The sequence below is a fragment of the Delphinapterus leucas genome, chromosome 11 (genome assembly GCF_059928025.1).
Source record: "Delphinapterus leucas isolate spDelLeu-1000000601 "Yukka" chromosome 11, BTC_Dleu_Yukka2, whole genome shotgun sequence".
NCBI lineage: Eukaryota > Metazoa > Chordata > Mammalia > Artiodactyla > Monodontidae > Delphinapterus > Delphinapterus leucas.
The window spans coordinates 54288790-54360878 of NC_143139.1; the positions used below are offsets into that span (position 1 = coordinate 54288790).

The 72089-nt window shown below is 40.6% G+C and overlaps 1 protein-coding gene and 1 pseudogene across 1 annotated transcript; both read right to left on the reverse strand.

Annotated features, from left to right (window-relative positions):
* Nucleotides 1–28941: 28941 nt before the first annotated feature.
* IL26 (interleukin 26) lies at nucleotides 28942–49678 on the reverse strand. The gene is made up of 5 exons (XM_022571445.2): nucleotides 49483–49678; nucleotides 49341–49397; nucleotides 49033–49167; nucleotides 32292–32357; nucleotides 28942–32204 (listed from the first exon to the last, which is right to left on the reverse strand). Exons 1-5 carry the CDS (start codon nucleotides 49651–49653, stop codon nucleotides 32118–32120), a joined length of 516 nt encoding a protein of 171 aa, XP_022427153.2. The 5' UTR covers nucleotides 49654–49678; the 3' UTR covers nucleotides 28942–32117.
* Nucleotides 49679–54088: 4410 nt separating this feature from the next.
* Nucleotides 54089–56091, reverse strand: LOC115803478 (52 kDa repressor of the inhibitor of the protein kinase pseudogene; annotated as a pseudogene).
* Nucleotides 56092–72089: the final 15998 nt, after the last annotated feature.

Here is a 72089-nt window from a genome sequence, read left to right on the forward strand (position 1 = left end):
TCATTAAATTTCAGAGACTAGTAAACAGAGAAGATTCTCAAAGTTCAAGAGAGAAAAGCAGGTCACATACAAAGGATAAGGAAACAGAATGTTGTCAAACTTCTCAATGGCAATTCTGGAAGCTAGAGACTGATGGAACAGTATGTTCAAATATTTGAATAAATCAGAATAAAATCATGTCCAGACTTGAATTTTATGCTCAGCCAAGCTATCAATCAACTGTTAAGATAAGGACACTTTTCATTCATGCAAGATCTCGTAACTTTATTTCCCATGTACGTTTTCTCATGAAGGATCTTGAGAAAGCTGAGAAAGTATTTAACCAAAATAAAAAACTAAATCAAGGAAGAAGACCTGGGATCCAGGAAACAGAGGCTCCAACACGGGAAAGAAACTATGGGATTTTCAAGCACGTTATGAAGATAGATGTGCAGCAGACCTACAGGGCAACCAGCACTTTTTGGAACTAAAGGACTGAGGAGTTCCTGAGGGATGCTTCCAAGAAAAAAAAAATGTAACTAAATGTGTTTCACTATACTATAAAAAATTTTCATCCCTATCAGAGTTTGGAGTGAGGAGATGGTAAATTAGTGATGGGTATGTGGAAAACTAAGAAAACCAACCAAACAACACCAATGATTAACTCCAAGAAAAACAAATGTTTTGCAAGAACAAAATTTACCTAATCATAATAATATAAACTTTACTCTGAAAAATGTAGTATAGCTATAAATGGAAGATAGGAGAGAGGGGAGGCTGAGTGTATGTATATAGGGTAAAGTAAGTCAATCATAATTTTCTGTGGTAGGAAGTATACAGATGCTATCTAAAGTGGGGGAAATGCACTGTAAGACACTTTTAGTGATACAGAGCTAAGTAGAAATTGAGCTAAGAATGGAAGCTAAATGAATTGAAAGTGATTATCTTGGAAGTGTGCTTCAGAAATAGAAATGCATGGATCAGACAGCTGCTGACTTTTTGTCATAAGCTTTATAGTATTTACAAAGTTTTATAGTTCCCAAGATACCTTGTAGCCCAAGGCCCCTGCCATAAATCACATTGGTAGTAGAGACTATCTGACACAGCCCAAGGCCCCAGTAAACAATGATACTCTTATCAGGAAGGACAGTCCAAAGGCTTTGGTGCTACCTCCCTGCTGCTGAGAGCAAAGACCACATCTCTCTGCAAACAAGGTTAATCCATTACTGCACTGCTGTAACTGTGTTTTCTTTTTATATTATTTCCTCATACCCAAATGACAAATAGGAAAATGATGTTGATAAAATGTGGAATTCATTTTGGTTCATACTGGAGTTTTCCCAGCATGTTAATCAAGTACAATCAAGTACAAGTTTTCTCACCGTTAGGAGGAAAGCCTTAGCAATATTTGAAGACCTTAAGGAAAAAGTCAAAAGTTAGAGAAGTGTTTTACTTTAATGCAAATAGTGCTAAACTTTACACTAGTTGGGAAGAGGCAAGTGCAGGTGAAGAAGCTGAAAAGATTTTCCCTCCTGTTAAAAAACAATGGGTTAATAAAAATGGTTGCACCCCAGATAGCATTTCGAATTGGGATGAAAATGTTCTCTATCAAAGGCAAATGTCCCACGTCTCAAAGGAGGAAGGTCCAGCCCAAGTTGTAAGGTTACAAAGGATTGATTCACTGTGATGATAGATGGAAACTTCCCCAGAGATTTAACAATGCTTGTATTTTAATTAGAATTTTTATTTGTTTTGTTGATACTCTGATTATAAAGTTCAGTAAGTATTGAATGGACTGTCCCACACCTTATTGTCCCCAAAGGCCCTGTTATTTTTCATTTGAGATTTTTTAGAACGTGAGGTTTTTCAAGAAAATATAAAGTGTTAAAGCAGCAATACCTTTACATGTCTTACTTTGATAAAAGTAAAATCATTTTAAAAACTATTCTTTAAATGATAGATGTAGTCATTATTGCTACTTTGTTGTGGTTATTAAGGGTGAGCCTCACGTATATGTTATAATTTCCCAATTTAGCTGAGGTCATTATAAGCAGAACAGTATGTAAATTGAAGGCTTCTAGCCTCAATGTGAAGACTGCAAAGTCCAAGAAAATCTCAACAAATCTGTATTTAGCCTCAGGGAAATGGACCTTAGAGATAAAACTTTGTACAGCCAAATATTTCTGTGAGTAAAATAATGGTACCTAACAGTAAGAGCTACCCACAGTAAGTGCTTTATGTACATCAACTCCTTTAATTATGACAACCATTTAAGAAAGATAAATTTATTTTCATTCTATAGAGGAGAAAAGTGAAGCTTTTCTAGTCCAAAGTCACAGCGTTAATAAGTGACAAAGCCAGTTGTGGCTGAATCCACTGCTGGGGCTCTTAACCATCCTGCTCCAATGAAGCTAGAAATTGATCATGGAATGTCTACTAATCGCTAATTTGGTCCTGAAAGCTTGAGGCATTCAATATTATATCATTTTGGGCTTCCCTGGTGGTGCAGTGGTTGAGAGTCCACCTGCCGATGCAGGGGACACGGGTTCGTGCCCCGGTCCAGGAAGATCCCACATGCCACGGAGCGGCTGGGCCCGTGAGCCATGGCCACTGAGCCTGTGCATCCGGAGCCTGTGCTCTGCAACGGGAGAGGCCACAACAGTGAGAAGCCCGCATACCGCAAAAAAAAAAAAAATTATATCATTTAGGGTTGTTTGTTCATATGTATTAAAAAACAACTCTGACTAATATGTTAAAAGATAACACTTATTGAAGGTATAAGGAGGAGTTCATGGATGGATGACAAAGCTGAAGAACCATGTTCAAAACAGGTAAGCTGTACCTGGCAATCCCAGGTCTCAGCCCCAGAAACTACTCAATACTTTTGCACGGCACCGTGAAGGAATGAATCTGGAAACTCTAATGCTTCTGTTCCCATCTTGGCATTCCTGCTCCAGAATCAAACCCAGAGGGAGTGAGTCAAATTGATTCATCTTGTGTCAGCTGACTGTCCTTTGGTAGTCAATCCTTAGTCATGAGGAAAAAAAAGAAATATGGTAGAAGGATCTTCCAGGTACTCCTTTGCATTTCATGGTGGGAGTGCAAGAAACCCAGATTTACCAGCCTGACTACACATATTAAGGATGATGAGATTCTCCAAAAGAAAGCAAAATCGCCATTAGGAAGAGAGAAGATATTTGATTGTCAAAAGGGGAAAAATGACCTCTACGGGGATTTTCAGAGGACCTCATGGAATGGCAAAACCTTCAGTGGAATTTATGAACTATCTTTCTTTTTGACATTCTAGGACAATCCTTGAAACTTTTAGCACTTGAATAAGCAACAGCAAAGAAGCTCATCATTGCAGTGGCTGCTCAGATACTGAATCAGCTTATGTACATTCCACCTGGGAAGGCTTCTGGAGCTAAGACTGACTTGACAAACACCACACCTGTTTCTTCTTCCTGGTGCAGAGGTCACCTACATTTCCAAGCTTTCCTTTCAGTTGTGTGTGGACATATGACTGAATTCTAGCCCATAGAATATGAGTAAAAGTGATGTTTTCCACCCTCCATGTTCAGTCCTCCATTATCCTTCTCTGTTTACCAGCCCGATACAAATGCACACAGTGATCTCACAGTCCAAATACTGAAGACGGCAGAGTCACAGAATGAAAGGATCCCAGTTCTGCAAGAAGAAAGATACCTGCTGCTCTGATACATATATTTTGGTATTTACATGAGTAAGAAATAAACTTCTCTTAGGTTTTAGCCATTATACATTTGGTAGGCATTCGCATTACATCAACTAACATAGCTTCTGAAGCCCTGTATCTTGACTACAGCTTTTACCTAAATAAAGGAATGTGTATTTCATCCTTTAAAATAAACATTTTAATGTGTTTTAAAGGCTTTAAAGCAAACACTTACTGCCTGTTCAGACTTGTTTGGCTCTTAAAAACCATTCTCTTCATATTTATAGTAATGCTGAAAGATATTTGCTAATATACTTTCCTCTTAGGAATATCTTCTAGGACTTTTTCAATTTGAGAAGCCTATCAGGCCATTCTGTTCATTTGTTCCTCAACACACTTTCTAATTTTGTTTTTTCACATTCTGATATTTTTCTTTTTTTCCTGTTTTTGTTTGATTGCTTGCTTGTTTTAACAGAATTTTCCTAGTTCCACAAAGGATTTGAGGTGACTGACATTTAAAGGTTCTGCCGATTCTTATCATTTTGAAAGGCAATGGGTACCACACTGCCAAGTCAGAAAACTAAAGTTCTCATCTTTTTTCTTCAAGTAGTCTTGCTTCTTTCCAATTATAGCAGATTTATTACTCCAGACAACGCTAAGCATATGTCAATGTCTTTAATTAAGATTCAGCATCCTCAAACTTGATGATGTATGATATGCCCTTTTTGAAAATTAGAAACATCATTTGCTACTTAGAATCATTGATCATGACTTATATTCTGGTCACACTTCTGATTTCATTGGGAAATTTATTAAACCCACACCAAAAAAAGCACGCCCTGCATCCTCTCAGATCATCTTCTTTCAAAGAAGAAAAAAAAGAGTCAATCTCAAGAGGGGAAAGCTAATGACATATTACAAAGCATTCAGTCTATGCTTCCATTAGGAAAATGAAAAGACTCAAGACGGAAATATTTCTTGTCACTCCAGATGTAATTTGAAGAAGTACTTTTCTAGTCTGCTTTCTCAGCAAGACTAGCTCCACTCTCTTCTATTGGCCTGTGGTCGGGGGTTTCCCCCAAGCTGCCTTCCATCTCTTGGCAATAAGCAGTGACTTGGCTAGTTAAGTTTTCTTTTCAGTCACCTGATAGGATTTCCCAGGACAGAGGTGTCAAGCCAATTTAACTTGACTTCCCTTCTCCTTCCTGTGGGTCACGCTGGGAAAGAAGGAAATTGCTCTTATCTCCCCACCTGGCTTGATGTCATACTTCCTTCTCTGGCACAGCATCTTGGTGCCCTCAGATATTTCAGCCTCTGCAAGAGGACAAAGGCTTTTGGTGACAGCGTTGTTCGGCAGTGTTCTCTGTAGCAGAGTCATGAGGCTGACTTCCTCTTATTTGAAGAACTATAAGAAAACCACCTACAGAGCTCCCAGGGCTGCAACAGTTGGTTTTGCATCTTCCCCCTGCTGAGGTAACCACGCCCACTATTACAGCTGCAACAGCTGAAGCCGAGGAGTAGAAACTGGGCAAAAGTGTCTAAATCCATATGAAGTGGAATGCTCTAAATAACCTCACTGGAAGTTTTGCTCATAAAAGAAAAAATCCAAGTTATCCTCACATGCCTGCCTCACCCATTAGATTTTAAGGTCCTAGAGGGAGTACACTGTATCTGAGCCTCCTTTATCTCTCTCAAAGTGCCAACTTTGCATGGGTGTCCAGTAATGTCCTATAACTCTTGACCACCAGCCTGGAGGACGAAGCCGTCAAGGCCACTTGACCAGGGCTGCAAGCTCAAAGAGACCTCAATTTTTTAGCTGTAGTTTAGTGCCAAATCCATACAGGGAATAGGGTGATACCTCATTATACCTGCTGATTTTAGCTTTACTCTATACCTGCCCTCTATTTTCCTAAGAGCTGTGTTACCGCCAATCACAGAAGCTGCTGCTAATGGTCTTTCACTATTACATATTGTTAACAAACCACTCTCATGAACGATGACTGACTAATGTGGGATTTAAAAAAGTGTTCGTGTCATAACGGCTCCTATTTATATGGTGACCCTCTCTTCCTTGAGAATACAGTCATCTCAAATGTCATTAGTTTTCTATGTTATTCATATATACTACATATACAAACAATTTAATTGTATACAGTACTTGCTTGATGGCATAGGATTAATAAAAATTAATTTTTAAAATTATTTCTTCAACATATTATCATGGTTAATAGCACAGACAAAGAAGCCAGACTGAGTTTGATTTCTGTCTCCGGCTGTGTGAACCTAGGAGAGTTTCGTAAACTCTGAATTTAGCTGCTAATCATGGCAACTACTTCACAGGGGTTTTGTGAGAATCAAACAAATGAACCTTGTGGAAACAACGCTTGGCATATTGTGAACCCTAAACATGTTCACTATTTTTATTTCATTTTCATCTTTTTTTATTTGTAAACTGATTTACAAAACTTATATTTATGCATTTCCTCATTTTTAATTTATTTGTTCACGTCAATGAAACTTTTATATAGAGAAACTGCCTTATGTTGGGTTACAACAGAAGCAGAGTCTAAGCCAAGGATCATTTGGGTGATGATGCCCGGAAGCACAGGCAGGAAGCAATGAGGTGACTCAAGGGAGAGAGAAGGTCCATAGAGGGAGGTTAACAGACAGGAACCACCGTATGCAACTGGGACTCAACCCACAAAAGACCTCTGCGCGAGGGTATAGATCATACCTAAAAGACATCCTACACAAGGGGCGAGGAAGCTGGGCTATTTATCCTCTGACTCTCTTCATCATTGTCTGAGGGCTGCTCCCAGGGACACTAACCTCCTAGCACTTCCAGCCTTCCCCACGCGCAGACAGAGAGAAACCCTCAGGCCAAGGAATAGTAAGTTGTTACCCTTTAACGTTTAACGCAGTGGGTAAGGACAGGAAGGGAGGCTGCTGAAAAGATAAGGGCAAGACACCAGCAGCATTTACTGTGGTCAATTCTGTTACCACTCTGTTAATTATTCCCTAATAATTTTTCCCATTTTTATTATACTCTTTTTATTTTTCAGTCATAATAACAGTACACTGACAAGTTGCATTTGTCCGGACTCTCTGGGCAGCAAGTGATGGAAATCCCAGCTACACTATTTTAATCAAAGAGGAGTGTTTATTGGAAGCAATCTGAGAAATCGCGGGTAACAGAGGGAGAACCTCAGGGACATCTGGAACCAGGGACCCCCGCTGACAAGGACTCGTCTCCCTGGCTCTCATCTCTGCTTCTCTTGGTGAGACAATTTCAATCTCACCTACCACAGAGCAGCATCCTCCACTTGGGAGGAAACTTGGCTGTCAAAACATTCCTCCAAAGCTTCATATTTCGCAGATTTTTGCCCCCAGAGATAGACTAACATTTTTTTCAATTTCAGTTTGAAACATTGTACTAATTCATTAAATACTTGTTGATGTGCTAGACATCCTTTTTTTGTTCGTTTTTTGTTTTTTTGTTTTGTTTTTGTTTTTGTTTTGCGGTACGCGGGCCTCTCCCTGCTGTGGCCTCTCCCGTTGCGGAGCACAGGCTCCGGATGCGCAGGCTCAGCGGCCATGGCTCACGGGCTCAGCCGCTCCGCGGCATGTGGGATCTTCCCAGACTGGTACACAAACCCGTGTCCCCTGCATCGGCAGGCAGACTCTCGACCACTGCGCCACCAGGGAAGCCCTAGACATCCTTTTAAGCACTGGGGATACAGCAATAATTTTAAAAAGAGACAAAACCCCTGTCCCCATGGATCTTACATTCTGGCGGAAGAAACTGACAATACAGAAACAAACAGTTATGTAATATAATGTCAGGAAGGGACTCTTGTATGAAAAAGTAAGTAGGAGAAGGGGCTGGTACCTTTTTTTTTATTGTGGCAAAATAAACATAACATAAAACTTAGTATCTTAGCCAGTTTTAAGTGTACAGTTCAGTAGTATGAAGTACATCCATATGGTTGTGCAAACATCACCACCATCCACCTACAGAACACTTTTCATCTTACAAAACTGAAATTCTGTACCCATTAAACAATATCTCTCCATGACCCCCTCCCTCTAGCCCCTGGCAACCTCCATTCTACTTTCCTTTTTTTTTTGAAACTTCCCCTTTCCCCCCACATCCCAGCTTCAGTTAACCAACACTCTACTATTACTGTGAGTTTGACCTTTTTTTTTTTTTAATTTCACACGTTAAGTGAGATCATGAAATATTTGTCTTACATCTGGCTTATTTCACTTGTGACATAATGTCCTCCAAGGTCATCTATGTTATCACAGATGGCAGGATTTCCTTTTTTTAAAAGCTGAATAATATTTCATTATATGTAGATAATTACATATCTATCTACATATATCACATTTTCTTCATCCATTCATCCACTGACGAACATTTAGATTGTTTCCATGTCTTGGCTATTGTGACTAATGCTGCAGTGAACAAGGGACAGTGCCACTTTAAACAGACGGGTCAAAGAAAGCTTTTCTGAGGAAAGAACATCTGAGCAGAGACCTGACTGAAGGGAAGGAGGGGGTCAGGGTCATGGCTGGGAGGAGAGTGCAGGCAGAGAAAATAACAAAATAGAAACATCAAACATGGAAGCATCGTGAGCCAGGGCTGGGTTAGAGCAAGAAAGCTGGTGTGGCTGGACCTGAGGAGCAGGTAGTGAGGTTAGAGAAATAGCCAGGGACCAGCTCATTCAGTCATAGGAAAACAAAAAGTGGATTTTATTCTAGTAAACAAATGGGTAGTCTCCACTGGGTTTTGAGCAAGACAGTGAAATGATCTGACATATGTTTGGGGTTTTTTTATCATCTTTATTGGAGTATAACTGTTTTACAATGGTGTGTTAATTTCTGCTTTATAACAAAGTGAATCAGTTATACATATACATATATCCCCATATCTCCTCCCTCTTGCGTCTCCCTCCCACCCTCCCTATCCCACCCCTCTAGGTGGTCACAAAGCACCGAGCTGATCTCCCTGTGCTATGCGGCTGCTTCCCACTAGCTATATTATATTTGGTAGTGTATATATGTCCATGTCACTCTCACTTCGTCCCAGCTTACCCTTCCCCCTCCCTGTGTCCACAAGTCCATTCTCTACGTCTACGTCTTTATTCCTGTCCTGCCCCTAGGTTTGTCAGAACCATTTTTTTTTTTTTTAGATTCCATATATATGTGTTAGCATATGGTATTTGTCTCTCTCTGACTTACTTCACTCTGTATGACAGACTCTAGGTCCATCCACCGCACTACAAATAACTCAATTTCATTTCTCTTTATGGCTGAGTAATATTCAATTGTATATATGTGCCACATCTTCTTTATCCATTCATCTGTCGATGGACACTTAGGTTATTTCCATGGATCATTTAACTTTTGCCACAACTCACTCTTATCCTTTGATTTGGAAACCATATTCAAACTAATCCTCTTTACTGAGAACTGACCCACTGATGCAGCAGAAAGGTGCCATTAACTATCATTTCCACCAGCAGCTGAGGTTGTGGTTTCGCATTCAGCACTTTTTTCCTTGTGTGGAGTATAGAGTAAAAGATGTTACTAATGTAGTCATGTGAGTAATCAACCAAACCTGTGGTTACCACTACCATGAAAATTTTCTTTCTCAGTAGGAAAGTGTCATTGGTCATCCCCAAGATGTTACACCTGAACAGAAAAAAAAGTGAATAATATTGGCTTCTTACATTTTTGTCTAGGAAATAAAACTTAGTTCTTCACTTGTGGTTAAAGGTAAATAACTGTGGTGACACCATTTTTTCATTAAGAGACGAGTTACGCAGGAAGCAGCAACATGAGATGTATCATCAGTGAATTTGACACTTACGTGATTCACTTTGTTTTACTAATACAAATAGCAAATATAAAAATTATTTCTATATACTTATTAACCTTTCTCCCTTGAATCGCCTCACAACAACACATACCATATTAATGTTTTGCTTTCTTAAATGTTTCTCTTTTTTCTTTGAAAAGAAGTCCAACAGATTTTTTTCTGCTCCATCAATGGTACATCGATTCTTCTAGTTTCCTACTCAGTTGGTGTCTCAAAGAACAATGAGAACTAACATCGTTGTTTCTAGAACCAGGGTTTGTTCTAGGGCTATGATAGGAGAACCTAACAATAATTAAGTTGGGCGGCCTTCAAATAAGGAGCCTCATGATACGTGGTTTTTAGACAGAAATGACGACTCCAGTTTGGAAAACCCGCACACTGGGCACCTCTGGACCTTTCCAAAGCTTCCTTGAATCCACCATTCTCCATCTCTGCTACCTCCTCCCTGGTCTAAGTTGCCACCGTCTGTCACATGTGCCACTGCAAGTGCCCTTTAACTGCTTCCCAAGCTCCCACTCCTACAATGAGGGATGAGAATCCATGAGTAAGTTTGCTTTCCCTGTGGTTGGTCAAAACCCATGTCATACAGTTTGTTAAATATTTTTATTACCATCCCTGCCCACAACTTTTTTGGCCACGTTCTAGCCAGAGTGATCTTTACCATGTAAATCATGGCTTGCCACTCCCCTGATTATGATGATTTTATCTGGCTGACAACATCTGAAACCACTGATCTATCTTAACATCAAGAAAAGAGAAACAATCAGGCATTATGTGCTATCTGAAGTGATGCAATAGGCAATCCATAGCACCACTGTGAAGTATTCTTGCCAAAACATCAAAACTGAATCTGACCATGCCTCTGCATCTAATAACCAATTTACAGGAAATTCCATGGATGAGAGGGGCATGTTAAGTGTCACTGTGGGGATACCAACAGCAAAATGCAAAGTTGGAAAATCTTATAGGACAAGTAATCTGGTTTCTCCAACCAATAAATATTAAGACTGAGAGAGAGAGGGAAAGAGAAGCATGTGGGTACTGTTATAGATCTAAGAAATATATCTACCCATTTGTTTTGTATTCTGATTCAACCAAACCAACTATAAAAAAGATATTTGTGAGATGTTTAATTTTATATTAATAAATTATTGTCAACTCACGTGTCATGACAATATTTCAATGGTGATGGGTTTTTTTAGTCTTTATTTCTTAGACATTCTGAAGTATTTATGGATAAAACTTGGAATTTTCTTTAAAATAATCTGGGCTGGAGGAGTAGGAGGTACAGGTGAATCAAGATTGCCAGATGTTAAGAATTTTTTAAGCTGAATGCTGAGTATATTAGGGTCTGTCTGTTTTTTGTTTTTGTTTTTTTTAAGTAATAGCCTCTCTACTTTTTTGTAAGCTTCAAGATTTTATAGTAAAATGATGAAGATATTAATAGAAAGATGTCCTTTGACTCTCAGAATAAAATTCAAACTCCTTGCCCTATCCTCCTAGTCCTACATCATCTAGTTCCTGCGTGCTGCTCCTACCCTATCTTGTCCCATTCTCACTGCTTATTGTGCTAGGGCTACACTGACTCCTTTTCTGTTTCTTGAATACTCCAAGGTCTTTCCCACTTCAGGGTCTTTGCACTTGCTGTTTCCTCTGCCTCAGATGCTCTTTCTCCAGCAACTCACATAGCTGTCTCAACTTTGATCTTTCAAGTCTCAGCTTAAATATCAATGTCATTTCATCTCAGAAATCTGCCCTGAGCACCCTAGCTAAAATAACCCTCTACATACTCACCCACCCACCCCCAGCTAATTGTTTTTTTATCCTATTACCCCAGTAATTTCTTTCATAGCACTTACCACATTCTGAAATTATCGGCTTTGTTGTCATTGTCGTTGTATGGCTCTTTGCTTTCTGCTTCCCCGTTAGATTGTAAGAACCTTAAAGGCAGGGGTGTAGTCTCTTTTCATGGCTGTTCCCCGGTATGAGAACAGCACCTAGCATGCAATAAGCACTCAATACATATATGTTGAATAAACAAATAGTGTATTAAAAATGAACAAACAACCAGGACAAAGAACTGATATCAGAGAGCTTGAATTAGCTAATCAATTGAGTCCTGTTTGAAACTAAACACCTAGACAGTCAGAAGTGGAGTATGGCTCAGATTTCCTGGATTGAAATGAGGCAGGAACACTGCCTCAGAGTATTCAAAACTGTTCCTCTCATTTGGCTCAGAGATGACTGTTGTCTAATGAAATCCAGAATTTCCAGAGTAGGGGGGTCATCATGAGGCTAGTAGATGGTATCTAAATATATAAATACTTGCCCGGTCGTTTCAGCAGTTCACAAGGTGCTTCAGGAGGCAGAGCGTGACTGAACTTGCATCACTTGTCTCTCCCCAACCTCACCCCTCTTAAATGTGCATGAAATTTCAGGTCTCCAAGAGATCAAGATTCATGGACACCTGAACTCCTCAAAGCAAACTGGTACATCAGGAGAGGACGGAGCAAGAGAAAGCATCATTACATTAACACAGCAATAACTCCTGTTCTTTTTATCCCTACAAATACTACTGGGTGATATTTAGGGTTAAGATGACCCACATCAAAAGCTCCTTATTGATTTATTCCAAAAAAAACTGGTCTCAGTTCTAAATTTGAGAATGTCTTCTTACCTGGGGCCTGGGTTCCTCACTTGAGAATGATGACAGGGTCACAGTCCTGATAAGACAATAGTTTTCTGGCTCCCTGCTCTAAGAATGCCTTTCCCAAGATCACAAGCTGGCTGGACAGCTCTGGCACACTTATGTCAGGCAGGACAACCTTGGCAAGGTTCACAGATGGTGCTAGCACAGTAAATCGGAGTCAAAACTATCACCCAAGTCACCAAAGGTTTACACATCGCAGGTCAGTCCCATCAGATAATATGGAAGTGAGTGGACATAAACTCTAGTTGAGTGGATATAAACTCAGTGAGGCCCTTAAAGTAGATTAGATTATTGCTTCAATTCTTCACTTTATCTTTATATTAGAACTATTCATCCATGCCTCTTTGCCATATCACAACCACTAGATTAGACAGAGTTTATTTTCCCACCCCAGTGACATTGGCATTGGCCATCTAACTGAATTTGGCCAACGGAATCTTAACAGACGTTACGAAAACAGAAGCTTACAATATGCTTGCATGATTTGGCTTGGCCTCTTGCACTTCTGCCATCTGCATGAGAAGGACGTGCCCTAGGTTACAGAATGAAAGATGTGTAGAGTATACCTGAATCTAGACCAACAGCTTGAAGGCTGCACCAGAAGAGCCCCAGCTGACCCAGATACCCAGGAACAAGGCACTGTCTTAACACTGAGATTTGGGGGTTATCTGTTATACGGCATTATCACAGAACATATTCATCCTCACACAGAACTTCAAAAATCAAAGCTCAGTGAAATGATTCCTTCTGTCCTCTTCATTAATGAACTGGTCTTTGTTGTTTTCTCAATTGAGGAAGGTTTCAGTCACATCAGAAGGTTTCAGCACATCAGCATCACACCATGGTCTGATGACCCAGTGAAAATTCCCCAATTATACAAAGTAATGCAGGCTATAAAACTCTGTCAGAAGAGGACTATGTCCTTTTCCTTTAGGAGTTACTACTGTTTTCACATGAGGAAAAGATCTGGAAAATTAACCTATACTACCCCTAATTCACCTGATCAAGAATATTTTTGATGGCCTCACAGCAAATTCTCACTGATATTCCAATAACTTCAAAGCAATGTTGCATTCAAGCTTTTTTTAACCTTCTAGTAAGTTGATGCTTTGTATCCATGTCAAATTTGACTCAAAATGTAAAACCCTCATGCCATCTCTGTTCTGTAGTGGTCTCCTCCAGCCCACTGCTCCTGCAGCCCTTGCAAATGGAGACAAGCCACTGACCCTACTCCAAGTTCACAGTTTACTTCTCAGAAGCAGCTTCCAAGCTATTACTTCCTACTGTTGATTATGTTACTGGCCCTAATTCTTCACCCTACCTTTCATCGACACCCTTTGTCATGGGACTTTACAATTCCTCCCACTAAAGGGGCAGAAATATGTCCTTGCCACTTGTCTCTGAATTTGACTTGCATTGGCCAATCCAATAAGGAGGACATGCCAATTTGGCAGTTCTGAGCTTAGACCTTAAGAGACCTTACATTTTTACACCCACCACCTTAGATCCTCAAAGGAGGAGAGCACAACTGGAAGCAGAGCCAAGCCAAGATAAGCAATGCCATCCAGATAAGTCAAACCTTGGCAAATGGACCCCAATGGCATGCAGAGTTGAGAGCCAAAAGACTGCTTATGTCTGACGCTGAGATTTGGTGGATGTTTGTTACACAGAATTTTGTGATCATAAAAACTGGTAGACATCCCTACTTGCATTTTTCAAAAGGAAAATTCTCATGTCATTTATCTACACCACTTTTTATACCTGCTTATTGATAATATCTATTTAAGCATTAAAGATATTAAACCTTTGTCATAATTTTTAAAAGAATCTTTTTCCAACATGGTTTTTATCTTTTAAATGTGCTAAAAGTTGTTCTTCACGTATGACTTTTTAAAATTTGATATAATAAGACACATTGGTCTATTCTTAATGGTGTTGCCTATTATTTTGGTATTTGCAAAATTGGTCATCAACATAAGATCAATTAAATACCTCTATTTTGACTGGAACATATTTAATTACATATTCAGTTCCTTCATATAAATTTGGAACGTTTTCTACGGTTATGCCTTTGTGCGTTGCTGCTATTACAATTAAGGGGAGAGAAGTTCTTCTTTGGGAATATCTATATTTCTTAGGTTTTGTATTTGAGGACACAGTGGTGGAATTCATGGGTCACATTCTACTCAGCTAAGATATTGATAGAGTACAAGGTTAGGTGCTGGAAATTTTGACTTAGAAGTCCTGAGAACAAATAAAAATACCTAGTTACTTGTGAAATTATGCAGATTTCCCTTTTCATCTTTTATATTTCTGTTTTGGCCTTTCTAGTAACACAACTTCTTGAAGGACCAAGGCCTTATCTGGAAGGTTAACAGTCTGGTCTACTCTTTCTCAGCATCTCGGCAGCATCCTGGCTCCTGCCACCATTTAAGAAAAAAAAATCCCTGAAAAGCTGCTCCAGTAGAGGCCACCAATGTCATGGGAGAAGGAGAAACATGGGTCATCAAGAGCATCTCAGAGGGAAGAAAATACCTTTTTCAAGCATTTGCTCAAATCACCAAATCTAGAAAAATCAAGACCAGCCCCACAATCCCAGTGACTCCGTGTGAGGCAAATTGCATTCTTTCAGCCATTATTTGGACTTTAACATGCTCTGCGTTTCAGGAAGTCAGAAGATGCCTACTCCAGAAGGAGACTAAGGGGTAACAGAGGAGCCCCCATCCCAGGAAATCCTCCCATATTTTGGGTTCATTAATTAAGCACCCAAATGTTGAGAACCTACCATGTCCCAGGCACTGTGCCCAGGCTGATGATACAACCATGAGCAAAGTTCCTGCTGTCAAGGACCTTACAGTCTGGGGAGAGAGAGTTGAGATAGTCATCAAATGTACTACTGAATGTAATTCAGTCGATATTTAACTCGTATTTACAGAATACCTCCTAGTGCTAGGTCTGACTCAGCATGCTGGGGATGTAGTATGAACGAGTCAGGCAAAAGTTCCTGCATTTTGGACATTAATTCTAATGTGGGTAGGGAAATGTTAGATGATTAGTTAGATGGATGATTGATTGAGTGATAATAAAATTCTAGGAAGGAAAGAGAACAGCTGTTTGAGAGCATATAACAAACAAATCCGATTAAACTGGGAGTTGTTGCAAAGGCTGTATGGTGCCTACGAGCATGGACCCTGGAGCTGGAATGCCAAGATGCTAATACGAAACGCTGGTCGGCCGCTGTGTGAACTGGTGTACTTCACCTAAACCACTTATAATAATGGTATTATTATGTGGATTATATAGGTTAATATTTGTAAGGTGTTCAAAATAGTGTCCAGCCCATAATATGCACCATGGAAGGACTTTTTTTTTTTAATGTTCAAAGTGGGGGAAAAAACGTGTTCCACAGGGAGGGAACAGAATGTGCAGGCTCGCAGGGCCGATGCTTGCACACACCAATAGCATCATGCCACCTGTTTTCAAGCCACCATCCATTCTGAGTGGTTGGGCATCCATTCTGATCAGATGAAGCCCATGTTCCATGTTTCAACTCTGACCCTTGCAAATGTTCCCAACAAGAGGAAATGAAAAGACTAGGGGTCTAGATCTCAAAGAGGAAGGACAATCAGGGTAAGGGTGTTGCAAGATGAGGTTGAATGAGGACACATAGTGCCCTGGAAGCCAGGGCCGGACCAAAGGTGAGGAGACTTAGGCGACTAGAGCGTAAAATGGAAGGAGGCTCTCACTATGAGCATCAGGTAGGTTCCACTTGCACAATGCTGACAGTGAGCGCCTGCTTAAAGTGTGCACACCACGTGCCCCACTGGCCTCACCCTAGTGCCAGCCCTGCCGGAGACCAGTTCATGGAGCTTGCTCTCTATGATAGGGACAATGAAAAGCCATGTTGTGAAGGGTGACGGAGGTGGATGTCATGATAGTATTTGTGCTTTGCAAAGTTCTCCCTGGCTATCCAGACAAGGAAGATGCTAGCCAAGAAGATCCAGTGTGGACAGCTGATGGTGCTTATATATGAAGCAAGTGCCCGGTTGGGAATCCTGATCATTCACTGCTCCAGAGGATTCTGGGAAAACTTGCCCAAGTATGCTTCAGTGGCCCACAGCCAGCTCTCACAGCCCATTCAGACTTTAAAAGCTCTCTCCTTGGACTTATGTAGCCCAGGATCCATGGGTACACAGCACCCCAGCACCTAAGCCAAGAGTGGTCCTGGGCAGCTAGAGAACCTCTGAAACCCGGTCCCAGCGCCTGGACATTGATGGGACACCATAACTGTCAGAAAAAGAGGGCAATGATGTGGAAATACGAACAACAAAGGAACCTCTAGGAACAACTCAGAATCCCAACAATTGTACCTAGGCCCAGAGATCCCATGTCTGTGTGGGTGGAAATCTAAACTCTAGAGTTAGGAGGATTTTGGTTGCAAATAACAAAAAATTCTATTCAATTTGGCCTAAAACAATGATTAATTATTCCACCTGACTAAAACATAGAGAAGATTTGGGGCACAGTTTAATTTAAAATACAGCTCCACTTCTTGGTGATTCTCTAAACTTTGGCCTCCTTGTACTGGCTTCATTCTTAGGCTAAATTTCTTACTGGTAATGAGAGGCCCACAATAGTAACTGCTGTTACAATATTTCTCATTCATATCAGGAAGAGATAGTACTCCTTCTTTCAATTATTGATCCAAATTTATAAACCTCAAAATGACTGGGCTCCCTCTGAATAAATCTCCATGGTCAGGTTAATTCCATTGGTCCTGTGTTGACTGAACCATTCATTGTGGCAAAGACATTGACCAACTCTATCCTCATCTTTCCCCACTCCTTATCCTTTTTACCTTGCTTTATTTTTACTCTATGGGTCCGATCATTTAGCTTATTATATACTTGTGTTTGTTTATATGTTGCCTATTTGCCATTAGAATAATGTAAGTCCCATGGGGGTAGACACTTTGTTTTGTTCCCTGTGCCCAGAACTGTGCCTGACATAAATAACTATTTGTTGGATGAATGGATGGATGGATGGATGGATGGGTGATCTGTAGTAGTGTGAGTGGTAAATGGCTATTGAGGAAGCAGAGGCATAGACTGCTCTTGCAGGAATGTTAGCTCTAAATGGAAGAAGAACAATAAGGCTGGGGCTAGAGACTGAAGGTGAACTTGAGGCAAGGTTTCTTTCTGTAAGAAGAGAGTTTTCTACACATTTATATGCTGAGGAAAAAGATCCAGAGAGGGGAGAGTTTGAAGTATGTACTGCAAACTCCTAATGTAATGTAACCGGAGGAACAAATTGGCTTCTATCTCTTATTTCAAGAAGCAAGGCAAGGCAATTTTAATCCTTATCGTATTTTCCTTGAGTGACATCTAGAGTTAGGTCAGAAATACTAAATCTTTTCTAGCTCTGCTTCATCTAAAGATTATCATTTGTGGGCTTCCCTGGTGGCACAGTGGTTGAGAGTCCGCCTGCCGATGCAGGGGACACGGGTTCGTGCCCCGGTCTGGGAAGACCCCACATGTCGCGGAGCGGCTGGGCCCGTGAGCCATGGCTGCTGAGCCTGCGCATCCGGAGCCTGTGCTCCGCAACGGGAGAGGCCACAACAGTGAGAGGCCCGCGTACCGCAAAAAAAAAAAAAAAAAAGATTATCATTTGTGTGGACCAGTGTTTCCAAAACTATTTTCTGTGAAAGAAAGACACAGATGTTGCTAAGTGATAAAGCTAACATGTTCTTGGTCAAACAACTTCTGAAAACAGGTTAAACAAAGTTAAAGATTTATTTTAAAGCAGAACTTCTCCAAGCCTTTAATATTCCAATGTGTAATATAATTCCCGAGGTAGAAAATATAGTTTACATCACTTTCCCAAACTTGTTAAATAAGAAAACACTTTTGAAAGTTAAAAAAAACTACTACTATATTGAGGAAATGCTAATATTCCATGGAACAGAGTGAGAAATTCTGGTTTTAGTCACATATTTGTTTTTTCCTTAGGAGCAAGGTACACCCTAGTTTGTGTTTAATGCTTTCTGTCAGGTCCAAAGGATCTGTATTATTATGGTGGCCACATATTCTTGATTTGATGTCAACTTCAATTACTTGGTCGATTGTCCCTCTAAGTACTTTAGAAATGTTTCTGAATTTGTTGCCCAATTTTTGATTCAGAAAATACATTCACTACATGTATTTAAAAAAATAGTTTGGTCAGTCAAGAGAACATGGTTTTCAACAGTTAAGAAATTGTTTCTGCTGTTTATTAAAAGTCATCATGTAACTGAGATGAGAGAAGGTAAGGCACAAAAGGCAGCTCAGAGAAGTGTAAAACTTCGTAGGTTACGGTTTTCATCTGTTTCCTAATAACTATGTGATATTACTGAAAATATTTAACATCCCCAAGCCCCAGTTTCTATAGCCACAGAAAACACAAAATCAGTAAGACCTTTGCTCACCTAAAACTAATACAGCATTGTAAATCAACTATAATTAAAAAATAAAAATTAAAACAAAATTAATAACAAAAATAATACTACCTTTGCTACTTCTCAGTCATCGTAAGGATCCTTCAGATCTGTGCAAAAATGCTACCTCATCAGTGAGCCTTTTCCTGACCATAACCTTTAAAGAGTGAACCATCCCCTGCCCTGACCCCTGGCCCTAAACCCCCTCCCAGCTTGATTGCTCTTTTTAATGCTTGTCATCATCTGACATTATTTTTTTCTGGTAAGAATATTTAACATGAGATCTACCCTCAACAAATGTTTAGTGTACAATATAGTATTGTTAACCTTAGGCACACTGTCGTACAGATCTCTAGAATTAATTCACCTTGTGTAACTGAAACTTTACACCCATGGAATAGCAACTCCTTATCCCCCCTCCCCACTCAACCCCCGGAAACCACCACTCTACTTTCCACTTCTAAGAGCTGGGCTATTTTTAGACATTTCAGATAAGTGGAATCACGCAGTATTTGTTCTTCTGTGACTGGCTTGTTTCATTCAGCGTGGTGTCCTCCAGATCATCCATGAGGTTGCATATGACAGTATTTCCTTCTTTCTCATGGATGAATAATGTTCCATTGTATATGTATACCACATTTCCTTTATACATTCGTCTATCAATGGACACATATTGTTTCCATATCTTGGCTATGATTAATAATGCTGCAGTGAACATAAGAGTGCCACCCGTTTGAGACCCTGATTTAAGTTCTTTGGAATACATACCCAGAAATGGGATGACTACATCATATGGTAGTTCTATTTTTAATTTTTTGAGGAATTTCCATACTGTTTTCCAAAGTGACTACACCATTTTGCACTCCCACCAAAAGGGTACAAACCTTCCAATTTCTCCACATCCTCACCAGCACTTGTTATCTCTTGTTTCGTTTTGTTGATAATAGCCATCCTAACAGGTATAAGGTGATATCTCACTGTGATTTTGATTTGCGTTTCCTGATGATCGGCAATGTCGAGCACCTTTTCAAGTATCTATTGCCCATTTGTATGTCTTCTTTGGAGAAACATCTATTCAAGTTCTTTGCCCATTTTTTAATCAAATTATTTGGGTTTTTTTGCTATTGAGTTGTGTGAGTTCTTTATATATTTTGGAAATTAACCTCTTATCAGATATATGCCTTGCAAATGTTTTCTCCCATTTGATAGGTTGCCTTTATATTTACTTCTTTATTTGTTTATTGTTCATATCTCCCCAACTAGAATGATATTTTCATCTATTTAACCTTTAAAACAGACCCTGACACATAACAAGTAAAACAAATCAATCTTTGTTGGCTAAATAAAATTTTTAAGTGATCAAATTTATGGAAACACTTGGAAAGTGATATTAGATTCAATCAGCAGAATTGGAAATACAGTTGACCTTTGACCAACACAGGTTTGAATTGCATGAGTCTGCTTACATGTGGTTTTTTTTCAGTAGTAAATACTGAAGTACTACAGGATCCCACACTTGGTTGAATCTGCAGATGTGAAACTGCATATACCAAGGAAATGTGGTTATGGAGATACAGCAAATTTGGAGGGCCAACTACAATATAATAGGGGGATTTTCCATTCTGCAGGAGGGTCAGCACCCTTAACCCCACCCCCACCCCTACCCCTATGTTGCTCAAGGGTCAACTGCAATATCAATGAAATCAGGTACATATGAAAGTTCAGTATATATTTATAGCCAATCATTGATAACACTGGGAAACTAACTGATAGGAAATAGGCATTGTGGGCTACTGTGGCCACAGAAGAATCCGTAGACCCAAGGGGATCATGAAGAAAATATAGAATTGGGTGGGAAATGGAAGAATAAAGAGGGCATTGCAGCTGGACAAAGCAGCATATACAAGATCATGAAAGCAGAATAAGCTTGCCTTACGGGGGGGGCTTTTTTAAAAATGGACTAGTCTTCAAGGGAAGAATACATTTCAAGGACCAGTGAGAGATGGATTTGTAAACTCATTCAGTCACTTAGTCAACAGATGCTTATTGAGTACCTACTACATGCTGGATTTGAGTGAGGACTGGTGATAGCTGAGGGCCTGATGATGAACTCTTTGAACATCAGACTAACAGTTTGGAAGATGTTTGTGCTAGCCCATGGGGTTATTGTTATTTTCAAGGTTAACGAAATAGTGTACTCAGGGTGCTCTGTAAGCCATTACATTCTATGATGATATACGTCTCTATTGTTACCCAGCTGGAGATTGATGTAGTGAAAACCTCATGTTAGACCATACATTTAACCAGGTGGTCAGAGACAGTATATTTCTGAAGATCATATGGTATTTCAGAATTTAGAAAGCATGGCTGTGGGGAAAGTAGAAAAGCCATAAAATAGATTAAGCACCATCAATCAACGGACCTGTTTCACGCTTTAAGAACAGAAACTGCTAGAATTAAGTGATAAACTCAGTCTTTCCCAGAATGGATCCAGACCTTTAAAAAAAACTGTTCTGAAACTAATAAAACATTCTTCTGTTACCTCATTTAAAATTGTTGGGTGGAAAATTACAAGTGACTAAAGGAAACTGATCGCTGTCTATAAGATCCAATGTCTACTAGAAAAATAGAGAAAAAGCAAACCTACGTCGTGTGCCTCAATGCACTCTTCTGCCGCAAATTAACCAGTTTAACAGCGAGAATCGTTTTTCTCAAAACATCTCATTACTTTTATCCTCAAAGAACTGATCATGCCTCTTTCATTCTGACAAACTTGTCAAAACCTTTGCTACATGTAATGGAAAATGCCTCATTAATTCAGCCCTGTGATTTTTGAGCCCCTACTATGTGCTGGGCTCTCATTAAAGGTTGGCAGAACAAAGAACAATGAGGCATAAGCCCTCCTCTTAATGAGTTTTGATTCGGTGAGAGAGATAGACAAGGGAGTCAAAGGTTGCAGTATGCTGTGATAAGTGACATATTGTATTTGGCAGGTATTGTGGCAGCAAGAAGAATCCAGGGGAGGAATCTAACAAGGCTAGGGATGGGAGTAAGAATATGGGATAGATGGGTAAGCTCACAAACTATTTGGAGAAGACCTCTGTTCTCATGAAGATGGTCAGGCATGTCATCTGGAAGGAAGGGACACTTGAGCTAAGACCTGAATGAGAGGAGTCGGCTGTGCAAAGAACCGGAGAAGAACATTCCAGGGAGAGGAAGTAGCAAGTGCAAAGGCCCCAGACAGTGAACTTGGATGTTTCAGAAACAGAAGGATCAGCAAAGAGATGAGGTCAATGAGTTCATGTAGGACTTTCTACACCAGATAATAAGGTTTATTCTCAGTGCAAGGGAAGCCACTAAAAAGTATCAAACAGGAAGGGATATGCTTTGACTTACAGTTTTTAAGTTCTCTCTGGAAGCTATGTTGGGGCTAGATTCGGGGCAGGAAGTGGGTGGAGACATTGAGACCAGTAAGATGTGAGGCTTTTGCAGAGACGCCAGTGTATACCAATAGGGGAAGGAGAAGCAGAAGGATTGGGGATGTATTTGGGAGACAGAACTGAAAGGACATGCTGGTGAATTTGGTTTGGGTATGGGAGAAGAGAATAAATCAAAGATAACCCTAGATTGTTGGCTTTTGCAGTTCGGTATGTGCTAATTTATCATATCATAATAATAATTCATGCTTTATTGTTTTTATTATGCCCCAGTCACAGCTCTAACCACTTTACATATATTACCTCATTTAATTCTTACAAACAACACTAAAAAATAGATACTATTACCATCACCCCTATTATACAGATAAGGGAAGGGAGGAAGAGAGATTAAGCTTTTAAATTTCAGCCTATGTTTGAACCCAGGCTCTACTCATTCCAGAATTTGTGTGCTTAACCATGACATTATTCTATCTTGTATTTCCAAGTTGCTGAAGACTAGAGGTTGGATGGATTTTAGAAGGTGAAACAAAATTTCTGTTTCTGACATATTATGTTTTAGATGCCTTACATGGAAACGTCAGGTACAGAGTTGGATGGGTGAGTACGGAAGCCAGGGGACAGGTCAAGCTGGAGACATTAATGGAGTCATCAGCACACAGATAGTACTTAAAGCCATGGGGTTGAATTGGATATATCTAATAGCAATCTCCAATACAGTTTAGAAGAACCCCCAAACCAAGTCCTGGGGTCCTCTAATTTGTAGTTTTCAGATAGAAACTCACTTGAAAGACTGAGAAGCAGCATTCAAACAAGGTAGAAAGAAACTCAGAGGAACACGGATTCCCAGAAACTGAGAGATTAAAGTATTGGCTTGTTCTCAGCCAAGCTCTGTCCTCATGGTGGCAACATGGATGCAGTGGTTCAGCCTATAGCCTTTCAAGCTTAATACTCAAAGGAAAGAGAAACTCTTCCTAGGAAGCAAGTCCTGGGATTCTGTCTGACTGGACCTTCTTAAATCATGGGCCCATTTCTCAATTCTACACCAATCACTGCAACTAGGGAGCTTGAAGGTAGGGTCCCATTCATGATATACAGATGAAAAGCTGGGATTCCATCATCCACTGTAGCTTGTAATTTGCGTGAAACTATCACCAGAATTTTGAAAATTACCATGGATGTAAAGTATTAGAGGGACCTGATTTCTATGAAGAGAATTCTTTCTCACCTGTTCCAAAGAATCTCAAAAGATTTTTTTACCATACGAAGGCTGCCCACACTCATGGTTGCCCATATCTAACCCTCAAATATGCCTTCTCAGTCTATGCCGCTCTAAGCCTGATCTCAAGTGGGCAGGACTCAACCATAAATGATATGGGTAAATGGAAAATAGAAAATCACCAGAGCCTCATTTCATGTCAACTGCTTTGCAAACAGTTCTATTTAAAGGAAATGTAACCACATGGTTGGGAAGCCATTTCACCCACTCTCTTGCAAGAGTTTCTATCATAGAAGAGTTTCTGTCATAGAAAGTGAGGTTAGGAACCAGTCATGGTTAGGATTTTCAACATCCTTGGCAACAAGGGTTTTCAGTTTTCTTCCCTTTCTCTCTGAATGCACCGTTCACTCTCTCACTTACTTATTCATTCAACAACAGTTTATCGAGCACCTACTTGGATAAGGCACCATTTAAGTACCGGAGACACAACAGTAAATGAATCATGCAAAAATCCCTCCTGTCATGAAACTTAAATTCTAGTAGAGGGAGACAGGTGACACTAAGTAAAAATAATATGTAAGTAAGTTATATAAGAGTGTACTATGGAGAGGGGAAAAACGGATGTGGAGGGCTATGGTAGGAGGTGTGAAATTTAAAGAGGCTGGCCACCTCTCTTAGACACTTTTTTTCTGTACCAACTACCTTTACTTAGGAAGAATTTTTTCCTAATTATTAAAAACATAAAACCAGTGATGCATGAAGACATTTCATGGAGGGGGAGGCATGGGGCCCTGGAGGACCCCAGTTTACCAGCCCTGGTTTTCAAAGGCTTCTGGGAGCGCAGGGATCAGAGTTCATTCTTGGGAAAGTGGAGCCAGCATGACTCATCCCAAATCGGCTGGCACGATGGGCTGTCTTGTTTTGGGGGGTGGGGAGCAGATGGAATTGGGCGAAGCTTTGGACAGCAGCTGAAAAAGCAAGCTGGGGGAGTTCCTTACCCCTGGAGGACTCTGAGTCCCCACCTCTACCCTCCCACAGCAAATGCAGACACCTACATTTAGGCTGGGCTTTTCCCTCTCCCTTGAACACCCAGAGCAGCAGAGGGATGGGGTGATGCACTCCCCAGTCTCAGCTGGGGCACACAGGCAGAAGCCATCCACATTGCAGTCTCTTGCTGACAATGCGGACTTTGTCAGGGTAGAGAGGAAGCACAATGTATTATCCAGGGCATGTGTCTACTAAATTATTTGAAATGCTAAAACCAATCAAAATGTATTATTTCTAGTTAGGTTTGGGTAAGACTTCAAACTTATTATTGAATAAATGGCCTGACATTTTGGGGGTATGTATCTCAGAAAAAGAAAATGTTGGAGTGTATATAGGAAAAGATGATCTATTGAACAAGTTGTCAGAGGCATGCAAACTAAAACCACGTGATGCCATTTTCAACCATCAGCTGGCAAAAATGGAAAAATATTGATGATATCCGGTGCTAGCAAAAATGTGGGAGAAATTAACAATGGAAGAGTTGTGGGGAAAATTTGCCGGTATTTAGCATATATTCTGGGGAAAATTTGCCGGTATTTAGCATATATTCTAACCCCGCAATCTTGCTTTTAGAAAGTATTCCTATAAAAATAAAAGCACAGACCAGGATATACATACAAGGATGCTTGTCACAGCCTGTTTTATATGGACAAAAAAATGAAACAACAAACTGGAATGGTTGAATCAATTATGCTGTACTCATTCCATGGAAGATTTTGTAGCTAATTAAAATGAACTTATATATAATATATACATACTTGGAAAGACATCCCTGATGTGTTAAGTGGAAAGACCTAGTTAAAATGTAGAATAAATGGTGTGATACCATTTTTATTTCTAAAAAAGGGGAAGATGTATATGTGTGTGTGTGTGTGTGTGTGTGTGTGTGTACATAATATGTATTATTGTTGTTGCTGATGAAAATAGAAAAATTGTGGGAAGAGCTCTAGCAAACCATCACCATTGGCTCACTTGGGAAGGTGGTGATACAGAGGTGAACCATATAATTGTTTTTTCTTTATATGCCTTGATAGTATTTCAGTAATGAGCCAAGATCCCAGCCGCCAGCAGCAGCAGTGTTCACAGGGCTGAACGTTCCCCAGTACATCTGCCACCAGTGTCTATGTCCCCACGGTGAACAGCAGCCATTCCTCTGCCTCTCCAGGAGAATCTCCAAGACCAGCAGGCAGGTCTAGCCCAGGCTCCTATCAAATTGCTGCTTTTGCCCTGTGTCCTAGTGTGCATGAGGCTTTGTGTGTGCCCTTTGAGAGCAAAGTTTCTATTTCCCCCAGTCTTATGGGGCTCCTACAATTAAGGCCCACTGGCCTTCAAAGCCAAATGCTCTGGGGGCTTATCTTCCTGGTGCCGGACCCCCAGGCTGGGGAGCCTGACATGGGGCTCAGAACTCTCTTGTGGGGGAACCTCTGCAATATAATTATTCTCCAGTTTGTGGGTTGCCCACCTTGGGGGTGGGTATGGGATTTGATTATATCACGAGTCTGCCCCTCCTACCCATCTCACTGTGGTTCCTTCTTTATGTCTTTAGTTGCAGGAGGTCTTTTCTGGTAGGTTCCAATCTTCTTCATCCATGGTGGTTCTGCAGATAGGGGTGATTTTGGTGTGCTCGTGAAAGGGGATGAGCTCAGGGTCTTTCTACTCTGCCATCATGGCCGCTCTCTACTCTTCACCTTGAATATAATTTTTCCTGCAAATTGATTTTATTGACTGTTTCCAGGAAGTGGGATACTCCCATGTCATAGTTGTGTGGCTTTTTTTTTTTTTTTGCGGTACGCGGGCCTCTCACTGTTGTGGCCTCTCCCGTTGCGTAGCACAGGCTCCGGACGCGCAGGCTCAGCGGCCATGGCTCACGGGCCCAGCCGCTCCGCGGCATGTGGGATCTTCCCGGACCGGGTCACGAATCCACGTCCCCTGCATCGGCAGGCGGACTCTCAACCACTGCGCCACCAGGGAAGCCCGTGTGACTTTTTTTAATGGATGACCCAAGGCTTTCCTCTGCAATAAAAATGAGGCTGTTACCATTGTTTTGAAAAAATGCTCCAGGAATTTCTTCTCTGTGGAATTCCTCTTAACAGGAACTCAGACCAAGGTTTTTGTTTCATGGGATAAAATTTCCGTGATGTACTTAACGCTGCTCTTCCTAAACCCAGGCCTCCTGCAGCAGCAATTTCTTCCAGCCCCTATTTTTATAATTTTTAAAAACCCTAATAAAGTATACAAGAGAGAAGCAAGGGGATGACGCTGAGAAAACATGGCCCCAAGAACTCAACAAGGATTCATTATGAATAATTGCGGATTCAACTGGAAGAGACTAAGTTTTAACTATTGTAAGCACACAAAACCATGCCATTTGAGAACAGGTGGGAAAACGAAGCTGTTTACTGGAGAAGAGATTAGGTGGGAGGAGATGATGAAGCTGAGATGGAAACAAAAGGAAACGATGGATGTCTGCAAATATTTAATGTGTGGCTGCATCACCTGATATCCATTCTCCCACCATTCACAGTATGGAACCCTCAGTTTTTAGCTGGATGCATGGCTACCCCAAATAAAGGCTGCATTTTCCACCTTCTCTGCAGTTGGGTGTGACTCTAAGTTCTGGCCCTGGTCTGTGCACACACAGGGTGTATGTAACTTCCAGCTTGAACCTTTGAGTCTCCCCTCCCCCAGCATACCTCCTAAGTAACCCACCTGTCCTATGGAAGATGGGTCACAATTACTCTAAACCCCAAGTTTTGGAACTAGGAAAAATATATGACAAATTTCAGGAGGGTAGATTTCAGATCAATATAAATAATTGTGTGATAGGCAAGATTATTTGGAGAGAGAGGGGGCTTTTCCAGGAGGTAGTCTTCCTTAATTGTAAGTGGTCAAGCACATGGTAGATGGGAACAGTGTTATAAAGAAGGTTCCAGTATAACACGCAAAGTTGACAATGTGCTCTCACTGGTCCTTTCAAATTGTGAGATTGTATGCTCCTATGAAGTCCAAATTTCAAGGCATTTCTGTTGGCCCAAAGGAGATACTAGAATCTCACTGAAGTTTATTTTTCTGAGTCCTGGTGTACTACAAATCCGTAGAAAATGTAAAACCCTAGAGTCATCCTAGGCTATTTCCTCAGCACCAATCCCTCCTCAACCAGTTGTTCACTGAGTTTTATCAGTTTTACCTCCTCAACATCTCCCAAATCCATTTCCCTTCTCCAGCCTCACAGCCACTGTTTTTTTTCCATCATTCCATTCCAAAAATACTTCCTGAATGCTTGCTATATGACAGCACCATGCTAAGCACTGAGGACATGATGCTGAATAAGACTTAGTCTGTGTCTTCGAGGAAGAGATAAGGAAGCAAACAGAAAGTTACAATACGATGTGGTAAATGTTATGCTATGCAAGAGACATAGAACACAGCCTGGGAGTCGGGGCTGGGAGGAGAGATCAAGGAAGCCTTCCTGGAAGGGGCAACACCTGAGCAGAGTCTTCAAGGCTAAATTACCTCAAACTTAACCTCCTTAGTGCAGTGTGTCCGACCTCCACCCCACTGCACCTTCTACATAGCCCCATTACTGCTTATATTCTACCGTGTGATTGTTTACCTTCCTATCTCCCTTCCTAGATCCTAAATTGCTAAAAGAAACTATGAGTTTTATTGATAATTATGACCTCAGCCATGACCACACGACTAGCAGATAGGAAGCATTCAGTAAATGTTTACAGAATTGATTTGTTTTCATTTTAGTTTTTAGTGAACAACTCTTAGTCCTAGTGAAGGAATCAATCCTCCTGACTTCTTAGGGTATGTGGTAATCCACAGCACAGTTCCGCATCTGCTTTTGAGAGTTTCTGCTGTTCCTTCCCGTCAGCCTGACTGAGCTTTCGCTTTTTGTTCCATCCACCGTGTGTAACCTCTCGAGAAGCCTCCTTAACCATGACTCCCATAGCTTCCCTCCCTGGGAAGCCGCGTGGACCATGGCTACCTGGACAGGGTGGGCTGACAGGACAGGAGCAGGGCTGTACTGCCATCCCAGCATCCCCTGTGGAGAGCCATAGTCATCGGCCCCATGGAATGACTGACTGGGTGAGCGTGCTTTCATACCTCCATCTCTGGAAACAATGACAGGCGCTCTGAAACCTGTTTGAAACCTAAACATCGTGGCTTGACTTCTTCTAAACTGGTCTCTGTGGGTAGGTTTAAATGATCAAGTTCGAATTTCCAACTATTTCTCTAAGTTGGACCAGAGTGAGGCAGTGGAAATTCATTACAATGCGGTGTTTCCCAATGTCTGAAGCACACTCCACCTGGGTTTTGCAAGATGATTCTACGTGGTACACTTGTGAACATGTTTTAGTTGAGAACATATTTGTTTAAGTTGAATGACCTGTTTGAATAGTCATGTATGTATTTACAGTTACCTCTTATTTGGGGCGAGTAAAAAAGTATGCTGATTTAAATTCTTTGTTAATGTAAATAATAACATAGATGTTCTTAGAGGACTTGGGTTGGAAAACATTGTTATATCACAGTCTTCAAGTTTCATGCCAACCAGTGAAGATTATGGCAGCAGAAATGCCAGAGCTGAAAGAAACCTTGGAGGCTATCCAGTCCAATTTACTACTTTATTCACTTAACAAATATTTATTGGGCACTTACCATGTATGAGGAGAAGAACCGCAGTGAATCCGAGAGGGACAGCCTAGAGGGAGAAACAGATATTAAATCTACAGAAGAATTATAATTACGACAGGTTCTGTGAAGAAGTAAAGAGTGTATGAGACCATTAACAACAGGATGATGTTTCAATAAAATCATAAAGGTTCAGGAGAAATGAAGCAGGCAGAGCAGGGCTCGGGGTAGTAGGGGCAGGTGGTGGGAGAGAAGAGAGTGTGTGAGGTCCTTTGAGGGCACGTGTCTGGAGTAAAGAAAGACCTCAGTCCCCCACTCTGCAGATATCTGTACAGATCACCCGTGCTAGCTAATTTCAATCAGGATCCATCCAGAAACGGAGGCCCAGGAAGTGAATTAGCCTGACGTTGGTCACACATCCTAAGAGCAGCAGGGCCAAAGCCTCGGTCCATTCTTTCAAGAGCTCACACATTCACCATGTGCTGATGTAGTGCCCCGCGTTCAGACCCTGATCTGGGTGCTGGGGACCCTCCAGAGAACAGAACAGACAAAAGTCCTGCCTCGCAGAGCCTATATTCTGACATGGCGGAGACAGTCAATAAACAAACAAGTCAGTACAAGCACGCCAGTGCGAGAGAAGTGTTTTAGAGAAAAGTGATGAGGGAGGAGGTTGATGTTTTGTATGGATAACCTGGAGGGAGTTGGGACTAATAGGGTCTCTGGACCACACTGAGGGCTGTGTCCACCACTCCAGACTACTCACGGGTACTCAGGCTCGTTCTGCTCTCCCTGTGTTAAGAGCAGATTCAATGCCCTTAACTCTAATTATATGCTGTCAGACAAAACATTTCAATAGGAAACATAGTCTCCTAGGTATGATCCAGGAGGGATCTGCTAGAAGAAATCTCCTCCTATGAAGGCTGAAGGGCTTGGGGATTATAGAGCATCTCGTGGGTGTTTGGGGGTATGCCGCCATTTCCCAAAATGCAGCCATCTCTGGCTCTGGTAACGTCCAGAGTGGGACCTGTAATCAGAGGGAAGCTTTCACCCTGAGCCCACAGTGACCCCACCAAACACGGTTTCCTCCCTGTGCACAAGGACAACAGCTTCTCCCTCCTTAACTGCCTTTTCAGAATACCAGTCTTTACTCAAACACACTAAGACCACGCTTTTTCCTTTGGTATCTGAAAAACGTTTGTGAATAGGCACCAGCACGTGGATGTTGGTTTTCTGCTCAGTGATGATGTTTAAATTCCTATTGTGCTTCAGCAGCCTTTTGACTCTTCTGGGCAAACGGAAGAATTTGGGAAACAATCCAGCAAATAAAAACATTGAATTCAATCACCCCAGAGTACTGTGGAACACAGATAAAATTTTATCCCTAAGGACCTAAAGTTGGCAAATGAACATTTCACAGCCCCTCTAATACCCGGCGTCCCTAAGTAATGGAACACGTAAGAATGCTTTGTAACCAAGATGGAGACTCCCAGCTCTGTGGAAGTACAGCACAAACTCAGCTGTGAGGGTGCCTGATCCTGGAAACCACCAAGGGCCCTGAAAGTGGGGCAATGAGAGGCCGTGGGTGCACCACTTCCTCTCAGGTCCAGGGGAGAGCCAGGGGGTAGATTCCTGATCCCCAACATGCCAGCTCTTCCAAATGTTTCTCAACAAAGAAGGCTGCCCCATTACTGATGGCCTAGGAGCCTGCACTGGGAAGCCCTAAATCAACAGCACGAAAAGAAGACAGAGTCCCCCAGTCTCCCCACCGCCAATCCCCTCCACTCACCACACGTTTCCCTGCCTGTGGATTTGTGTAACAATGAGGTCCTCAGTAGGATAAGACATGGGCCACGGAGTGTTGCTGGGGAAGGCAGAATGGAGAAGGGGCAGAGAACAAAGAGGTAATTTTGGACTATGAGATAAACCAAGAGAGGACAGTCCCAGGTGAACAGACTAATGACCATGTGATTGAAAAGAACTGGATGGTGGGAAAGCAAAGTAGAGAGGAGGTTCCAAGGATGAAATCCACAAAGGCCTTCGGGAAGCCCCGCCTACTCATATCACAAAACACCAAGTCCTGGTGTTGTCTGTGCGCAGCAGAGGCACAATGGGTGCTTTGTGGAAGCAAACTGGCCATCACACAAATTGCTGTCTGAAATTGCCCATGCCTACAATGCCGAGGCAGGATCCGTTTAATGCAAAACAATGGTCAGGCAATATGACTCATTCAGCTGAAGGGCTAGCTGTGTGGGTAAGGTTTTTAGATAGTAAGGAAAGTTTCCTGTGGTGAACTCTGAGCTGCTATTCAGACTTCTATTTGGCCTCTACCAACTTTCTTAATTGTATGGCACCCGGAAGGAACATAATCAGGCTTCGGCATCATTTCAACTTGGTTCATTGTAGTCTGTGTAGCTTGGGTTATCTGTCAAAGGTGTTTCTAGTAAACCATTCCAAGCAGTTAGTTTACATGTGTGTCCTATTTGATCTGATCTGGTAGTTACCCATTGTACTCAATGAAATTCTAGCATACCGTCCTAAAAAGGACATCCAGGAGAAAGAAACACAGCTTATTTCATTAAAATCAACATCTATTAGGGGCTAAGTTCACACTGGGCTTAATTAATAATCATCAAGCCCTTAAGTAGACAGTAATCATATACACGGCATCTATGTAAGTCTCAATAACGTTATATTGTATCCCAGAAATCTGTCGTTTTCTATGCACAAATATTGCATGATTTAATTCTGGTTATACACCTTTAGATTAAACTCATGCAATGCACTTGGGAATGACAAAACATGTTCAGGATGAAAACATTCTTTGAAAATACAGAAAATGTGCATATTAGTGACAATTTACTTACCTCCAAAATTTTATTACATTAAAGTCCTCTAGTCTATTCCAAATCATCTAATTTGCTGTTAGTACTATGTACAAAATTTTAAAAAGGAAATACACTGCTTTAAATTGATTTCTGGTTGTTCTCATTATATTTCAAAATAACAGTCAAATCAATCCACTTGGCTTCTTGCATTACTTAACGCTTTCCAGAAATTGTTTAATCCAGGAAAGAAGAATAGCCAGTTCACTGATGGCTTTGTAGATTCCTTTCTTTCCAATCTGTGGATAAAGTGGAAATATTAGAAGCAGAAATATTTCACATTTTAAAAAACAAAGCATTCAAAGACAAGAATTTGGAATACTTACCTCATAAAATTTTCTTTTCATCCTGGTAATGGATTTCATTTCTCTAGCTGATGAAACACAGGAAATCTAAGAAATCAGAAGTACATACAGAAAATATTGTTGAAAAAGGGCTAATAATACTCACTCTTCCATTCACTCAACCAACATTTTTTGAGCAGGTATAATGTGCTGGGCATGATATACACTGGCAAATATATAGTACCTTCATGGGGGAGAGAGATGATAAATAAGAAAACAAATGAAAAATTAGAATTTCCAAATTACAATTAAAGCTGTGTTTGTAATGCATAAATTCTATGCTAGGAATTTACAGCTGCTTTCAATTGGGTGGTCAGAGATGGTTCTTTCAAGGAATGACATTTAAATTAAGATCTGGAAAAGGAGAAGGAGCCAGCTATATGAGGAAGTGAAGCAAGAAAACAGGGGTTTGGGGAGGATGCAAAGGAGAGAATAACTCAGGTAACCTGAGTGAAAAGTGTGCAAATGTCCTGAGGCAGGAAAGACCTAGTGCTTTCCAGAAACTGAAAGAAAGAAAGCATGGCTGGAGCAGGAGAGATATGGGAAGCATAGGAGATGTGAGAATGACAAGAAAAAAAATTATTTTTTGAAAAATCACCCTGGCTGTTGTATACATTGCACAGTACAATATTCAGCTGTTGATTGCCAGGAGAAAGCACCAGGAAATTAATATTAGTTTCTAAATTACGAGGAGGAGCAAACTAATGTCTTGAGAAGATGGCTTGCACCTCGGCGGGGGGGAACTGCCAGTCTCCTTTGAGGAGGTGAATTTTCAAACCCCATCTGAGCACAAGAATTGCTTAGGAGCCAAGTAGGAGGAAATTCTTCATCATCCTTTTTACTCCACAAATTTCCATAAGGTTAAATAGAGAAAAGGGAAGGGAAGAAAAAGGTGAAAGTGTCTAATTTATCTACCTAGCTTTTACTCATAAAACCCTAGCGCTGGAATTGACCAAGGACATCATACGGTTCAATTGTTCTCAATTTACATAAAAGGAAACCAAGGCCCAAGGTGTCCCAGGATGTCCTGACCTCGCGATGAAATAGTGTCGGTGCATCAATAAAGATAATACGTAATCAAAACTCGAGAAATGGAAGCAGCTAAATGACAACACCTATTAAAACAAATAAAACATGGCCAACATCAACCCACAGGTCCCTTTATACCAGAACACAGAGGAGAAGAGGGGACAGGGGAGGGGCAACGTTCAGGTCTTTCTCTTGTCAAGAGAAAATAACTGAAACGATTTGACAGTTATCTCCTGAATGCTGTTGCAGGGGCCTAAAGGTGGTGATGTTGTCATGACTCTGCCCAAATGGAGACTCTACCTTCAGGTCAGACCCTGCGTAGGAAGAGATTCTTCTTGTGAAAGGGGCTTTCATGATGAGGCACAGAAGAGCTGCAGACACAGAATATTCGGGTGAAGGTTTAGTCTGCAGGACTCACAAGTGCTGGACCTCCCTGTGATAAGAGCCGTGGATTTTTTTTTAACATCTTTATTGGAGTATAATTGCTTTACAATGGTGTGTTAGTTTCTGCTGTATAACGAAGTGAATTAGTTATATGTATACATGTATCCCCAGATCCCCTCCCTCTTGTGCCTCCCACCCTCCCTATCCCACCCCTCCAGGTGGTCACAAAGCACCGAGCTGATCTCCCTGTGCTATGTGGCTGCTTCCCACTAGCCATCCATTTCACATGTGGTAGTATATATATGTCCATGCCACTCTCTCATTTCGTCCCAGCTTCCCCTACCCCCGTCCCCGGGTCCTCAAGTCCATTCTCTACATCTGCATCTTTATTCCTGTCCTTCCCCTAGGTTCTTCAGAACCATTTTTTTTTAGATTCCATATATATGCGTTAGCATATGGTATTTGTTTTTCTCTTTCTGACTTTCTTAGCTCTGTACAACAGACTCTAGGTCCATCCGCCTCACTACAAATCACTCACTTTCGTTCCTTTTTATGAAGAGTCATGAATTAAGAGGACACTTCCTCCCACACCAGATCCTGTGAGGCAAAAACAATGCAGGCAGCCAGTGTCAGAGTATACTTTCAGAAGGAATTCATTCCTTCATTAAACAAGCATTCATGAAGTGCCTACTAAGTGTCCGATCGTGTGCTAGGCACTCAAGACATAACAACGAGCAAAACAGAGTTAGTAAATAGAATAGTGGTGGACAGGAAAATCAACAAAATACAAGATCCATATTAGAAGATAAAAAATCCAGCAGTTCCAGGAGCTTTCCTTTTTATCCCAATTCCCCTTCATGTGACGACAGAACTACTAAGAAGATTGTTAGATAAAAATAATAGCAGTCAACATGTATTTTGTTAGTGTTATGTATCAGGCACTGATCTGAAGGCTTTAGTGATATTAACTCATTCAGTCCTCACAACAACCCTCATTTTATAGATTAGGAAAGCGAAGCATAGAAGTTAAAATTCTGCCTATTTTCACATAGTAAGTGGCAGAGCTGAGACCTGAAGTATTCTGACTCCAGAGTCCAGGGGAAATGTTGGAAATGCCTCTAAAAGACTAAGCTGATTGGCAGAGAGAGAGAGAGAGAGAGAGATTTCAACCTGAAAATGGACAATGTGATAATAAACAAAAGAAGAAATCCTCTATGCGTTTGTGTGTGTGTGTGTGTTTCCCTTTGTTCATTTGTTTTTCAGATTGGAACTGCAAAAGCAAATTCTAGAAATACCAAGTCTAGTTCCAACCAAGTAGAGTAGCTATGGAAAAAATTTAGAGAATTCTGCCCATTATATTTTAAATGGAGAGTTTGATTAGATGCTAAATCCTTCTAGTCAGAAATTATCTAATATAAAAGTAATTGGCATGGACATATATACACTACCAAACGTAAGGTAGATAGCTAGTGGGGAGCAGCCGCATAGCACAGGGAGATCAGCTCGGTGCTTTGTGACTGCCTGGAGGGGTGGGATAGGGAGGGTGGGAGGGAGGGAGACACAAGAGGGAAGAGATATGGGAACATATGTATATGTACAACTGATTCACTTTGTTATAAAGCAGAAACTAACACACCATTGTAAAGCAATTATACTCCAACAAAGATGTAAAAAAAAAAAAATCCGTATGGAGGAAAAAGGTTTATTTTAATAAACTGCCAAATACTAAAAAAAAAAAAAGTAATTGGCCCAAATCTTGCAACTGGGAAAACAAAGAGGACTTCACAAAGAGAATCAATATTTGCTGATTCCAATACACTCGATCAAAGTTCTTAGATGCAAAGATCAATCACAAAGCACCAAATAAGCAAGTCACAGGGCACAATATCAAACATGCTTGTGTTGGGGTTTAAAGATTTCGCATGGAAAATGGGATACCAAAGAAGTCAACCAAATACTGGACGTTACAGAAGGTGAATATCATTAAGGCATTCCTGCTGACTAGGCCCTCTGCCCAGAGAACTTGGGTCTGCAGTGTCTCCCATAGCATGGTGGGAAGTACAAGAAAGGCTTCTGACTTCATCTAAGGTACAAGCTACCCCAAGAAGAGCAAGGAGAGTAGAAAAGGAGAAAAACAAGGTCGGGCAAAAAAACAAACAAACAAACAAAAAAATCAAAACAACAAAAAAAATCACTTAACAGTGCCAATATTGCCACCAGAGCTCCATGGGTTTATGGGATGCTTTCTAGCACCTTGAGCTCCATTTACTATAAATGACTCCTAGTAAAGATCTGATGCAAGAGGTTTTCATTTTCCTCACTTTTGTAAATATGTCTACAGACCCAGTAGGACAGCCTGATTTTACTGCTGTAATCTAGATTGCTTTGCTTGGAAGGAGGAATTTACGAAAGAATGATTTCCTTTACCTTATATTTCAGCGTATACAGTTCCATTGGCTGAAAGCAGAATGCACAACCAAAGGGCAGCAGTTTTATTCTAAGAACGGCTGGATGATTTGACAAACTCAACCAAAGCAGACACGATCTAGACTAGAGGCAATTTATTAGTAGGGCTGGAATAACCAGAGACAGGTTCAAAAAAAAAAAAAAAGTGTGAGATAGTCATGGAATAAAAACACAAGGCAACAGGCTAATCATTCATCATTAAGTCAATACATTTTTATTGCATGCTTACTATACGCTAGGCATGAAATACTGTCTCTGCCCACATAGCAGAGATTTATTTAATTTATAAAAGTAACTTTCATGGTGAAAATTGCCTTGGGGCACAAGGGATGGCTCATAATCTACTGACAGTGAAGCAAAATTACAATACTAAGTGATAAATACTGTGATTTAAAACAAACAAACAAACTGCTCTGGCGACAGAGCAGAGGCAACCCAACTGTGGGATGCCAGAAGACTTCCAGAAGGAGAAAACAAGTGAGTTGCATCTTGAAGGGTGACTAAGATGGAGTGGGAGAAGCAGAAAGAAGGGACAAGTAGGCAGAGGAGGCACAATGTTCCAAGGCTGGAGAGAGCAGAGATGATTTACACACCCTTTGGGTCTCAGCTGAAATCCTCAGATTCAATTATCTATGATATGGTCCCCAACCTCATATGTCAATTATACCCCAACCCCAACCTTATATGTCAATTATACCTCAATTTAAAAAAAGAATGAATCCATGTAATTTTTCACATGAAATGGTAGAGCCCCATAATTTTGACAGAAAAGTTATATATCATTAACCAAGGAATGACTTTGTCAGAAAAGAGATTCTATAATATTATAATTAGAAAATATACTTACCAAGATTAAAACCAATGATTCATAAATGATCTCTTTATCTTTCAGTTAAAGTAATACTGTAAATAAAACTCTAACATTAGGCACTAAAAATGTATTCGATTGTTTAAGAGAACCACTCCATTGAAAATTGTTGAGAAAATGTAATTGGAAGAAAATTAGTGTTCTGTGTATGGAAAGCAATAAGAAAAGACAGTAACAATTTTACAGAACTACTACTTGTTAGGTTCTTTGATATATTACCTTACTTAATTCTTCTAACAACAAGATGAGATTATTGGTATTGTTGAAAACAGGTTTAGGACTTTGCACTTAATGAAAGAATAAAACAGAGTTTGTCACACTTCCTACTTCCGTTTATCAGTTCAATTAATTGCAATTTTTAAAATATTTGAAATTATAAGGCTAAATAATTGGCAGTGCTTCACAGCTTGATAAGCTAGTTGCAACTGAGGATACAAATTACTTATCAAACATCCTACAGGAATTGGAGACACAAATATTCTATTTGCCAAGACTTACCAGACTTTAAAATTAATTACATACAATTAATGTAAAGAAATGGAGCTCTTTAATTACCAATTACTATTCAGGCTCTTAAAATGTTAATTAAAGTAAATGATGAAATCTTGAAAGCTAATGTAATTTTTTTCAGTTTCAACTTTGATCACTAGCAATTAGGCCAATTATTTTATGAATTCAACTAAGCAACTATTAAGTTCCCTTTCAAGTCTGAGAGTATTGAGTTCTATAAGAATCTTTAAAATGTCTTCTAACATATACCAACTTTCCAAATACCATTAGGGCAAATACCGTGGTTAACAAAGATTAAAAATAAATATATTTATGTTATCCATAACTTTTTTCTTTAAACAGTTATACACCTGAATTACCCAAATCAGACTAATTTTTTTTAATTTTTCTTTTATATTGGAGTATAGTTGATTAACAATGTTGTGTTAGTTTCAGGTGTACAACAAAGTGATTCACTTATACATGTATCTATTCTTTTTCAAATTCTTTTCCCAATTAGGTTGTTATAGAATATTGAGCAGAGTTCCCTGTGCTATACAGGTTATCCATTTTATTCTTTTTTTTTTTTTCAGCATTTAAGCACAGATCTGTGTGACTTTATATATTTATTTTTTTGGCTGCACCCTGCCTGTGGCATGTGGGATCTTAGTTCCCCGATCAGGGATCGAACCTGTGCACCCTGCATTAGGAGTGTGGAAATATGTAATATTTTATTAGGTGCTGCAAAATTCTTAGAATGTTCTCAGAAACAATAAGATGACATTCAAATATAGTGGTACTGGGATTCCAGACCTTGGGGTCTATCACGAAAATCACTGTGGTTTTGTATCTTAAGAGTGGCTCAAAAAGATGCCAGTCTTAGTGGACCTATAAAGAAATCCCAAAGGCAGGTAGCTTATAGAATCTGAAAGACTTCTCAAAAATAAAAAATAATTTAAATCCATGAGTTAATAATGAAACTAAGAGAAAATAACAACTCATTGATAACCCTGGAAGAATGTTAGAAAATCAATTCCTTATATTCAAAAGTGGGAAATAAAGAAAAAGAATTACATGTTTATTCTGCCTGTCTTATATGATAAGTTCCTCAGGACAGCCAAATAGTAAGGGGTAAGTTCTCTTTACAGAATTATCCCCACTTATAAATAAAGTAGGCGTAATAGAATCTTAAAAGCATCATTTTTCAGTTTTATGAATTAATAGATCAAAACAATAATTATCAATGACTGCTAACATAGAAATAGAGGCCATATAGTGCATTCTAGAAGCTAAAAGAAAGATTGATCATGTTATGTAGGAAAAGGGAAAATATTAAAAAGACCAAATTCAGACTTCTAGAGATAAAAACTACAATGGCTAAGTTGAAAAATATACTGAATGGGACTAAAGCAGATTAGATACTACAGAATAAAAGGTTTATAAACTTGATGATGTAGCAATAGAAACTATCCACAATGAAACACAGAAAAACACAGAAAACAACACAGAATCAGAGAGCTGTGGGACAATTGCCAATGGCCTAATGTATATGAAATTAGAATTTCAAGAATAGAAGAGATAGAAGGAGGCACAGAAAAAATTTTTTTTCTGAAAAAGTAATGGCCCAAAACTTCCAAATTTGATGAAAACTATACACTCACAGATGGAAGAATTTCAATTGACTCCAAGCACAAAAAGTATGAAGAAAACATACCAATGCACATTATCATTAAATTGCTTTAAACAAGTAATAAAGAGAAAATCTTTAAAAAGAAAGAAAGCCAGAAAAAAAAAAGATATGACATAAGAACAAAGATAAGAATGGGAGATTTCTTGTCAGAAACAAGCCTGGAGACAATGGAGCAACACCATTAAAGTATTGGGAAAAAAACCTATCAACCCCAAATTCTATTCAGAACAAATACATTTAAAAAAGAAAGAGGAAATAAAGGCTTTTTTCTGCCATAAAAAACTGAATGTATTCATCACCAGTAGAACTGTACTACAAGATCTGTTAAAGGACAAATGCTGGAGAGGATGTGGAGAAAAGGGAACCCTCCTACACTGCTGGTGGGAATGTAAATTGGTGCAGCCACTACAGAGAACAGTATGGAGGTTCCTCAAAAAACTAAAAATAGAGTTACCATACGATCCAGCAATCCCATTCCTGGGCATATATCTGGAGAAAACTCTAATTTGAAAAGCTACATGCACCCCTATGTTCATAGCAGCACTATTCACAATAACCAAGACATGGAAACAATCCATTTTTTTTTAATGGGCGAAATATTTGAACAGACGCTTCACCAAAGACAATATATAGATGGTAAATAGGTAAATCAAGAGATGGTCAACCTCATTAATGATTGCGGAAGTGCAAATTGAAAACACAATGTAATACCACTACACTCCAGCTAGACTGGCTAACATTTTTAAACACTGACCATATGAAGTGATAGCAAGGATACTGAGCAATTTTAACTCCCACACACTACTGGTAGAAATGTAAAATGATTCAACCACTTTGGAAAACAGTTTAGCTGTTTCTTACATAGGTAAACCTACACCTAACCTATGATCCAGCCATTCCACTCCTAGGTGTTCACCCAAGAGAAATGAAAATATCTCTTCAAACAAAGACTTGTATATAAATATTAATAGCAGCTTTATTTGTGATAGTGAAAAACTGGGGAAAAAAAACTAAATAGACATCAATAGATGAATAGATAAATTGTGGTATATCATTACAATGGAATACTACTTGGCAGTGAAAAGGGAGAAGTAATTGATACACTCAATAACATTAATGAATCTCAAAATAATTATGCTGGGTGGAAGAAGTCAGACATTAAAGAGTATAACACATACATAGATTTTCCTCAATTTACGATTGGGTTAAGTCCCGATAAACTTATTGTTAGTTGAAAATATTGTAAGTCAAAAATGCATTTAATACTCCTAACCTTCCAAACATCATAGCTTAGCTTAGCCTACCTTAAAAGTGTTCAGATGGGCTTCCCTGGTGGCACAGTGGTTGAGAGTCCACCTGCCTATGCAGGGGATACGGGTTCGTGCCCCGGTCCGGGAGGATCCCACATGCCGTGGAGTGGCTGGGCCCGTGAGCCATGGCTGCTGAGCCTGCACGGCCAGAGCCTGTGCTCCGCAATGGGAGAGGCCACAGCAGTGAGAGGCCTGTGTACAGCAAAAAAAAAAAAAAGTATCACCAAAAATAAAACATCCACATAGAATCAGAGTATTTTAAAAATACTATATACAATTTATAAAGAGGCTGTAGTAATCCTTACTCCTTAATATTTTCTTCAATTATTAAGATACAAAATAAATAATTGTTGGATTCTCTAAGTTATAGAAAGCAATTTGTATCATAGATTTTGCTGTTTTTTGCTATTTACAAGTTTTTTTGGGGGGGGCGGTTTTCAGAAGAGGAAACACCAATGCTTATGGCGGGCATAAATTCAAATCCCAAGTGAACACATTAAACAAATTACTATATGCCAAAATTCTGTATGTAACTTAACTGTCTAGAGCTCTGGAAGCAACATCATAAATGCAACACTGGTTTTTTAATCAACCCCTCAGAATCCTATTTATCCTAAAGCCTCACATAACCAAAGCATTATTCTAGAATTCTCGGTCTTGGAAACAGGGCCTGGGCCATTTCCTCCTGTTTCCAGATCATGGAAGAAGCCTTGGACCAGTTTTGAAACGTGTCGAGGTTGTGCAGAAATAGAACCTGCAGAACTCGGGGCCCCTCTCAAAGTCCCTCCTTCTTGAAAACTTACTTGCTCCATCCAGACTCTAGTATTTCTGCTCTGAAACCCCAGGGCTTTGTTAGCACTAATATTATGGTGCTTTTCCTTTCTTCCTCTTATAATTGTTTGTGAAGTTACCTTGCCATCCCCTTCCTTCTGCCTAGAACCCTCCTACCAACACACACACACACACACACACACACACACACACACACACACAGTGCAGAACTCCTAGAGGGTAAAGTCTCATTTTTCCCACAATACCCCAAATAGCAAGGGCAACAGGGGAAATACAAAAAGTGTTAATTATTTTCTATGTATTGGCTGTTTCTATATTGACTATATTTAGTGTCCCTTTTTTTTTTTTTTTGCGGTACGCGGGCCTCTCACTGTTGTGGCCTCTCCCGTTGCGGAGCACAGGCTCCGGACGCGCAGGGTCAGCGGCTATGGCTCACGGGCCCAGCCGCTCCGCGGCATGTGGGATCTTCCCAGACCGGGGCGCGAACCCGTGTCCCCTGAATCGGCAGGTGGACTTTCAACCGCTGCGCCACCAGGGAAACCCTAGTGTCCCTTTTTGACTAAGAAAATATCACATCTCAGAACAGTCCAACCAGAGCAGCAGAGAGAGGGAAGATGAGCAACATTCTCATGAATATTTTCTTCATCATTAATCGTTTTAAAATATTTTCCTCATTAGTGTTTTCTTATTAAGATGTTCTTTTTCAAAAACTCTTCATGGACACATCTTTCAAATTATTTCATAAGTTATTTTTTCCTGACATATTGTTTATGGAAACATGCTTCATGAATATAAATATATTCAATGACTATATTCATTTTTTTAAAGAACAGTTAATTAGATATAAAGTTGTTAACTAGGCAACTAAAAGGGTAAAGAGAGACATCATAGAGGCAGCAACTGCACGAAGCAGTTACCATCTCCAGGATGGAGGGAACAAAGGGAAGAGGTTAAAAAAAAAAATGGAAATGACAGCCACTGCTGAGAGCGACCTGTTTGCCTTTTGCGGTGCAGTCATTCTTGACTCAGAATCAGCACATCTAGGGGGGTGTCTGCATCCAGTAAAAAATGAGATGACCCAGATTGGGTTATAGATGCTATTTCTGGTTTTATTTTTATTTTTCAACTCCAAATTCTATAGACCAAGACATGGATTTAGTCTCGGAATCCATTCCTAGAAAGTCCACCCAAGTTTCAGATGGTTAGAGAAACAGTATGCGAGAGGAGAGCTTTAAAGCAACCAGTAGAACCATTGGGAAGGGGGAGAAAAGTTTTCTGTAACTTGCAAAGCTTTGATTCATTGCCATATTCAAGAATTAATTATAGCCTGAGGTCCCTGGAATGAAGAGAGAAAAGAGAAACAATATGACAGTTACACATCTGGTGGAAGGCACAGCTGCTTCTGCTTAGGAAAGCTGCCTGGATCCCTGTCTCCCCAAATTAAAGCAAGTGGTCAAAAAAGAAGAAAAGAAAATATCACATGTAAATTAATGTCACCTACTTCACATTTTATAACTTCTCCCTCCTAAACTCCGCCCCAACCACTAATTTAGAATTCCACACAGAGTAAATGCTCAGTTAATTTATATTAAACAGATACAAGCTTCTGTGGCCAAAAATATAAACTTATAATTGGCAGAAAGATTAAATGCAAGGCCTATTATTAAAATTAAACCTATTTCCCTAAAGCAATGTCTGTGGAGACTTTCTAAAGCTCAGGCTAATCCTAGACTTCTTTTTTTACAGTTTCACAGAGGTGGTTGGTTTACTTCAGCACATAAATGCCTTAGCTTGTGAGACAAAGTAACTGAAGCTAACAAGGGTTGTCTTGGAGTGGGAGAACGTAGGAAGGAAAGCCCAGTTAGGTGGCGCTGGGGGTGGTTGTGCTCATATTTGGCCGCAAGGGGGAGCCAGCCGCTTTGGAAAGCCTCCACGACCAGCCTGGGATGTACCGCCTGCTCCCATCGCGCTGTGGTCCAAGGCATTGAAAAAAGCATCTCTTGACAGATTAAGGTCCCTTCAGGAAATAATTTCTCCCAAAACAAATCAAGGAAAACCAGAGTTCCTAGATAGCTCTATGTTTTCTAAGTTTTTCATCTAGAACATTGCTTGGTTTAGGTTATAACTATTATGTGTTTTCTAGCTATTTGAACTGAAGAACCAAATCAATGGTCAAAACAGACATGGCTTTTGTTGGTTCCAGGTGTCCAGATATATTGTACTGTATCAGGCAAGGATTTCTAGCGCCTTGTCATCATTACCAAAGTTCATTTAGAATAATATTACATTAAATTGTATGGCTAGTGCAAGAGACAGCACCTGCACAGAGGAACGAAGGACACTAGCAAAAAGAAAAACAGAAGGTGCTTTAGAAAGTGGGAGGATGGGGTCTCTGAAGACAATCCTCGTCTCCAGATACTGAAACAAGACCAGCTCACTGTTCCTTAGGAAGACTCCATTTTGGCCTACAGTGACTGCCATAGGTCTCATTATTTACCCCAATATCAAGTCCTTCAATGGATTATTCTCCTCTTCAAGTCTTTTCATGGTGAAAACTCTTACTGGGGATGATAATGACCTAATCAGCTGGTGGTAAAATGAAATATAAAATTACATAATCGTTCAAATTAAATAAAGAGACTATACTGATTTGGGTACCGGGAGCCTGCTGAGCTCCTAGGCCGGTTCCCTGCCCTCCAAAGCTCCCTCCAGGCCACGTGGGTCCTTGAGGGCGTAGGAGGGAGGCCAGGGAGATCCTGGAGAGGCAGGCGGGAAGAGCCATCCGGGAGGAGCGGGAGGGGGAGTCTGCTGAGCTCCCAGGACAGTCCCCTGCCCTACAAAGCCCCCTCCAGGCTGCACTAGTCCTGGGGGCATAGGAGGGAGGCCAGGGAGATCAGGAGAGGCAGGGGGGAGGGGCCCTCCCAGACCAGAGGAGCAGGAGAGGAGAGGAAGGTGTTTGCCCCACCCACTCGAGCCCAGGAAGCCTGCTGGGCTCCCAGGTGAGGTCCCCTGCCCTCTGAGACCAGGGCTGGGGGGCACGCCTGGGCCCCTTCTGTTCCTTGAGCCTAAGCCCCACCCTGCACATCCCCCAGGTCCTTTTCCAGCCCTGTGGGTCCTGAGCATTGGCCCCGCCCACCACCGAAACCTCACCCTTGCTTAGGCCCCGCCCTCCACAGCCAAGGCCTTCCCCCCCCTTTTTTTCTTTTCCCTCCTACTCTTTTTTACTATTGTGGTACTGATGTACCTTCCAGTTGTTGATTCATCTATATTTTTATTTTTATACTCTTTCTAACATATAACATTAGTTTTCTAGTCTAATTTTATTTTTTACTTTGTTATTGTTCTTTTTCTTTTTTTTCACACCCCACGCAGCTTGTGGGATCTTGGTTCATGAGCCAGGGTGGGGCCCAAGCTCCTGTGATGGGAGCTCCAAGTCCGAACCACTGGACTAACAGAGAACCTCAGGCCACATTAGAAATGCTACTGTGCAGTAGCAATACTCATATCAGATAAAATAGACTTTAAAATAAAGACTGTTACAAGAGATAAGGAGGGAAACTACATAATGATCAAAGGATCAACCCAAGAAGAAGATATAACAATTATAAATGCTTATGCACCCAACACAGGAGCACCTCAATACATAAGGCAAATGCTAACAACCATGAAAGGAGAAATCAACAGTAACACATTAATAATAGGGGACTTTAACACCCCACTTACACCAATGGAAAGATCATTCAAACAGAAGATAAATAAGGAAACACAAACTTTAAATGACACAACAGACCAGATAGATCTAATTGATATTTATAGAACATTCCAACCAAAAGTGCAGATAGCCATGGCAATCAGAGAAGAAAAAGAAATAAAAGGAATACAAATTGGAAAAGAAGAAGTAAAACTGTCACTGTTTGCTGATGACATGATACTATACATAGAAAATCCTAAAGATGCCACCAGAAAACTACTAGAACTAGTCAATGAATTTGGTAAGGTTGCAGGATACAAAATTAATGCACAGAAATCTCTGGCATTCCTACACACTAACAATGAAAAATCAGAAAGAGAAATTAAGGAAACACTCCCATTTACCACTGCATCAAAAAGAATAAAATACCTAGGAGTAAACCTGGCTAAGGAGGTGAAAGACTTGTACTCAGAAAACTATAAAACACTGCTGAAAGAAATCAAAGATGACATAAACAGATGGAGAAATATACCATGTTCTTGGATTGGAAGAATCAAAATTGTGAAAATGACTATACTACCCAAAGCAATCTACAGATTAAATGCAATCCCTATCAAACTACCAATGGCATTCTTCACAGAATTAGAACAAAAAATTTTACAATTTGTATGGAAACACAAAAGACCCCAAATAGCCAAAGCAATCTTGAGAAAGAAAAACGGAGTTGGAGGAATCAGGCTCCCCGACTTCAAACTATACCATAAAGCTGCAGTAATCAAGACAGTATGGTACTGGCACAAAAACAGAAATACAGATCAATGGTACAGGATAGAATGCCCAGGGACAAACCTACGCATATATGGTCACCTTATCTTTGATAAAGGAGGCAAGAGTATACAATGGAGAAAAGACAGCCTCTTCAAAAAGTGGTGTTGGGAAAACTGGACAGCTACATGTAAAAGAATGAAATTAGAACACTACCTAACACCATACACAAAAATAAACTCCAAATGGATTTAAAACTTAAATGTAAGACCAGACACTGTAAAACTCTAAACATAGGAAAACATAAGAAGAACACTCTTTGACATAAACCACAGTAAGATCTTTTTTGACCCACCTCCTAGAGTAACAGAAATAAAAACAAAAATAAACAAATGGGACTGAATTAAACTTAAAAGCTTTTGCACAGCAAAGGAAACCCTAAACAAGACAAAATGACAGTCCTCAGAATAGGAGAAAAGATTTGCCAATGAAACAACAGACAAAGGATTAATCTCCAAAATATACAAACAGCTCATGGAGCTCAATATCAAAAAAACAAACAATCCAGTTTAAAAATGGGTGGAAGACCTAAACAGACATTTCACCAAGGAAGACATACAGATGGCCAAGAGGCACATGAAAAGATGCTCAACATCACTAATTATTAGAGAAATGCAAATCAAAACTGCAATGAGGTATCACCTCACGCCAGTCAGAATGGCCATTATCAAAAAATTTAGAAACAATAAGTGCTGGAGAGGGTGTGGTGAAAAGGGAACCCTCCTGCACTGTTGGTGGGAATGTAAATTGATACAGCCACTATGGAGAACAGTATGGAGGTTCCTTAAAAAACTGAAAATAGAACTACCAAATGACCCAGCAATCTCACTACTGGACATATACCCTGAGAAAACCATAATTCAAAAAGAGTCATGTGGGGCTTTCCTGGTGGCGCAGTGGTTGAGAGTCTGCCTGCCGATGCAGGGGACATGGGTTCGTGCCCCGGTCCGGGAAGATCCCACATGCCACGGAGCGGCTGGGCCCAGAGCCATGGCCACTGAGCCTGCACGTCTGGAGCCTGTGCTCCACAACGGGAGAAGCCACAATGGTGAGAGGCCTGCGTACCACAAAAAAAACCCAAAAAACAAATAAAAAGAGTCATGTACCACAATGTTCATTGCAGTACTATTTACAATAGCCAGGACATGGAACCAACCTAAATGTCCACTGACAGATGAATGGATAAAGAAGATGTGGCACATATATACAATGGAATATTACTCAGCCATAAAAAGAAATGAAATTGAGTTATTTGTAGTGAGGTGGATGGACCTAGAGACTGTCATACAGAGTGAAGTAAGTCAGAAAGAGAAAAATACCATATGCTAACGCATATATATGGAATCTAAAAAGAAAAAGAATGGTACTGATGAACCTAGTTGCAGGGCAGGAATAAAGAGGTAGACATAGAGAATGGACTTGAGGACATGGGGTGGGAGGGTGAAGCTGGGGCGAAGTGAGAGTAGCATCAACATATATACACTACCAAATGCCAAATGTAAAATAGCTGGCTGGTGGGAAGCAGCCGCATAGCGAAGGGAGATCAGCTCGGTGTTTTGTGATGACCTAGAGGGGTGGGATAGGGAGGGTGGGAGTGAGGCTCAAGAGGGAGCGCATATGGGGACGTGTGTATGCATACGGCTGATTCGCTTTGTTGTGCAATAGAAACTAACACAGTACTGTGAAGCAATTATACTGCGATAGAGATCTATTAAAACAAAAGAGAGACTATACTATTCACTGTCTTAATAAGATGACCTTATAAGTTAAGTATAGAATACACCAAAGATAAGTGGTGACCTTTCCATTATTTCGGGCAAGGGAACTGGCCCAGAGCATTCTCTCTGTGTTCTGCCAAGAGGTACCAGTTTGTAATTTTTATGCTTGTTATTTTAATGGAATAGGAGAGTTCATGGAAAACTATGCGACCCAAGTCCCAAACAAGGACATGACTTAAACACAGACTAACCAAAGAGAACATAAATTTGTTGAATTTTTTTACCTAACTGAGCAGCTCACCCTCACAAAAATGCCTCTGCACTATAGACTGGAATTTGGGTTACTGAGTACTTTCATGGACCACAAGAAAATGATGCCCTAACTCTTAAAAACTAAAACTCCACTCGCAACTGCCCAGAGTTCAAGTTCCTGTAGCCCTGATGCCCAAGGGTAGAAAGCTCGTTTCCTTCTGGCAACCCCAGGACTGTGATAGTCATCAGCAGGCCACAGCCCAGTTTGTACCACCTTCAAGTACAACCACAGGAGGCTTGAGAAAGCATACTTGGAGTCCAAACAATGTCACAGAAAAGATTCAACACTTCCCACAAGCAAGCCAACTAATACTGCACAGACACTGGCCTGGTTGTTTTGCTTTGTTTTGTTTTTCTGTACCAATCTTTAATATTGTGGATGCTTTTACAGAAAAGTGTGTTCACTTTTACCTTCTTAATTAATTCCCCATTGCTTAGGGTGACAGCAACCACACTGCAGCATCAAATAATTTAGGTACCAAAGGAGACACATTTCTTTTTTTCATTTTGTTTTGATTGAGACTTTGCCTTATACAGGGTACAACTCTAAAAACTTATATGAAAATAAGATTAAAAAATCAATCTAAAAGCTCTTATCAATATAGGAAAGAGAGGAGGTGACAGGAAGAGAGAAGAAAAGAAAGACAGAGGGAGGAAGGAAGGAAGGGAGGAGAAAGAAAGAAAGAAAGAAAGAAAGAGAGAGAGAAAGAAAGAAAGAAAGAAAGAAAGAAAGAAAGAAAGAAAGAAAGAGAAAGAAAGAGAAAGAGAGAAAGAAAATATCCTAGAATAGCATTTGGCACATAGTTGGTGCTTAAGAAATATCTGTTAAATGAATGAATGAATTAGTTAGGAGTCACATAAAGAAAGAATGATTTGAAAAACAGATATTCATTTGAGAAGCACCTCCTGTCACTTAAGCTCTCTTCAACATGTTTTCTGTGCCATTCCTTAAGAAATAATACATAGTGGCATTACAAGTTATACAGTTATTTGATACAGTTTCCCTGGTGATGGACTCTCCATTTGGACTACAAGCCAACAATTAGAAAACCCCTTTACCCACTCTTTGAGTAAAGACAACTTCCTACATGCTGTTTTCTGGATAGATGTCTAGGATCAAATTTCACCTTATTTGCTATGCATACTTGCACAGTGGCTCAATTTCTGCCTAAGGCTGTGAAAGTCTTCCACAAAGTGTATTTCCTTGCAAACTTGTAATTGGAGTTGACCAAAAACATCTTCCATGAAAAAGGACAGTAGTTGTTCTTGAAGTCTGCAGTTTTTCTATAAATAAGATAGAATAAATTGCATAAGGTAAACTATGAGTAGCTTTCATAAAATGACACTGAAGCATCCCCCGATTATTACTTCATGACCATCTGGAAAAAATAAAATGCAAGGAAATAAAAGCATCCAACAAGTAGAAACGTGACAAAGAAAAAGACCCTCTGGCTTACCATAAATAGCTTTTTTGTTTTCTTTTTTAATAACTGTACTTTTTTTACGCGATCTTCCTACAATAAAACAAAGAGAAATAAGATTTATCCAGAATTTCAAACGTCCCTTTGGTCATCATTCTAAGCAGAGCCTAATACTTACTGGAATTGTTGCTTTGAGCCTTGCTGCCTTGACATAGAGCTTATCAACAGCTTGGGACAGTGTTTCCCTTGGGTAGCAACTTGCGGCGAAGGAAGATTGCTTGTGCTTGGCAATGGCAAGAGACAGAGTGACAAATAGCAACCCAGACCTCAAAATGCAATTCATCCACATTTCCCTCCACCCTACTCTGGGCTCATGTCACTCACGGAAGCCAGACAGTTACTTGTGTTGGTTAGATGACAGGATAACCTAGTTACTTTAGCCCTCAAGGTTGCCCCTCCAATGAGATGCTGTGAAAGATAACTTACAGTTTAGAGAGAGGAAGATCACTTCAGTTGTTCTATTTTCTTAGAGCTTGCTTCATAATCGAAAAACGCTGACCACATCATCTGTGATCTTAAGTAAAAGCACAAATTTACCAGTAAGGTTGGGGCCCTGTTTCCAAAAAGAATTCAGAACCTCCGCTGCACTTCACAACAGATTTCAGTATTTTAAAAGTCATGTCATGCTAGTAAAAGAACTTGTTCTCCAGGATGCCATGTGATTTTTTTTTTTTTAATATGAAAAAAATCTCCTTTTCTAACAAGTAGCCCAGGAAAATTTGACCAAAAGGTAGAATAAGCAGCCCTGGGAAACCTGCTCATGACCTCAAATGGGTTTGACATTTATCCTTTGCCAGATCCTTCACCTGCCCCCCTCTTCCCTCAGAAGCCATCGTTCTGCAGCCTGGCATCAAGACCCAAGTCCTCAAGAATTTTTCCAGCTCGGAAATTGCAACCCCCCCAACATATTCAAGACTTTTTTGAACCTGGACCCGGGATTAAGACCTACAATTTAATAGGTTCTCTATTATCTCTGTCCAAGCTGACCACCCACACTTTTCTTTTAACTCTAGACTTCCAGGAGAGTGCCAACTCCTTACCTTTTCATCTTTGAATTCTCAGTGCCTACCACGATGCCTCATGTAAAGAAGCATATTCAGCACTAGATGATTGTACTTCCCTTCCCACATCATGAGATGCTACTATAACTGCTTTGTTTTTTCATTTATTCCATTAACAAATTTTTATCAAGGATCTGTCTACAAAGAACAGTGCTTGGTACCAGGGGACTACATACGAAAGCAGGACTCCCATCCTCAGCTCTGTCCCAATTCTTCCCATGGTGATAAATATGGTTCCTTTCGTGTAGCATCCCCAGGATAAGACGTGGACACAGCTCAGGATCATACACTGAGAAGCAGAGCTAAGTCACCAAAGCCCGGAATGAATGGAGCCAACATCATCCCAGGCAAGTTAACATGAGGACTCTGGTTGTGAGTAAGTGATTCATCAAAACTAGGCAGCGTCAATAAAGCATCAGAACCCAAGACTGATTTCTAAATCAAGGCAACCAGGGCTGGCAAAGGAGCAAAGAGAAAATATAAAGTAAAAGGTCCAAACACATGGAAGTATTTTTGGCTGTTTCAGATAATAAGCGGATCTCTTTGGCAAGCCCAAGCGTCATTTCCACAGGAGCACCTCCGCTGATAAAGGACACTCCCTCTGAAATAAGATAGGAACCCTTCCTAAAGAGCTACGACAGAAGACAGCTGATGAAGACTGCAAAGTGAGGATCACTGAAGTTTTATAGAAATTCAGGAAAAGGAAGAATTATTTTTAGCTGGGATTAGCTTAAAGGGTGTTGAAACTGGGACATGAAATATCCTAAGGTTTTTTGTTTTGTTTTGTTTTGAGCAGAGTAATACTTACTGTTCAGAGTTCTTTTAGACAAAAGAATGTGAACATCAGGAATCAAAAGTCCAAATGCCTTCAGTGGGCGTGGGATTAACATAAGCACCCTGAGTGGGTAGACATAGGACAATTGAGACTAAACTGCTTATATGGCCACCAAACCTAAAATCTGCCCAATTATACAGCCTATTAACACACTGTGTGGGTACAATAAAAGCACCACACAGAATACTTCCAGGAGCCATATACTGCCTTGAGCAACTAAAATTTGGGGGCCCCTGATATGTACCAACAAAATGTAAGTGCAACTCAAATTGCTAATATTGATAAAGAAAGTCAGTGTGTGTGCTGTTTTTTCACCTCTGATAGTTGCATTTCCATAAATGTCTTATATCCCTCAAATCCTCATAATCCAAGGAAGATCATACATATCCCAAGGATGTTTCTGCTTTAGTTTACACCCAACTCAAGAAAACCGTGGTCTTTTCTTAAATGACTGAAAAGTATGTCGCCCCATTGATTACAGTCATCCCACACCTTAGTCAGCAGGCCTGCCTCGTTAGGGTCCTTTAAACAGTCAAATCTCACCTCACAGGATGAATAGGGATTATCCTTTTGAATAGGATACTCAAAGCGCAGGCCCTGAAGACAATTCCAAAAGGGGGTTCCAAAAGTGTCCTGAATAACAGAACTATTGGAATAAGTACATAATGTCCTTCGGGCACCAATTTAAAAGAGAAGTTTCTGCTCATTTGGATCGATTTTTATTATACCACTTTCACAAGTTTCTTATACAGAACTGTATAAAAAATGCTGTTAATTACAAGGAGATTTGGTTTTGAAACTCAAATCCACTTCTCATTAGTTGTATGGCCTTGGGAAAGTTACTAATCCTCTCTAAGCCTCAGTTTTTGTCATCATTAAACAGGACAATAATTATACCTACTGCAGAGGGTTGTCATGAGCAAAAAATACAGCAATATAAATAGAACACTTAGCACGATGGCAGCCATAGTAGCACTCTGCAAGTGGTAGCTATTTCATTCTTATTTTTTAAACAATAAATGTGTCTTAGTCTGTTTAGGTGCTATAACAAAATACCAGACTGGGTAGCTTTCAAATAACAGAAATTTATTTCTCACAGTTCTTCAGGCTGGGAAGTCCAAGATCAACATGTCAGCATGGTCACATTCTAGGAAGGGTTCTCTTCTGGGCTGCAGACCACCAGCCTCTCACAGCATCCTGACATGGTCGGGCCTCTTTCATAAGGGCACGAATCCCATTCATAAGCGCTCTGCCTTCATGACCTAATCACCTCTCCAAAACACCATCACCTTGGGGTCTAGGTTTCAACATATGAATTGGGGGCAAGGGAGAAAAACACAAACATTCAGACCATAGCAAAATGCATGTGTAATACCTGTATAATATTCAAGTTCATTACAATCCTTGAGAAGCTTTGGGAAATGGTTGAAGAAAGCAAGAAAAGGGAAGGACGGACAACGATCTGACATGTCACAGTGTGTGGGCATGAGGAGTTCCATTTATCCCACACACATCCAGAAGGCAGACTAGAACCAATTAAGTGGGCATTTTAGGGCTGCGACTCCTACGTAATATACAGGAGAAGATTCAAACGCTTTATCTGCCCCAAAGCACAACTGACTGCCCCAGTTCCCAAATACCAGCATGACAGCCATTGCCCTTGAAATTTAAGTCCCCTCCCACCCAGAAGAATGCTAGCAGCCCTCTCTGATGGTCAAGCACGTCCAATAAGCAAAATGAGCACACCAGCTCACGCAGAGAATCACAGCTCACTTTGAGTCCTCGATGATACAACTTTGCAGATGCCCCTCTGTTGGAGGAAAAAACAATTGGGGATTTTTAATTTGCTAAACCATTTTGTTGACTCTAAGATGCATTCCTTCCACACGTTAGTATATCTGAAATCCCAGCCTGTTTCTTTTTTTAAAAAAACAAAATTCACAGGCTTCCCTGGTGGCACAGTGGTTGAGAGTCCGCCTGCCGATGCAGGGGACACGGGTTCGTGCCCCGGTCCGGGAAGATCCCACATGCCGCGGAGCGGCTAGGCCCGTGAGCCATGGCCGCCGAGCCTGCGCGTCCGGAGCCTGTGCTCTGCAACGGGAGAGGCCAGAGCAGTGAGAGGCCCGCGTACCGCAAAAAAAAAAAAAAAATTCACGTTTTATTTAGGTTGAAATAAGCTATACCAAATTGATTTTCTTCACCAAAAATAATGGCAATATTTTCTGTATTATTCCTAGATAAACCACAAAACATTTATTTTTGTAGTTTCTAGGTTTTGCTTGTAAATCAAGATGAGGCAGTAGATACAGTCATGGAAAAAGACAGAAGAAAACAGACAAACCGGTTGTCAGTATCCATGGCCTCTGATCCTGTCTTGACCATGAAACAGAAGTGTTCAACATATACCTGCCAAAAACCTTATGAAGATGAGGCTCAATAAAGGAATGTAAACAGCAACAACCAGATGTGGAACAACAATGGCAGGCTCTTCCTTTCAAACTTTAACTATAACTTGTTCCTTTAACTCCATTTGATAAAGACAAAATCTACACTGAAATCCTTGTTTGGCGAGCTCACATGTTTCTCTTACAGTCTGATAATTTTCTTAACTGTCCCTTACAGATTTTTAACAGCATACTTAAAACTCCTACTATTCAAAGGTCAGTCATGAGCTTCATTGTAATGTTTTGTAAAATGTATTCCTTGCTCCCATACCTCCTCAAAATTTATTTCTTCAAAGAACTGATAACTCAGTACCTGACAACTGGATCCACAGTGATAAATGTTATGTGTAAAATGACTTAACTAATGCAAGTCCAAAGTGCCATTAGCAGAGATCACACAGAGTGTAACGTGGTACTTTCAACGCTATCTTCTGGAAGAAGAGTTAGGTCTCCAAAGCATGGGACTTCAAACGGGCCATTTAAACAGGCAGATTATCAATGACTAATGTACTCAATGGGAGGCCTACAGGTCAAGATACTCAGTGATTAAGTGGCCTACGTATACCTTATAACTTTTCTGTAAGATAGTGTCAAATTTCTTACAGATTTTTTCAAATATCAAATATAAGAGAAAGCCTATTTTAAAAGTCTCTTAGGTGTTTTCAGTGATTTCTGAATTATCTGTAGGAAGCTCTGACTTACTTGTATAGAGTTTAATATATGTATTCACCATTAAATCCAAATTGTGTTTTATATCAAAATTTGTGTTAAGCAAAGCCAAGTTCCTTGAACTTTGGTCTGTCAAAGTGTTCCTCAGGTATGCTTTGAGACCCTTTCACCCATTTTCATAGCGTTCACTCTCAACCTTCATCACAGGAAGAATACATAGGACCTTCAGCAATGCGTTAACTTTAGGAAAAATCTTGTTGTCTGGCAGACGAAGGGCTTCAATATTAGTGGATGGAAGTTCTGTATCTTTCCCTCTGTGTTTACACTTTATTCTGCAACAATGCAGCTCAGCAGACAGCGCGTCAGGATTAGGTAAATCACTTCTGTACATGTCAGCACTATGCTCCTCTGATGTATTGAATTTGAGCTGTCCCCTGACAGAGAGTACCAGAGATAAGCATTTAAGAGCTTTAAGGTGCTGTTCTGAGAATATATCTTTCAGTTCCTGAATAACGTGCTCCACTGTTGGAACACTTAGAGTTTCTTTATAGTAACTCTCAGAGGTTAGCTGAGATTCCAGGTTACTGTGCTGAGCTCTGCGAAATTTCCCTGAGTTTTATCAGAATATAAAGTTTGGTTGCCAAATTTGTGAGTTCCTCAAACCAAAATTCATGATAAACCAGTATATTCCATCACTTCATTTAGTGAATGCAGCACTGCAGTCAAATTACTGGCTGCAACGAAGACATCAGAAGTTTGCCCCTGAAGATTTTTCCCAAAGGCTCTTGTAAAAGATAGAACATTTTTAAGAACAACAATGGTAACAATGAAATCAAAATCTGTTACCGCAGCTCTCACAGACCTCTAGCATCCGTTTCTGCTGTGTTTTCAAACAGAACAATGTGTTCACTGCCGTTGTCCCAAAGCACTTTCTGAGAACCTCTTCGCCAGAAATGATCTGGCACTCCAGCAGTGCTTAAAAGTTATCAGGAGTAAAGAGACCTTCTGGGATTTCATCAGCTTCATGTTCATCCAGAGGTGTGTCCTGTTTTCCCATAAGAATCAAAATTTCAAATAAAGATTTTAAGTATTCTTTGTTTTCCTTCTCTTCAAGGGTTAAAGGTAAAATCTCTTCCTCCTGCTCTTCACCCTGCTCTGCACTGGGGTTCTGAGCATTGCTGTTGTTTATTTCCTCATGTTTTCGTTCCTGTTCAGAAGTTTCATCAATTTTTTCTGTTTCAATGTCCTGATTTCATCTTCACTCAATTCTTTTATTCGTTTTCTGTGTCTACTGTGTGGATTATTCAAATGGCTGGTAAGATCAAATATTGTTGGTATTGCATTACCTCGAAGAACTGTCCTATAAGGACTAGCTCTACAGATCATAGAAGTCTCAAAGTGTTTGGCACACAATCGATAATGTTTATTTAGTTGATCGGGGGTTTTATCTTCTAAGTCTGCTCTCCTACAATTCTCCACCCACTTCTGGCATCTGGCTGGAGCCCGCGGGAACCTGAAAAAAGCCAGGTCCGACTGCGTGCTCTTCCACGTGCAGTTGGGGTCCTCGCAGAAGTTCGGCATCGCCGTCAGCCAGCCGGCCGGCCCAGCCCTCCCCTCCCCGCCTCCTCAGGGCAGCCCGCCAGCCCGTCGGGGGCCGGGGAGGGGACCCAGCCTGTTTTATAATCCACGGAGTCTTACAATTATATCACCGAGTCAGGAGTCCGTTCTGGGCGGTCCCTAATGACGTCATCACTTCCGCTGAACTGCGTGCATGGTTGTTACTGTGGGTGTTGAGTTTTCATGCTGTTCAAATGCCTTTGGAAAGACACCCTATGATTTGGCATTGAAGCTAAAGTTAATGTGTTCACAGAAAGGCACAGAACAGCAGTGGACTGCAAATCTGCTTTTAGAGAAGCAAATATTTGTCTTTGGAGGAATGACCAAAAATACATGTTTTCTTGCAAAGCAACAGCCAAGTGCTCAATGTTAAGAAAGCGTTGCATCATAGTTTATTCAGCAACATTTGTTTTCCTTTCTTAGTGGTAAATGAAATAACGCTGCAACTTCCAATATATTGTATCTTAAATTTGTTGAAATACGATGTTTAATGACCTCAGTGATTGGTATAATTCCTCAGGATCATAAATCCTAAAATCAACACAGATGTAAATAAGAAGCAGATGGATCTATTTAAACCACTCATCCAAAAAAAAAACCCACTGAAATCCAATGTTTTTCCCAGGATAGATCCAGAAGATATAGATAAGAAATAGTCATAGATAGATAAATATGTTCAGTACAATGATAGCTTTGGTTTTTGACCCCTGAGAAATGGTAGATCCCATTCTATTGAACACTTCCACCCAGGAAACCTGTTTATCTCATGTTTACAGCCTCAGAGGGATGGATGAGAACAGGTTAGAGAGGGAAAGAAGAGTGCTGTCAATGGTCTGCACGGGAAAAGAGGGAGCTATTGAGGTTGGATGCATGAGCAGCATGAAGAGGAAACATGCGTGGAAATTCACTGACAGTCTCAGCCTATGCTCCCGGCCCTGTGCTGGGTGGCTGGTACTCTGTGTTTTCACCCTTCATCATTAATTGACTCAGTCACCAAGTACTTAAACTGAGTGCTTGTCATCTCCCGGGCTTACTGGAGCTTGTTGGGAGGAGAATGTTTTTATATCCTAAAGTTCGAGGTATAACTAAATGCTTCCCATTATACTTGAGAATGTAGTTAGGCTTAGAGCATCTGGTATTGTTCCATTTTACAGACGAAGAATCTGAGGTCCGGGGAAGTTGAATCACATGCCCAGTGACACTCAGCTCAAAAAGGCAGAGGATTCCATCCATGTTTTTAAGACTCCAGGCCCATGTGTTTCCCACTCCCTGTGCAGCCTCCCTCCACACTGGAGAGCAGGATACAAGGAGTGTCTGAGGCTGTGGTGGAGATCACAGAAAACAGAGACTTAAGGAAAAAGGAGCAAAAAGAAAAAAACCTAAGGAATAGTAAAATGAAATTTTTTGTGATATTTTATAGCCCTTGCATATTCACTACAGGAATATCTAATTTTATGTAATACTTCATAAAGATTTTCCTTTACTTGGTCTTCCCAACATTTCTATAAAAGGTAAAGAAGGTCTTGTTTTTCTCAGTTCACAGGTAAGAGAGCTGAGACTGAAAGAGTTTAAATGGCTGTCTGAAGGCACAAAGACAGGAAGTAGCACACCTGGGTTTGACCCACGTCTTCGAACAGCAAATCCAGTGGTATTTCCACTGTACCATTTTGACTCTGGGTTAATAAATAAACACTATGTATGTATGAGTCCAAGATCTTCTGATGGGCAGTGTGAGAATAAACCAACACACAAATACAAAAAAAGTATTATCCATTCCAATAGCTATTATGCAGTACCGATCTTCTTCATAGCTTTGTAGATTGTTAGTTATCTTAGCATTTTCAGTTTTGACATGATGGTAGTGTACATACTGGCCATTTATTCTCCGGCAACAAAAGGCATGTCATCCCTAAAAACTGCAAAGAATATGGTACCCTAACCGTGATTTCAAAATAAAAAATAAGAAGTCAGAAGCAGATTTCCCATAGTAACCACCACAATGGATGACAGAAATAGACCTCTGCTGCTGTCCCCCTCACTCTTAGCCCCACAGAAGAAAAGGATACACAATGGATACATCAATCCAAGCATCCTCCAAAATTTTATCAAAGTACGTGACTTAAAAATAGCCTTTTACCTCATTTTCTAAGTGCATCAAAAAGAAGTTTGGCAGTAATAACTGCAAGAATCGAGACAGAGTTTAGAAATCACAATAGCAAGAGTCCTAGAAATAGATGTATCTTTTCTGTCAAAATGTATTAATCATTGGTCCATCTCTTCAGCCCTGTGGTTCTGGGGCAGTCAGCATAAGTGTCTGTTAGACTCTACTCAGACTAAGCAATGCACTTGAACCTGAACTTGCAGCCACTAGAAGCATGATTTCTCCCTTAAGGACTTCCTGTCACACTCAGAGTAAAAGCCAAATCCTTTCAATGGCCTAAGGGCCTGTCTGATTTTGCTATTCTCCTTGCCTTTTGGCTTTTCCTCATGCTCTCCCCTTTGCTCACCTCCTCTAGCCACAATACCTCCTTGTTGCTCTTCAAACTCACTAAGATGCCTGTAGCTCAGAACCTTTGCATTGGCTGTTCCCTCTACCTGAAATGTTTCCCCACTCCACCCCACCCCACCCCACCCCAGATATCTGCATGGCCAGCTCTTTTAAGTCTTTCAAGTCTTTGCTTAAATACAACCTTCCCAGCTAGGCTTTCCTAGGATACCTGTTAATGGGCTGAAGGTTGTCCCTCCAAAATTCATATGTTGAAGTCCTAACCCCCAGCACCCCAGAATGTGGCTGTGTTTGGAGGTGTAGGGTCTTCAAAGAGGTAATCAAGTTAATTACCTATCTGGGCAGGCCCTGATTCAATGTGACTGATGCCCTCATAAGAAGAGATTAGGACACAGACATACACAGAGGAAAAACCATGTGAGGACACAGAGAGAAAGTGGCCATCTATAAGCCAAGGAGGGAGGCCTCAGAAGAAACCAATCCTGCTGGGGCTTCCCTGGTGGCGCAGTGGTTGAGAGTCCGCCTGCCGATGCAGGGGACACGGGTTCGTGCCCCAGTCCGGGAAGATCCCACATGCCGCAGAGCGGCTGGGCCCGTGAGCCATGGCCGCTGAGCCTGGGCGTCTGGAGCCTGTGCTCTGCAACAGGAGAGGCCACAGCAGTGAGAGGCCTGCGTACCGCAAACAAACAAACAAACAAACAAAAAACAATCCTGCTGACATCTTGATGTCAGACTTCTAGCCTCCAGAACTATGTCACTCCGCCTGTGTGGTACTTTGTTATGGCAGCCCTTGCAGACTAATACAGTGCCCTAATGAGAATTAACTTCACTCCTTGCTCCTTTGTTTCCTTTTTCTGTTTTATATTTTTCCAAACTCCTTACCATTATCTTACATATCTTTCACTTATGCATTTTGTTTACTGCTTATCTCCCTTTGCTAAAATCTAAGCTCTATCAGGGCAGGAATTTTTTCTGCTTGGTCACTGCTCTGCCGTGGTTCCAAACAGACTAGCCCATGGTATGTGTTCAGTAAATACTGTTGGATTACTGATTGCACCTCCATCATCACCATGGAATGCCCTGTGAGGTGAGAGAAGACCAAAAGGCAGTCAGGGCTCTAAGGAGGAAGGAGAGAGAAGTTTGGGTGCTGACATAAAGATAATAAACTCTGCTTTGGGAGCTCGGCCCACTTCTGAGCCACATTGGGCAGCCACAAGCAGCTCTTTATCTTCTCATTTTGCCTATGAAATCTACAGAGCTCACAATGGGCATCCCCTCCTCTGCCTTTGATATTGTTTCCTGTCTCTCCTCTGCATTTCAAACCAAACCAGATGCGTAGGAGGATCCGATCAGCTGAGCATCTGGGCTTGATGGGAACCTCTCATGCAGCTCTGCGCTGGGGGGTGCTGGCTACTTTTTGTTCTGTATCTTTCTCTCATAACTTCCTACACACCAGCTGTTCGCTTTACTGCTTTTAAATGTATCTGTGTTTTTGTATTACAGGCCTGGATGTTCTCTGACGACAGGAACCAGCTAATGAGAGGTCTCTTATCCTTCCTACAGATTTGTTTTGGTGCTAATGTCTTCCGTGATTCTGTTCTGAATCAGTATATTTGTTAATTCCTTCAAAATTATACACACACACACACACACACACACACTCACCATTCTACTGTTCATAGCAGATCTTATCAATAAGATAGGAGATATATATGCAGACCTTATATATATTGAGCACCTCCTATGTTCCAGGCAATACTCCAGTTGGTAAGCAAAACAAACCAAAACCCTTAACCTCACAGAGCTTAGATTCTAGTAAGGAATTGCCTTAGCCCAGGTGCCTCATACATCTGCCCACGCAACCTAAGTTCTAGCCACACTGGACATCTGACCTTCCCCTGAGCCCTCTGTCCCCTTTCATGTCTCCAACCCTTTGCTTTTCCAGGTCCTTGGGCCCAGAATCCTATTCCATCCTCTATGCATTCATGTACTAAACATTTACCAAGCACCTGTAAAGTGCCAGGCATTTTTAGTTCCTGGAATACAAAGATGAACAATAGTTCCTGTCCTTGAAACGTTCTCAACATAGACACGTAAATAATTAAACTTTGGTGTGATAAATGCTAAGAGAGAGATGTAGATTATACCTCGCCAGTCCTGAAGATGGAGCAATTAACTACGACTAGGTTGTAAAAGGGAAGAAAAAGAGAAAATTTCACAGAGGAGAAGACATTTTAAAAAACTGAAATATAGTTAATTTACAATGTGTTAGTTTCAAGTGTACAGCAAATTGATTCAGTTACATACATACATATATGTATATATCTATATCTATATCTAGCTATCTATATATTTTTTTCAGATTCTTTTCCATTATAGGTTATTATAACATGTTGAGTATAGTTCCCTGTGCTGTACAGTAGGTCCTTGTTGTTTACCTGTTTTATGCATAGTATTGTGTATATGTTAATCCCAAACTCCTAATTTATCTCCCCCGTCCACCATTATCCCCTTTGTAACCATAAGTTTGTTTTCTATGTCTGTGAGTCTCTTTCTGTTCTGTAAATGTGTTCATTTGTATCTTTTTTTTAGATTCCACATATAAGTGATATATGGTATTTGTCTTTATCTGTCTGACTTACTTCACTTAGTATTATAATCTCTAGGTCCATCCATGTTGCTACAAATTACATTATTTCATTCTTTTTTTATGGCTGAGTAATATTCCACTGTATTTATATACCACATCTTCTTTATCTATTCATCTGTTGGTGGATATTTAGGTTGCTTCCATGTTTTGGCTATTGTAAATAGTGTTGTTATGAATATTGGTATGCATGTATCTTTTCAAATTAGAGCTTTCTCCAGATATATTCCCAGGAGTGGGATTGCAGGATCATACGGCAACTCTATTTTTAGTTTTTTAAGGAACCTCCATACTGTTCTCCATAGTGGTTGTATCAATTTACATTCCCACCAACAGTGCAAGAGGGTTCCCTTTTCTCCACACCCTCTCCAGCATTTATTATTTGTAGACTTTTTGACGATGGCCATTCTAACTGGTGTGAGGTGATACCTCAATGCAGTTTTCATTTACATTTCTCTAATAATTAGAGATATTGAGCATCTTTTCATGTGCCTGTTGGCCATCTGTATGTCTTCTTTAGAGAAATGTCTATTTAGGTCTTCTGCCCATTTTTTGATTGGGTTATTTGCTTTTCTGATATTAAGCTGTATGAGCAGAAGATCTTGCATACCCTATGATTTAAATCGTTGCTTAATTAACTACATTGAATTGAAATGCCTAAGGGTGTCAGTGAGTCAAGCAGCCATGTGAGATTCATAAAACTCCTGCGCACTCATGGTGCCCAAAAAATAGCATCTGCAGCGATGGCAAGATGAAAATGTCACAGGTGAAACAACAACTCAAAAAAGCATTTCAGGGCTTCCCTGGTGGCGCAGTGGTTGAGAGTCCGCCTGCCGATGCAGGGGACACGGGTTCGTGCCCCGGTTTGGGAAGATCCCACAGGCCGCGGAGCGGCCGGGCCCGTGAGCCATGGGCGCTGAGCCTGCGCGTCCGGAGCCTGTGCTCCGCAATGGGAGAGGCCACAACAGTGACAGGCCCGCATACCGCAAAAAAAACAAACAAACAAAAAGAAAACTATTTTGATTTTAGAAACCAAAATACCACTGATTTTGCTTCATTACAGGGTCAAACATTTGCACACGACTTAGATATGCCAAAAACTGGCTTTATTTATTGCCCGTAAACAATATCTAAACTAGCAGACTCCATCCTACTACTAGGTGGGAGCTGGGAGGAGAATGGAAGAGAGAACAGAGATATATAGGTCAGAATCCCAGCAGAAAACATAAGTTACACTCAAACTGGATAATGGAAAAGAGTTGTTTTTTTAATGGAAGTATAGTTGATTTACAATATCGTGTTAGTTTAAGGTATACAGCAAAGTGATTCAGTTATATATATATTTTTTCAGATTATTTTCCATTATAGGTTATTATAAGATATTGGATACAGTTCCCTGAGTTATACAGTAAATCCTTTTTGCTTATCTATTTGATGTATAGTAGTGTGTACCTGTTAATCCCATGCTCCTAATTTGTCCCTCCTCCCCCTCCCTTTCCCCTTTGGTAACCCAAAGTGTGTTTTCTATGTCTGTGATTCTGTTTTGTATACAGATTCATTTGTTTTATTTTTTACATTCCACATATAAGTGATATCATATAATGTTTGTCTTTCTCTGCCTGACTTACTTCACTTAATATGGTAATCTCTAGGTCCATCCATGTTGGTGTAAATGGCAATATTTCACTCTCTTTATGGCTGAGTAACATTCCATTGTATGTATATACTGCATCCTCTTAAACCAGTCGTCTGTTGATGGGGACTTGGGTTGTTTCCATGTCTTGGCTATTGTAAGTAATGCTGCTATGAATATTGGGGTGCATGTATCTTTTCAAATTAGAGTTTTCATCACTTCTGGGTAAATATCGAGGAGTGGGATTGCTGGATCATATGGCAGCTCTATTTTAAGTTTTGTAAGGAACCTCATACTGTTTTCTATAGTGGTTGCACCAACTTATGTTTAAAAATTTTTTTTTATTAAAGTATAGTTGATTTACAATATTGCATTTGAAAAAGTTTAATAAGGGATTGGCGTTTTTTAAGGTGTGGAAAGAGTTTAAGGAACCCTATAAAGAAGTAATGGGATGCCCTGAAGCTAAGAATAGATGGAAGCCTGCTAGTGAACAGGGTGGAGAGCAATTTCCGGAACCAGGAAAGAGAACTATATGGAACAGGGCTGTCTGCAAGGAGCTGAGGTTTTGGGTAGAATATACAACCAACCTGCATGGCAACTTGGCCAGAGGATTCCAGAGGAATACAAATCCTAACTTTATTCTCTTCCTTCAATTTCCTGCTAACTTCTTTTCACTTGCCAAATGCAATCAAAAGCCAGGCAGCCAGCACATATAGGGGGCAATTCGTGTATGTCAGCTTCTCTGGGGACAAAGTAGAGTGGGAAAGAACAGAGGATGGATGTAGAGGGCCAGATTGGCATAATCCATTCTTTCTGTCCTCAGCACCCACTCTTTTCTTTGTGCAGGTGAAAAATGCTTGTTTCCAGCACAGGAACTACTCAGAATCTCATCAACTACACTGTAGGGATGATGTAAATGTGGTCATAGTTCCACCTGAAAACTGAAATATCAGTCCCCATTAGCACTCTTCATGTAAGAGGGGAGGGAGGAGGAGGAGAAACAAGGACAAAGAATGAATAACAGAAACCAATCTGCTGTAGTTCCTATTTTTATAGCTGTTCACAGGACCTAAAATAATAATCATGAATTCCTTCTTCCACCACCCATTCCGTTTTCCTCTTACCTCCTGCCTGCACCTTCACTGGATGGAGTCCTTCACCTGGTAAAGTGACTAAACCTCATTCCTATAGAAATGGAGTTCTTGAGGATCCTGTCTCTCTTGGGTTGATGCAATTTTTCATTGATGAGACTGTTGAGCAAGTTGACAAGACAATCCAGTGAACCCCTTTGGTCCAGTTACAGTCTACCTAGCCCTCAGGGTGTAGCAGTAATACAATTAGGCAATTAGGATCAGTCATCCCAGCCTTGCCTACCTGTTTTTTTCAACAATAAACATTCCTTGAAGTCGATTTTAAAGATAAAGTCACTATATTGATGGTTGCCTCTGGGACATAGGACCTCAGCTTTCAACCCTTGGTATCACTGCACTCTCCTCGTTTAACTGCACTCAAATCTTAACATTTTAACCTGCTTTCAGGGCAAAATCACTGTCTTTACTTTCATTCCTATATGAAGCACTGTATATGAATGAATATTATAGTATAAATGAAAAACCAGGAGAAAAACTAACACTTTTCCTGTTAGTGAATCGGCTCCATACGTAGCTCATATGTCCCAGGCAACCAAGCCGAGTGTCACAGTCACAACGAGTTTTCTCTGGCTCTACCCCCATGTACTTCAGTACAATCACCACTTTCTCCTTGGACGATTGCATTGGACTTGCTTCTATTCTTACCCTTCTATAGACCTATTCTCCACCCAGCAGCCAGAGTGATATTTATGGAACATGAGTCATATCAAGTCTTTCCCACACTTGAAACCCTCCAATGGCTTCTCTTCAGTCCTAAATGCTGGTTTGTGTCTCAGGGGGCTTGGGTCTCACACAAGCTCACAAATTAGTCTTCTGAAATACCTGGGTGTTACCATCTAGCGCTGGGGGAGGAGGCATCCAAGGCTTCTGCCAATGCCAAGAACAAGAGCAGTGCTGACAGTGCCAGCCAAATGCTAGCCACTGCCACGGATGCCAAACAGCTGCCAATGATTACGTCAAGACTCCCTATGAGGAATTTGAACTATTTCATGTCGCTGCCAAATTTATCAGCACTTCCCTCCAGACTTGAAGAGGATCCTGGCACCTCATGACTTATGTCCATTGGCATTCGGAACTTTTAAATCTCTTTATTTCAGACTCCTTGTCCTAGGACCAATTTTAAAGGTATTCTTCCATTTATGGCTCGATTTCTAGAAGACTGGTCAAAAATAAGTACGATACCAAATTTTTCTCAGACCATTACACTGAGACTCATTTGGAAGAAGAGAGGAAAGAATACTAAACCTCAGCTTATCCCAGAAATAATTCTCATCCCATCAACCCTGAAGCTTAGCTTTGGTACCTTTAAGCATTTGGAGCCCATACCCAAAAGTATTAACTCCGCTTTATCCACGAGTGAATGTGCAATTTACATTTGTGCTCACAATCACCACCAGTCTTTTTTAATTGATGGATAGTTGCTGTGCAATATTATATAAATTACAGATGTACAATCTAGTGATTCATGATTTTTAAAGGTTATACTCCATTTATAGTTATTATAAAATATTCACTGTTTCCCATGTTGTACAATATATCCTTGTAGCTTATTTTATACCTAACAGTCTGCACCTCTTACTCCCTTACACCTACATTGCCCCTCCCCTCTTCCCCCTCCCCACGGGTTACCACTTGTTTGTTCTCTATAACTTAATCATCACCAGTCTTGACCTCATCCTGCAGGAACTTGGCAAATAATTGGTGAGTGACCTGTAGAATAGTCCCAGGGTTCCTGATTTTATGGAGAAGGAAACACTTTAGACAGCTGACCACTGGCTTTTGCCTTTTATGGAAAGACCTATACATGCTTCAGTGCTGATGTCATTTGTCCATTATTCTAGACAGAACTAGTCCAACTTTTATCTCTATCTCTCCTCTCTCTTCTCTGTACCACTGTACAAATCTTGAAGACATCCAGCTTTCCCCCCTCATGTGTGCTTCATGATATCTTGCTCATCTTCCACTCACAGACTTCTCTATCAGGGCTAAACTCCACTGGCAGATAAGACTCCCCAGACTCAGTCAGCTTCCCCTTTACCTCCCTGACTTACAGGAAAACTGGAGGATGCCCTTCCTAACAAGCTCAACATAGAACTAAAAGCAGTTCATCTACAGCAATAGAGGTGACGTGTATTTCTCCCCCAGCAGCATTACTCCTTCCTTTTAGCAAACTGCTAATGAGGCAGATGGATTCTTTACAATGTCTTACCTTTTTCCTTTCAGAATCACATGCTGAATCAACATAAGTCTATAGGGGACTTCCGGGAAGATGGCGGAAGAGTAAAACGCAGAGATCACCTTCCTCCCCACAGATACACCAGAAATACATCGACACGTGGAACAACCCCTACAGAACACCTACTGAACGCTGGCAGAAGACCTCAGACCTCCCAAAACACAAGAAATCCCCCACGTAACTGGGTAGGGCAAAAGAAAAAAGAATAAACAGAGACAAAAGAATAGGGACGGGACCTGCACCAGCGGGAGAGAGCTGTGAAGGAGGAAAAGTGTCCACACACTAGGAAGCCCCTTTGCGGGCGGAGACTGCGGGTGGCGGAGCGGGGGAGCTTCGGAGCCGCGGAGGAGAGCACAGCAAGAGTGGTGCGGAGGGCAAAGCGGAGAGATTCCAGCACAGAGGATCAGGGCCGACCGGCACTCACCAGCCGAGAGGCTTGTCTGCTCACCCGCCGGGGCGGGCGGGGCTGGGAGCTGAGGCTCGGGCTTCAGTCGGAGCACCGGGGGAGGACTGGGGTTGGCGGCGTGAACACAGCCTGCAGGGCGTTAGTGCGCCGCAGCTAGCCGGGAAGGAGTCCGGGGAGAAGTCTGGACCTGCCGAAGAGGCAAGAGACTTTTTCTTCCCTCTTTATTTCCTGGTGCGCGAGGAGAGGGGATTAAGAACGCTGCTTGAAGGAGCTCCAGAGACGGTCGCGAGCCGCGGCTAAAAGAGCGGACCCCAGAGACACACATGAGACGCTAAGTCCGCTGCTACCGCCACCAAGAAGCCTGTGTGCGAACACAGGTCACTATCCACGCCCCCTTCCGGGGAGCCTGTGCAGCCCGCCACTGCCAGGGTCCCGGGATCCAGGGACAACTCCCCCGGGAGAACGCACGGTGCGCCTCGGGCTGGTGCAACGTCACGCCGGCCTCTGCCGCGGCAGGCCCGCCCCGCCCCGGCGCCCCCGTGCCCCTCCCTTCCCCCCCCCCCCCCCCCCCGGCCTGAGAGAGCCAGAGCCTCCGAATCAGCGGCTCCTTTAACCCCGTCCTGTCTGAGCAAAGAACAGACGCCCTCCGGCGACCTACACGCAGAGGCGGGTCCAAATCCAAAGCTTGAGCCCCTGGGAGCTGTGAGAACAAAGAAGAGAAAGGGAAATCTCCCCCAGCAGCCACAGAAGCAGCGGATTAAAGCTCCACAATCAACTTGATGTACCCTGCATCTGTGGAATACATGAATAGACAACGAACCATCCCAAATTAAGGAGGTGGTCTTTGAGAGCAAGATTCATTATTCTTTCCCCTTTTCCTTTTTTTGTGTGTATGTGTATGCTTCTGTGTGAGATTTTTCTGTATAGCTTCGCTTCCACCATTTCTCCGAGGGTTCAATCCGTCCTGTTTTTTTTCTTAATAATTACTTTTTATTTTAATAACCTTATTTTATTTTATGTTACCTTCGTTCTTTCTTTCCTTCCTTCCCTCCTTTAGACAACGAATCATCCCAAATTGAGGGGGTGGACTTTGAGAGCAAGATTTATGATTTTTTCCTCTTTTCCTCTTTTTCTGAGTGTGTATGTGTATGCTTCTGTGTGAGATTTGTCTGTATAGCTTTGCTTCCACCATTTGTTCCGTGTTCTAACCATCCGTTTTTTTTTGTTTTTTTTCCTCTTAATAATTATTTTTTTATTTTAATAACTTCATTATATTTTATCTTACTTTATTTTATTTTACTTTGTCTTCTTTCTTTTTTTCCTTCCTTCCCTGCTTCCTTCCTTGCTCCCTCCCTCCCTCCTTTCTTTCTTTCTTTCTTTCTACTTCTACTAATTCTTTCTTTCTACTCTTTCTCCCTTTTCTTCTGAGCTGTGTGGATGAAAGGCTCTTGGTGCTGCAGCCAGGAGTTAGTGCTGTGCCTCTGAGGTGGGAGAGCCAACTTCAGGACACTGGTCCATAAGAGGCCTCGCAGCTGCACATAATATCAAACGGCGAAAATCTCCCAGAGATCTCCATCTCATTGCCAGCACCCAGCTTCACTCAACGACCAGCAAGCTACAGTGCTGGACATCCTATGCCAAACAACTAGCAAGACAGGAACACAACCCCACCCATTAGCAGAGAGGCTGCCCAAAATCATAATAAGTCTACAGACACCCCAAAACACACCACCAGACGTGGACCTGCCCACCAGAAAGACAAGATCCAGCCTCATCCACCAGAACACAGGCACTAGTCCCCTCCACCAGGAAGCCTACACAATCCACTGAACCAACCTTAGCCACTGGGGACAGACACCAAAAACAACAGGAACTACAAACCTTCAGCCTGCAAAAAGGAGACCCCAAACACAGTAAGATAAGCAAAATGAAAAGACAGAAAAACACACAGCAGATGAAGCAGCAAGATAAAAACCCACCAGACCTAACAAATGAAGAGGAAATAGGCAGTCTACCTGAAAAACAATTCAGAATAATGATAGTAAAGATGATCCAAAATCTTGGAAGTAGAATAGACAAAATGCAAGAAACATTTAACAAGGACCTAGAAGAACTAAAGATGAAACAAACAATGATGAACAACACAATAAATGAAATGAAAAATACTCTAGATGGGATCAATAGCAGAATAACTGAGGCAGAAGAACAGATAAGTGACCTGGAAGGTAAAATAGTGGAAATAACTACTGCAGAGCAGAATAAAGAAAAAAGAATGAAAAGAACTGAGGACAGTCTCAGAGACCTCTGGGACAACATTAAACGCACCAACATTCGAATTATAGGGGTTCCAGAAGAAGAAGAGAAAAAGAAAGGGACTGAGAAAATATTTGAAGAGATTATAGTTGAAAACTTCCCTAATATGGGAAAGGAAATAGTTAATCAAGTCCAGGAAGCACAGAGAGTCCCATACAAGATAAATCCAAGAAGAAATACGCCAAGACACATATTAATCAAACTGTCAAAAGTTAAATACAAAGAAAACATATTAAAAGCAGCAAGGGAAAAACAACAAATAACACACAAGGGAATCCCCATAAGGTTAACAGCTGATTTTTCAGCAGAAACTCTGCAAGCCAGAAGGGAGTGGCAGGACATATTGAAAGTGATGAAGGAGAAAAACCTGCAACCAAGATTACTCTACCCAGCAAGGATCTCATTCAGATTTGATGGAGAAATTAAAACCTTTAGAGACAAGCAAAAGCTGAGAGAGTTCAGCACCACCAAACCAGCTCTACAACAACTGCTAAAGGAACTTCTCTAGGCAAGAAACACAAGAGAAGGAAAAGACCTACAATAACGAACCCAAAACAATTAAGAAAATGGGAATGGGAACATACATATCGATAATTACCTTAAATGTAAATGGACTAACTGCTCCCACCAAAAGACACAGATTGGCTGAATGGGTACAAAAACAAGACTCATATATTTGCTGTCTACAAGAGACCCACTTCAGACCTAGAGACACATACAGACTGAAAGTAAGGGGATGGAAAAAGGTATTTCATGCAAATGGAAACCAAAAGAAAGCTGGAGTAGCAATTCTCGTATCAGACAAAATAGACTTTAAAATGAAGACTTTTAGAAGAGACAAAGAAGGACACTACATAATGATCAAGGGATCGATCCAAGAAGAAGATATAACAATTGTAAATATTTATGCACCCAACATAGGAGCACCTCAATACATAAGGCAAATACTAACAGCCATAAAAGGGGAAATCGACAGTAACACATTCATAGTAGGGGACTTTAACAACCCACTTTCACCAATGGACAGATCATCCAAAATGAAAATAAATAAGGAAACACAAGCTTTAAATGATACATTAAACAAGATGGACTTAATTGATATTTATAGGACATTCCATCCAAAAACAACAGAATACGCATTTTTCTCAAGTGCTTATGGGACATTCTCCAGGATAGATCATATCTTGGGTCACAAATCAAGCCTTGGTAAATTTAAGAAAATTGAAATTGTATCAAGTATCTTTTCCGACCACAACGCTATGAGACTAGATATCAATTACAGGAAAAGATCTGTAAAAAATACAAACACATGGAGGCTAAACAATACACTACTTAATAACGAAGTGATCAATGAAGAAATCAAAGAGGAAATCAAAAAATACCTAGAAACAAATGACAATGGAGACACGACAACTCAAAATCTATGGGATGCAGCAAAAGCAGTTCTAAGAGGGAAGTTTATAGCAATACAATCCTACCTTAAGAAACAGGAAACATCTCGAATAAACAACCTAACCTTGCACCTAAAGCAATTAGAGAAAGAAGAACAAAAAAACCCCAAAGTTAGCAGAAGGAAAGAAATCATAAAAATCAGATCAGAAATAAATGAAAAAGAAATGAAAGAAACGATAGCAAAGATCAATAAAACTAAAAGTTGGTTCTTTGAAAGGATAAACAAAATTGATAAACCATTAGCCAGACTCATCAAGAAAAAAAGGGAGGAGACTGAAATCAATAGAATTAGAAATGAAAAAGGAGAAGTAACAACTGACACTGCAGAAATACAAAAGATCATGAGAGATTACTACAAGCAACTCTATGCCAATAAAATGGACAACCTGGAAGAAATGGACAAATTCTTAGAAAGGCAGGACCTGCCAAGACTGAATCAGGAAGAAATAGAAAATATGAACAGACCAATCACAAGCACTGAAATTGAAACTGTGATTTAAAATCTTCCAACAAACAAAAGCCCAGGACCAGATGGCTTCACAGGAGAATTCTATCAAACATTTAGAGAAGAGCTATCACCTATCCTTCTCAAACTCTTCCAAAATATAGCAGAGGGAGGAACACTCCCAAACTCATTCTACGAGGCCACCATCACCCTGATACCAAAACCAGACAAGGATGTCACAAAGAAAGAAAACTACAGGCCAATATCACTGATGAACATAGATGCAAAAACCCTCAACAAAATACTAGCAAACAGAATCCAACAGCACATTAAATGGATCATACACCATGATCAAGTGGGGTTTATTCCAGGAATGCAAGGATTCTTCAATATACGCAAATCAATCAACGTGATACACCATATTAACAAATTGAAGGAGAAAAACTATATGATCATCTCAATAGATGCAGAGAAAGCTTTTGACAAAATTCAACACCAATTTATGATAAAAACCCTGCAGAAAGTAGGCATAGCGGGAACTTTCCTCAACATAATAAAGGCCATATATGACAAGCCCACAGCCAACATTGTCCTCAATGGTGAAAAACTGAAAGCATTTCCACTAAGATCAGGAACAAGACAAGGTTGCCCACTCTCACCGCTCTTATTCAACATAGTTTTGGAAATTTTACCCACAGCAATCAGAGAAGAAAAGGAAATAAAAGGAATCCAAATCGGAAAAGAAGTAAAGCTGTCACTATTTGCAGATGACATGATACTATACATAAAGAATCCTAAAGATGCTACCAGAAAACTACTAGAGCTAATCAATGAATTTGGTAAAGTAGCAGGATACAAAATTAATGCACAGAAATCCCTGGCATTCCTATACACTAAGGATGAAAAATCTGAAAGTGAAATCAAGAAAACAGTCCCATTTACCATTGCAACAAAAAGAATAAAATATCTAGGAATAAACCTACCTAAAGAGACAAAAGACCAGTATGCAGAAAATTATAAGACACTGATGAAAGAAATTAAAGATGATACAAATAGATGGAGAGATATACCATGTTCTTGGATTGGAAGAATCAACATTGTGAAAATGACTCTACTACCCAAAGCAATCTACAGATTCAATGCAATCCCTATTAAACTACCACTGGCATTTTTCACAGAACTAGAACAAAAAATTTCACAATTTGTATGGAAACACAAAAGACCCCGAATAGCAAAAGCAATCTTGAGAAGGAAAAACGGAGCTGGAGGAATCAGGCTTCCTGACTTCAGACTATACTACAAAGCTACAG

What these genes read in the sequence shown, in the direction of transcription:
- IL26 (XM_022571445.2), bottom strand. Translation starts at nt 49,653, where the DNA reads ATGTGGATGAATTGCATTTTGAGGTCTGGGTTGCTATTTGTCACTCTG. An exon ending in GGCTCAAAGCAACAATTCCA is followed by an intron (nt 49,398 to 49,482) that starts GTAAGTATTAGG and finishes GTTTTATTGTAG; the next exon opens with GAAGATCGCGTAAAAAAAGT. An exon ending in AAACAAAAAAGCTATTTATG is followed by an intron (nt 49,168 to 49,340) that starts GTAAGCCAGAGG and finishes TCTTATTTATAG; the next exon opens with AAAAACTGCAGACTTCAAGA.